Below are 72089 nucleotides of genomic sequence, written 5' to 3' on the forward strand. Positions count from 1 at the left end.
AAATGGCCACATGAATTTATTATCACTATTACGTTTTGCTAATAAATTGTCACACAAAAAATTATTTGGTATGACCATTAACAATCTTTTAGACACACATAATTAAGCAACTCATCACCATGTTCCCAAAATGGTCATATGAATTTATGATTTTAATGACCAAAAGTATTTTAGAGACACATACTATATTTTTTACTATGATTATCTTATAACTTACAGTCGCATACGTATAATTTATCATGACTGTTGCTATCATTCAAACACATAAAAGTTGTAAGTGTGGCTATTTTATATCTTTTCGACATAGGAAATCAATTAAACATAACTATAATTGATTTATAGAAACAAAAGTATATATAATAGTGGCCAATATTCACTTTATGAACATAACAATTTGTTTTAAGTGTGACCGATTTTATCATTTAGACATTAAAAAATTCCAGATTGTTACTATTGTTTTTATTGTAGTCACACATACATACTTAAACCATAGTTGTAAATGTCGTATAGTTATATAATGTTTTTACAAGTGTGACTATTATCGAACATACAGTCACATGAAGGTAGAAATAAGTGACAGATGTTATGATTTTGACACACAATTATCTACATTAATAATATTATTTAGTTTTTTGTCACGTATATTAAATTAAAACATGACTATAAAATCATTGTAGACACACAACTAATGTTTATCGTCCTTATTGTTTAGTATTTAGTCACACAAAATTTTGATAACCATAACATTTTTTATCCTTTAGACACTCCTATAGTTTTGAATGTGGCTATTGCTCATAATTTAGATATCGCAAACCAATGCAATTGTAACCATTAGTGTTGTATCGACACACAATTTCATTTACCATGACTACATTTACCCTATTGTCACATTAGTTTTATCTTATCATGTTGTTTTTCTTAAGATTTTGACTCACAAGTATTGTTTAAATATAACAATACATAAACTATTAGTCATATGATTATTAAATAAAGTGACATATGTATCTTTTCCGACATACAAATTTTCAACGTTGTATTTGTTTTACTTCTAGTCACACATGTTTAATAAAAAATGACTGTAAAACACTTGCAGACGCATATTGAGTTTCTATCATGACTATTGTTAGCCCTTTAGTCACACGGCACATTTGTTGTGAAGTAACCATTATATACATTTTAGTGACAACAAAATAAAACATGACGATAAAATTATTAGACACATGGAATAAAAAAACAATGTTAAATAAACATAATCATAAATGGACAATATTAAACGACAAGAAAATATCAATATTAATAATAATTCAAATAAAAGTTTCCATTCATAATTTCACTAGTTAAATGGTAAAAATCCTTGTAATCAAAACAAGTTTATTAAAAATGTTAAAGAAATGAATAAATAGTCATAATCAACCAAAAACTAGATTTCTTTAGTCTTGTTGAAAGTGCTCCTTGTATGCTTGCCAATGCTATCTCTGGTTATAAATTTTTTGTTTTGCTTCTTGGAGCTTTTATGTTCATCATCTTGAGTTAAACTTTTTCTTTGTTTCTTGGAGCTTTTATGTTCATCATCTTGAGTTGATCCGATTCGTGGTACCTGTAAAAACATTGAAAGAAATTTGAACAACTATTAATTTAAAAGACTAATTTAAAAAGGAAAAAAAATAATGTATAAAGAAGTTAATAGAAGAAATAAACCTTTTCGTCACATTTGACAAGGTATTTTGGTCATGCAACAAAAGTTTTATGTGCATCCTCAACTAATTTGATATCACCGTTTGGATATGGTAAAAATGCAGCTCCCTTTATCACTTCATCAATTGAAACTTTATAGCAGTCGTCCTGAAGTGGAACTCCATGAATGGTTTGTCTTCCCGAAGATATGTAAACGGTACCAAAAGCAACATTACTTCTATTATTTGGATATTGTAGAATGCACTTCATTATCTTCATTGTCTATAATGATTGCACATATTTAGATAAAAAAAAAACAATAAACAGAAATTTATATTTTCATGTCAAAATACAAATACATACCTGTGAGAGTTTTGGTGAATGAGTATCTTTTGTTTTTGGATGTGAATTTGTAGTCGCACTCTTAGATTCAACAGTTATTTTGGTGGCTTTTGTCATTACCTAGAAAACAATAATTCAATATTATATTAAAATCAGAAAATATTGCAAAAAAAATATTAAAATCAATGAATTTGTCAAATAATTACTTACTCGTGTAACTGTTTCATTTTTCGATGCTTTATTTATGATAGGTGTTTTCTCTATGATATTATTAGTAACAGGAGTGGCATGAGATTCAATGTTCTTGTCCACTGAAAATACCTACAAAATTTAAGGAAAATGGTCAATTTATATAATAAATGCATTTTTTAGAAATAGTAACAACTCACTTACTTGTGTTGGAGACTGATTCGGATGAGATGGTAGATTAGGTATCATTGTTCCTTGTGATTCAAGATGAGCTAAAACTAACTTTAGTGTATTATCTTGTTCTCTCACCTTTGTTGACAACACCTTAAGTTCTTCATCTTTTTTCTGCAGCTCAAGTCTCTCATTATGTAGTTCAAACTTTAGGTCCATAATTTGTTCTTTTGAAGATCCTTTGGTTCTAGGAATGTGGAAATATCTGTTAGCAGTCACTCCTGTGCCAACCCTTTTTAAGAATCCACCATTTTCCTTGCCAAAGACTAGTGTCATGGCATCCATCCCAGGATCAAGCTTCACATCTCCATCTTTGATTTGTTTTTCATGTTCCATCTATACACAAAAATATATCAAAATAATGTCTTCAATAGTTATTTAACAAGTCTAATATTTATTATAGCAATAAAACAATAAAGGAGAATGTTTTAATGAACATACTAGTTTTTCTACCATGACTTTAACATTAGCATCTTCCAGTTCACCTGCTTTGTTTTCACGTCCTTTACACCACATTAATGACCGGGGGGGGGGGGGGGGGTGTATTTCATCTTTGGCAAGTACTTTATTATTAACCTAGTAATCATATACAACAAAATGCAAAAATACTATCAACATGAACCAAAAGAAGCAAATAAAGTAAAAAAAAAAATACATTCTATTAATCTTACTACAAACATTATCATAAGCAAACTTATATTTTAAATAAAAAATTAATTTGCAATTGATGGACTTTGCTAGATCTATCGTAACAAATACTTAATAAATACACGATTAATGGAATAAAAAGCACCTTTGATTTCATAACCTCATTATTTCAAGAGGGATGGACCCTCCCAAGAATAATCTTGATAATTTTTGGGGAAATAAAAGAAAATAAAATTATAAAAAAAATGATCCATTAATTTGTTGGTAAATGTTGGCCTTCTTGGACCACCTGATGTAAAAAAATGACATTTTTTCCAGGTGGTTAGTGTCGGCAGTTTTGAACATGTTTGCAAAAGACCGGATACATAACAATTGTGCACATGATAATTTTGATTACGCTTCTTATGTGTAAACTATCTTACTTATAATGATCTGTATAAATAATCAAACATATCAGCTGTCATGATATGAACTTTATACAAAATATAATGACATTTATATCCAACTAAAGTGTTTGGACTGTGTTGGTCATTTTGACCATTTAAGCCTTTTTTTGGGATTTTGTTCAAAATGACCATTTGGCCCAATTTGGTGGTTTCATCTGGTAAAACAGTAAAAAATCAGTTTTTTGGACATTAAAAACATAGTTTTACTCCTAAATTTTTAGCTTTTGGATCCTTTCGGTCATTTTGACAATTTAAGTCAATTTTTGGCTAGTTGGTCAAAAAGACCAAAATGGTCAATTTGGTCATTTTATTCAGCTTAACCATAGAGAACTTATACTTTATGTATTCAACATTTTCACATTATAGGTCCAAATTATGGTGTTTCGACCGTGTTGGTCATTTTGACTACTTAACTCTTTTTTGGGCATTTTGTTCAAAATGACAATTTGTCCAATTTTGGTAGGTTTATATGGTAAAACATGAAATATTTAGTATTTAAGATATTTGAAACTTTGGCATTACTAGTATAAAGTTTAGCTTTTGGACCCTTTTGGTTATATTGTCTATTTAGGTCCATTTTTGGCATGTTGGTCAAAATGACCAAAATGGACAATTTGAACATTATATTCCGCTTAGTAAAAACAAAATCATAATTTTAGTTTTTTTAAACGTCCCAATTCTAGTAGAAAGTTTCTTTTTCGGACTAGTTTTGTTATTTTAACTATTTAGGTCAATTTTTGGCCTGTTCATCAACATGGCCATTGGCCAACGTTATTTTTCTCAGTATGTTCAACTGGTAAAACAGAAATAAAAAACAGTAGTTTGCTTATTTGCAACTTAGTATTTCAAGTTTTTTCTAATTTATCGTTTTTAATGTTAAATTACTGATTTCCCCTTGTGCCTATGCAGGTCTTCACAACCCCAGTAACCTCCTTCCACATACCCTTCAACCTCTCAAAGTTCATGCATTAAAGGTTATAATTTGTGTTTTGTTGTCTGGTGCTCGATACCCCAAAGTTAGTTGTCTGAATGAGAAAAAAGGTTTCTTCGAAATTTGCTCGAAGTAGTGTATTCTAGTTGGCAGTTGCTACTGGTTCTCCCCTGAAAAAAATGTCAATTGGTTGATGTTTATTAATTAGAATTAGAACTAGAACTCCTTTGTCTCATTTGTGTTTTGACCCAAAAGTGACAATAATACCTTTATTGATAAACTATTTTTTTAACCAAATTAAATGGTGGATTAATGATGGAGAGCTCTAATTATAAGAGTGTACTTTATTTTTCTCTCATTGTAATTGTACTATTCCTAGTTCTTTGTTAGTATTTTAATTTAATATAATTTATTTTGTATTCAAATTCTCTGAATTTATATTATTTTATTTAATCAATGATCAATTACACCATCACTGTATTTACTTTGACTATTTTTGCAAAAGATGTTTAGAGTTCAACTATTAAACATTGAGTATTAGTGACAAAAAATACTTATGGTCACATGTTTTTTTTTCTGTTATCATAACAAAATATTCACTTTTCGACACACATAAGAATTAAACAGTAATCATGAAATACTAATAGTCATATGTTTCTTCTTTTTTCACGACGATTTTTTTACTTTTAGTCGCACGTAAAAATTAAACCATAACCATACGACACTTGTAGTTCAATGTTCTTTTTTCATTAAACCTTAAGCATATAATACTTATAGTCCTTGTTTTTTTCCTTAAAACATGGCCGTAGAATACTAAAGGTCACATGTTTTTTTATGATTATTAATATTTTTTAGTTATAATCACCTATATATATGAAATGAATAAATGTCCACAAAATAATAATAGTCATATATATTTTTTTCTTTTATCAAGACTATTATTAACTATTAAACACGCATAAGAGATTAAATCATGACTATGTGTTCTAAAAATTGGCAATAAAATACTCATAGTCACACGTTTTATATTTAATCATAGTCTTTTTTTTTTTTTTTTTTTTTTTTTTTTTGCTTTTACACACCTAATAATTTAATCAATAACTGTTAAATACTTACAATCAATTTTTTTTTTCTTTTATGATGACTATCATTTACTTTTATACATACACCAAATTGTAAAAAGTAACAATAAATTACTTATAGTTACAAATATTTTCTTTTTTCATGAATATGATATACTTTTTAGCCACACATAACATGTTTAACTGTGACTATAACATACTTATACTTATACATTTTTTTTCTTTTATCATGACAAATGTTTACTTTTAGACACACATAATAAACTAAACATGACCATAAAACGCTTATAGTTACTTGTTTGGTTGCTCTTAATCAGTGTGTAATAAACGCTATCGTATGGACACACAAATAATTAATGTAGCCATATATTACCTTTTAGTTACATTGCATTCAAATGTCAATATCTGCTCCATGATACAGCCACATAAACATTTGTTTCATGTGACCATATAATAATCCATTGTCTCTAATAAAAACCATCACAAAGTTTTTCCATATATCTAACAAAAATGTGACGGATGGTGACATTTGGCCTCATTGTTCCAGTGTGGCTAATAATTGTCACATTTATTATGTTTAAACGTGTCTAAAGGTTTCAACTATATTACTAATGGTCATGAAATACAACTTAAAATGTCATTAAAACAATGACAGAATTTTAGCAATAACCTTTAGACACAATTTTAGTCAAAAGTGTGGCTGGGCGGTTTTGGCAAAAGTGTGACCATAGGTCATTTTTGTACTAGTGTTTATACAAAAATCATTAATGCATAATTCATTATTAATCACAATTCTAGTATGTTCTTCATTTGTATAACTTTTTCAAACAAAATCAATATAAAGTGAAACAAAAATCAATAAACCCAAACCAAAAATAACATAAATGTGTGAATAATCAAACAAATTCATAAGAAACCAATTTATTAAAGTCAATGCAAGAATAATCAAACAAATTCCAATGTATGAACTCAAACCAAAAACCAAAAAGTATGAAGTCAAACCGATAAAATAAATTAAAAAAAAAAACTATCATCCTAAGAAAGTCATTTACTTGCCCCCATCATTTTTTTCAGCAAACTTTTTCGTATTTTAAATGGAACTCTAAATAATGTCCCCACATCAGATTGATTTCGCGACAAAAACATGAGAGCTTCTGCTACTTCATCAGGTTCCAAATCCATTGGCTCTAACTCTTTGTAAATTTCATCGCCCGTATAAACCCGATGATGAGAGTTTTCGAAGATTATGTTACCCTCCCTCATAGTAGAAGCCACATCTTTAACTGCACTCATAATAACCTTTTCAAACGATTCAGGTTTAGCTTCAAGTTCATCTTCATCTTCAATTTCATGTTTCCTTTTTTTACTTTTGTACATCTTAGAACTTGAATTTTGCACCGGTGAAAATCATGTAGGAGATAACACTTGAATATCATCAAGACCATCATCATCATCATTATTTTTTTGTTGTTTATCAAGTGTTATGTCATTGCTTGCTAGTAACTTATCCACTTCTTCAATTGTTTCAACTTTGATATCCCCAATCCTCTTCAATCAAGCATTCTTCTCTTTCGGGGTTTCAACATGCACCCCTGAAGCCCTATCTTTCGCAAACAAAGCTATCATTTCATTGTAGTTTGGTATTTTTTTGGACTTCAATGAAATTGCATCTGGCTTTGACTGTAACACACAATCCCAAATACAATTATTGTTAAGAAAAATAACATAAATGTATACAAACTAAGTAACATGCAATAAAAGAAACTTACATTAATTAGGTTGGCCCACACTTCCTCGTCCGCTTCAATTAGTTGTGTTTCAGAACTCCAACCGAACCCACTCAATGAAGTTCCGCGGAACATGTCATACCATTGCGAGAAACCTGATTTTAAATTTTTCAAACGATTCTTTAAATGATTTTTTGTTAAACTCTTCCCAAACTTTTGATTAAGCTCCTTCACCATGTTGTTGTACGCTTGTGGGATGAAGCTCCCACTAATCCTTAATCCTTTCTCATCTTGTGTCATCATGGATTGAATAAAACAATAATCCATCCAATCTGTCCATTTTATTTGTTCTTTCTTAGCAACCCGTTCTTCCTTCATCATTATGACCTGCAAAACATCAAAAATAAACAATCCATGCATTGATAACATAAAAAATACATACTTAGAGGATGTACAAATAATGAGTAAATGACATGTCCAAAAGATAAATAACACAAAAAAAGTCAAAACACTAACGATTCATACAAAATCAAGTCAAACACAAAAGTTCCATACAAAATCAAATTGATATGCTATAATAAAAACTAGTAGCTACATTGACATATTTATCTCATGGTTTCGATTTGGCAAGTAATCAGTCCACATTTGATTTGCAATTAAGTTTCTCATTCGCTCTGCCGCAGCATTACCCTCATTTGTCTCTCTTATATTATGGCGCATTTCCTCTCTTGGTTCATTTAACATCTCCTGTAGGACCTCATCTTCAAGATTTTTGTCTCGATCTTCTTTTAACAAAAAGTTATGTAAAATACAACATCACAAAAAAATGTCTCGATTTCTAAAATCATTGCCTACAATGTGCAAAAATCTTGCAACATGCTCTTCAATGGACATGCGTTGAGTAGCTCGAAGACCACCAACTTCTTGTAAGATAGTGTACAATTTCTTAAAAGCCTGCTCACTCATACGGATAAGTTCACGACATTGACCACCGTTTGAAAGGTCGTGTAGCAACTGTTCATGTATACGTCGTCGTTTTAAAATAAGCTTCCTAGAAGGTAATTTGGGACGGTTTGTGTTGGCAAGGGCACGATGTGTCAGAATGGCCATCAACAAGTAAATCAGATAAACTACTTGCATTTGCCTAACTCTCAGAAATTGAGCTGGTGTTTGTTGGTCACTATCCATCGTTACCTATTTTATGAAAATTATTAAACTGTGAATTTTGTTTTATAGGTTATAGAGATATTTAACAACTAGGATTGGTTAAGGAGCCTATGACTTGATTTTTTAGTATTTATTACAATGAAATTGTTCTAAAATTGTGATAACTAACTCTATATCTAAACAGAGTTACAGAACATTATAGGACAACATAAGAACATCATCCAATTTAATTTTACTATTTAAAAGCAAATAAACTAGATACCAAAGAATCTTTTGACTACATCAGACAATGTACATCATGAGGACAGACAATAGAGCAACTCAATCTTCTTCAATCTTGTACATATGGGATTGGTTGTTTGATCATCTCCATAGCTATATATCTTGATACATGGCAATCATATCAAAGGGTATATATGTAATTATACTATTAACTAGTACATTATGTATGTATATGTTCTGAGTTTTAGTTAACAAATAAAGCCGATTCTTTTTTAGTTTTAAGTAGAATTTTTATGAGTATTACTGTGTTTCAAAACATTCTGTGGTTCCTCTGTAAAGGCTTTTAATTTTGACTTAATACAGAAAATAAAATGGGGAAAATGTTGGAACATCCATGGTGTTTCGAATATCTAAAGCATAGCAAAATAAGTGGACATGTAGTTCTTGTTCCAAAGCCAAATTCCTCAAGAACATTAATGAACTAGTTTATAACCCGTGGGAACCACGGTTACAAAATTAATTAAGCTTTTTTAGTGAAAATTCAAAGTTATTAATCAATTATTTTAAATAAATTATTAATTAGGAGATTTTTTAGTTATATAAAACTATAATTATTGATTTTAAATAAATATGTGAAATTATATCACCTTATAATTTGTATTAATTTTATTTTAATGCTATTAATTTAATGTAGATATAGTGGAATATTTAAAATTTAAAATAATAATCAATATGTTGACATGTGGCAAGTATTAATTAGTAGACATAATATGGTGACACATGACAAAAGAAGAATAAAATATGAATTAATTAAGATGTTTAATAAGATGACACATGTCAAAAGGAGAATAAAACTATTCTTTTATTAGAATAGGAAAAAGAAGATTCACAACTATTCAATGAACACCATGTAAATTTGTTGTTCCTATCATCAATACTGCTGAATAAGAGAACTATCATGTTAGTTTATAATTTATATTCTTTGTCTTTATAGTATTTTGTTTGTTTCAATTTTAATTTTTTAATAAATTTATGGATGAGTTCTATAATCACAGTGACGTGGCAGATAATAATCATAAGATAATAATTATACAAAAGAAATTGATGAAGAAACCGTGTTCAAAAGAAGAAGAATCGTATTACAAGATATCAAAAAAAATGAAACCTGATGCTAGAACTGAACAACTTTAACAGAGCGTGAAGAAGGAAGAAGCACAACAACAGCGTGAAGGAGGAAGAAGCACTGTAGCAACGATTGTATTTTCCTGCATTTTGCTGCTGTTAGGTGATTTTATATGGTTCAAGGGTAATATGGTAATCACGGGATTTTCTATGTATCGTTGATTCTCTTCTCTCCAAATCTCTCCAATTTGGGAGGAAGATTAGGAGAGAAAAGATACCTCCGATTTCCTTTCCTTTCTTCCCAAATCACTCTAAAAAATTAACTCGGAAACGCCACTGAATCCTTCTTTCTCTCCAATTCCATTCTTTTCTCTCGACTTCTCTCGTTAATTGCAACTTGGGAACATGGCGTAAGGCTGGTGGGTAGGAATGAGCATCGGAACCGGATACCCGCTTTTGGAATCGGAACCGCCTCGGAACTGCCGGTTTTGGAACGGAAACCGCCTTAAGCGGTTTCGGTTCCGGTTCATAAAGTGAACCGCCACCACTCCGGTTTCGGTTTTCATTTTTTCGGAACCGCTACCCTCTGGGTACCCGTCGGAACCGGTTTATATATATATATATATATATATATATATATATATATATGTGTGTGTGTGTGTGTGTGTTTGGGTTATTCTGTTTAAAGTAATTATTGTGTTATTGTAATCATAAATGTAGGCCAATCAAATTTACTTATTTTAAGAAAGTGATTAATATATATTATTGAATTAAATATAATTGAAAAAATCATCTTAATTAATTAGAAGGGTAATTTAGTCGATTAATATAGATTTAATAAAGGAAAATTGCATTTTTTAAGGGATCATAGATTTTATTAATTTTAAAAATCCGATTTTACAAATTATAATTCTTTTAATTCGACATTCTGACATAATATGTTTATGAGTATATTCAAAAATAAAAATAATCTTGAACCATAAATAATAAAAATATTCTTGAACCTATTTCTTTATCTTGAATTTAAAAACTTCTTGTAGAATAACAAATTCTTGAACAATCAATTGAAGAATAAAAACAACAAATACATTATTTTTTATAGAATACGAGTAACAATTTTTAATAATTACATCAAGATCTAACAACGACTAATACATTCTAAAAGAATAATGTGGTCCGTTTCAATTTTGTGGTCCGTTCTTCAAGCATCTACTTATGTGATTCCAACAGAATTGAAATTTGTCATTCCATTCCAACATAATTAGAATTCTTTCATCATTCCCACATCCTAAAAGCTTCTCGGAGTTTGTATTTCTCTATGTTATTCAACTATATCTCCAATACCCCCTTTCACATGGAAAAATTTTAGTTTAAAAAATAAGAAAACGTATTGACAAGTCATACCATCTTTACGAGCAAGGCACACACATGAAGACGGAAACCTTGCTCCGATAATCAGATATTCCAAAACTCAGTGAAGCAAATGATCAAACACCTGGTGGGCAATGAAAATCCAACACCATAAAAAATAAAAAAACTTACACACAGACATAGAAATAAAAATTAAAAGAAGCTTGAACACAAAATTGTTTATACTTGTAAAGTACAATAACCAAACCTCAAAAATCTATGAAAAAAATCCCAAAATTCATCAAGCTGCTCTCACCTATGATCACCAGAAACCAAAATCACATAAAACACTACAAAAAAAAAAAAAACAGAAATTTCACAGACGGAAAGTGTATTGTGTGGGTGGGTTTTTGATTTGCACTTACCTTCTACAGGGAATCGACCTTCTTTATGGAGTTGAGGAATGATTCTGTAAGTAGGAACACATGTTGCACTGATGTTGCGCACTATGATGGAGGGTAGACCCAGATCGCTGAAAGAGTCATTTGGCTTCTGTCGACCACGGAGGGATGAGACGCGAAGAAGAGGAGTTTCGATTTTGGGATGTGTCAGTCAGATTTGATAAGTGAAGAATGAAAAAAAGATCGTCACTGTGGTTTTAAAAATGGATGAAAATACCCAGGTAGCTAGGTCAATGGTTACCATAATTATAGACAATTATTTGTGGAAACTAATTATCAAATTACCTATTTACCCTTATTTATTTATTTAATTATTTATTTTTATTTTAAATATTTGATAGGCCCAATTTATGCATACAATAACACAATACTTACTTTAAACACCTGAACCTCTCTCTCTCTCTCTCTCTCTCTCTCTATATATATATATATATATATATATATATATATATATATATATATATATATATATATATATATATATATATATATATGGGAGAGTTCAATTGAGAAAAAAAGGTTGAGAATGGAGGAATCATTCTCAGCCAATCATTTATTTTTGCCGTAAAAGCCTCCAACGTACCGGCGGAAATGGGAAACGAATGCACATGTGTTTTCCAACATAACATATTTCCTTAAACTATGCTAATCATTACCTTAATATATACAAAAACATAGTTTTTTTTTCTTCGTTTTTTGTTAATTTTTATAAGTTATTTTTATCAAAAAATGATTTTAAATATACCAAAATTCATGATTTTTTATTCTCTACAAATAGACATCCATATTGATATAGTTTTAAGATAAAATAAAAAATTTATTTTTTTATATGTTCAGCTATCGTTATTCATAAATGAATAACAATGCATCAGGTTTATTACAGTACATTCGTATGATTTTTTTTTTTTACAATTTAAGTATCATTCATATATGAATATAACATATAATAAACATAGTATATTCGTATTTTAATATTGGACGATGAATTCACTTGTGAATATTAACATCGTATATTCACTTGTGAATATTAACATCGTATATTCACTTGTGAATATTAGATGGTATATTCACTTATGAGTATTAAATGATATTTCATATGTTAATATTACATAGTATTACATGGTATATCACATGTGAATATTACAGAATATATTCACTTGTGAATATTAGATGATATATTCACTTATGAATATTACACACTATATTCACATATGAATATTACAAGGTATATTCACTTATGAATATTGAAGGTATTTTGACAAATATATATAATTTTTATATGTTATTCACATATGAATAACATACAGACTTGCATATTTGTTTTGTGTTTTTAATAATCATATACTGATTCAGGTGAGAAAACATATTCATATGTGAATATAATGTGGTAATTTAGTTTATGCATTTCATCAAACAGTTGGAGTGCAAACAAGTTAACTATTTTAAAAATGTTAAAAATATAAAGTTATCAATTTCAAATCATCATATACTTCCGATTTCGACTTCAGATGCGACATCCTATCTCTGATCGATTTCTCAATTTGATTTTGATTTTCGAAAATCCGATTGGGAACCTGTGAGTATCGATTCCAAGTCCCTCAATGTCGATTGTGACTGCGAGTCCAGAACTCCGATTCCAATTTCATGAACAGCGAATAAATTCCGGTTTAGTTGAAGAAATCTGGATGATTATTGAAGGTTGGAGGAAATTTTTTGATGATGGACGAACAGTTATCGAATTCTCTATAGTTACGTATTTGAGATTGAATGTTATTACGATATTTACAAGTTTGCCACCGTGTCTTTTATGCTTAGATTAAATGAGTGGCTGAGAATGATTCCCCAATTCTCAACCTTTTTTATTTTCTCAATTGAACCCACCTCTCTCTCTCTCTCTCTCTCTCTCTCTATATATATATATATATATATATATATATATATATATATATATATATATACACCTTAATAAACATTTAGCCTTAAATGCTGAATTTTAAGAGGTACAAATCATATTGCCATTTGTATAATGAATTTATGCATTGCAAATCTTATCTGCGTCAACAAGTGAATCAATCAAATACATTCCCTCTATTTCAGCCAATTGAATTGGTCAAAACCAGTTGAATTTATTAGATCAACATTATATAGCTCTTTTAAATTACAGAGGCAGTTGGCATCCCCGATTTCGCCATTCTCTTCCTTGTTCGTCCCTATCTCCCTTCCCTGATGTATCGACACAACCACCGACCAGACCACTCACCACCACCGTACAAATCACCTCACCTGAGCGCACCACTCGGACCTCACATCTAATCAAATCACTGCATCATCACTCACGAGTTGTTTCCTCTCTTTATTTGTCATTGTCTCTCTAAGACCCCCTTGACCACCGTTGCTGCCACCTTTTACAACCACACAAAATGTGTGAATGTGTGTTTGTTTGTGTTTTCAGGTCCAAAATCTTAGTCCTTTCTCCATATCCGTCCATATCAGGGTAAGAAGAAATCGACTCTCAGGCAACAATCATACCACTGCATACAACCCCCTTCTCTCTTTAACTATGTGTGTGTGTGTGTTTAGGTTTATAGGTACCAAATCTCGGCCCTCTCTCACCAACCATCGTAATACTTAATAAAGTTTCTAATTATGTGAGTGTTTCTCACTCTTCCTCTTATTTATGTTGATTATATTTCTTTATCTAATGTTATTTGAGTAATTATAACATTAATTTTATGGCACTACTCATTATGAATGCGTAAAGAACTGAAGGCATGGTTGAATTGTTTTTTATTTTTTTTGTGGCGAAGGTCTAGCTAAGAGGGCAAGTTGATTAGGGTTATAAGGGTAGTTTATCTTCTAGTATTTTCGCTTGTGTAAGGGTCACCGGTGGCTTTCATCTTCTTACATCTCCATGTGCATTTCCTCATGCTCACCAACTATTTGATGTAATTCCTAAAAGAGAATACAACTTGATATTTTTTTGTAAGTACCTAGATAAATGCAAAAACGATTGCTTTCTCTCTCATCAAGCTTTTTGTTTTCTTTTTATAGGATTTTAATCACGGATCTGGATCTATTCCTGTGTTCCACAACTGAGGTCTCTCTTTTTATACTATCTCTAACCGTATATGTGTATGTTTTTGTGTTTGTATATTTATGTTTGCATTCATGTGTATGTGTTTACAAGTCCTGTAATGTGGGACATTAAAATAGTTGACTTGACTTGAATACTTAAGGCCAAATGAATATTCATTAAGCATGTTTTTATCTTTCAGGTTATGGTGCTTCATAGGTACTATGTTTCTTGATTTGGTTTTTGTGTTTAGGTTTTGGATCTACTCCTTGGTCGACTGGTGTATGTGATTAGTTGAATGCACTTGGAAAGTTAAATGGCCAAGACAAGCCTCTCAAGTGCTAACTACGAGATTATTTTTATGTTTTTTTATGCAGATATGCTAAAACAAGCCTCTTCAATCATGTTTGAAATTCAAATTATGGGTAACAAATTGTAACATGCACACATGCACACACAACCACACACATTGGGACACACACATGAAATCAAATTGCAATATTTGAAAAGAAATTGATTTTTTAAGAAAATATTGTTTTTGGTTACTACAAATGAATTATAGCATTTTACTTTCAACCTTTTTTTTATTAGGATATTGTACTTTGGTATTTTACTGGGTAAACATATTAAATTACAATGTTCCAATAGGAAAATTGTTGAAAGTATATTGCTATACAAATCAAAGTATCTGCAACATCATGTTTTGAGTGTAAAATTCTAAAACATAAGTATTGTTTAGATCTAGAAAATGTGGTTATTTTCTTCTGTGATTTTACTCAAATTTCATATGGATTATGAATTTGATGTGGGTTTTATTTACAACAGGGGAAGATTGGAAACATATTCCAAGAATCAAGGTGAGGAGCTCATAGTAGTGAATCTAGGTAGACAATGTAAATTAGGTCTCCTGTTACGATACCACTTCCATGAGAGGTTGTGGCAGGTAGGATTCTTCTAAACTTTCTTTTGGTTTCCCTGTTACAAGAAATATGTGCATAATTAAAAATATTATCGTTTGTTTAAATTGTTACTTCCATCCATGGCCAATCACACTCTTCGAGGTTAAAGATTTGTCGTTTACCACTCTCAATTTACAGGTTTGTTGATCCAATTTTTTGATTATTTGTCCACAAAAATCTCATTTCTTATGTTTTGCTTTTTTGCTTAAAATTTTTGTATCCAATGTAGTGCATGGTCATCTTCTTGGCATGTGTGTGTAATATATTTGTTAGTTGTTAGAACATAAATGTCAACACTTTGGTTATTATCATTCATAAAAAAAATTAATCGGTTAAAAAATTTAAAGAAGTTTTTGCAACTTTGTCATATGACAGGTGGAAAGCATCAAGAAAAGAAAACCATGTAATATTTTAAAAAGACTAATGTTGATGAAGTATGGAGATGGTTGACATATACATACAGGAAGGTGATTTAAAAAACTCTTTATTTGGTTAATATACTCTTTAAATATTGGAATTCTAAGTTATATCTTTATACATATTGTTATGGTTACTGTTTTGTTGTTATATTAACGATGTTTAAATTAGATTATTATGTATGGAACTATGAATGTCATTTGTTTTCATACTTATTGTGTTTTGTTTTTACACCAATATCTTATATTCGTTTGTTGTAAGTCAACTATTTATGTTACTTATTAGGTAAACATCATTATTTTTCGGAACTCACGAATTCATGTGTTTTTTGGGTTACTAATGCAAATTATATCATTCTATTAACTATTTATGTTACCACTGTTTTGTTTTTAGACCAATGAGTTACTTACCAAACCAAATTGTTAATAAATACTATATTTATTCTATTAAGTTCAAAAATAATATATTGATGGCTAATTTAAAATAAGTTAACAAACAAAATTGGTAAATATTAGAAATCCCATGGATATATTAGTTAGATTAATTTGTCATTAGAAAGATAACATGACGATATAAATCAAACAGCCAATGTAAATTCGTAGTGCCCACTTTGCCTCATCTTTATCACATGGGCAATTCATATATTTTTTGAAATCATATTTGAAACCCACAAGGCGGTCTCTTTCTCTATCTACGGGATTATCCATCTCTTTCTCTATGTCTGTCTAAATAATAGACTACAACAATTGAGCGCCAAAAATATAATCGTTTCTTTTCGTCTTTTTCTTTTTTAAGTAGAAATTATTAAGTTATTTATTTATTTTATTTTTTTTAAAAATAGTAAGTTCTCAATCTACATAAATTTTCCAAATAAGCATAAATTTAAATTTTAAACAAACATAGTGGCGGTCAACACTGATCTAGGTAGTCGGAATTTTTCAATTTTGAAAATTTCAAATATTATATTAAAAATTTAAATACTACACCAAAATTTAAAAAATTTAAATATTTATTTTCTTAGGATATATAAATATTTGAATAAATTTTTAGTAGATTATCTATATTCTAACAAGATAGATAATAGCAATAAAAAATTGTCATATTTATTAATTTTGTTAAGAGATAGGTAACCTTGAATCTTTTAAAAATAAATTCAAATATAATTAAGGATCTCCGCCTAGACATTGGTTAACTGCTTAGACTAATTAAGAGTCTCCAACTAGACATTGATTTATCAATTACCCGTCTATTGTGAAAAAAATAACATAGCTGAAAAAACGAATATTTAATTTGTTTTTAATTAACAATGTACATTTATATAAAAAAACAATGTACATTTATTTTTAATCAAGAGCAAAACTTTTTTTTACAAAAAAACATCAACATACTTCTATTAGTGAATCTTAACGAACAATCAATCATGTGTTTATGTACACTTGTAAAAAATCTCAACTTTTTATTTTTTATTTTTATTGATTTCATTTATACTAGTAGGGGTGTTCGTTTGGATGGATCAGTTTGATCCGATCCAATCAAGTAAATCCAAATTGATTTCGGTTTTAAAAAAATGGATCCGAATTGTCCAAACTAAATTTAAATCCGATCCGATCCGATCCAATTACAATTCGGTTGGATCGGTTTTTATAATTCGGTTTTCAAAACCGAAACATTTTAAAACAACATATAATTATAAAATTACCCAACTTTATACAAGAAGAAAAAACAAATATTTTGTTTTGATTTGAAATTTAAAAACAACTAATAAGAAGATGTATTATAGTTAAATATTTTATAGATACAAAACTTTTGAGAGAAAATGCATATTAATGTTTTTTTATCGAGTGAAACGTTTTGAACCTATTTGAAAAAATAAATTACAAAATAAATAAATAACTATAGTTATATATTATAAATAGATAAATATAAATGTTTATTCGGTTTTTTGGACTATTCGGTTCTTATTTTATGAACCAAAACCAATCCGAAATCCAAAATAATAATTCGGGTTTTTTTGAAACCAATCCAAAAATCCGAATATCCGAACCAAATAGTCCAATTGGATAATTCGGTTTTATCCGAATAGTGAACAACCCTATATACTAGCATGTCTCTTAGGGAGGGGGAGTCATTCCCTTCCAATCCATTGAATTCACTTTCACATCACTTTATCTCTTTTATTTTTCTTCATCTTTTCCAACCCACAACACACGAAAATCCTATCTTTTTTAACCCAGTCAACTCATTCAATTAAAAAAATACAAATAATCAAGGTAAAATCTTAATTAGCAATAGAGTTACTGTCGGTACCACTCCCGCTTCAGCGAGTTGTTTGCTATGTGTTTTAAAACTTGTACCTTAGTTGTTTTGTATTTTTTTAGTTGAGTAGGTTGAGAGGGTTGAAAAAGATAGGATTTTCGTGTGTTGTGGGTTGGGAAAGATGAAAAAAAAAACAAAAGAGATAAAGTTATGTGGCAATGGGTTCAGTAGGTTGGGAGGGAATGACTCCTTCCTCCCTTATTGGTAATTGTTTAGATGTAGTAAACTATTGACGCAAAAGAACTAATCGTATTTTGAAATTAATTTAAAAACTATTCATACCCATCGCTTAGCGCGGATAAACGGCTAGTGTGTGTGTGTGTGTGTGTATATATATATATACATATATATATATATATATATATATATATATATATATATATATATATATATATATATATATGATTTCATATAAATATGTGTTGCTTAGATCGGTTTAGAATATATTGGTCCGATTTTGTCCGTCTTTGGTCCGAATTGATTTGATTTCGATCGAACTAAATTGCGGTTTTGTCAACAAAAGTTAACAAAATTAATGTGACCGGGTTACCCGCTCCCGAAACCATAACCGCCGGTTTCGGGACTGGTTCCAAACATTTAAGAACTGCCTAGAGCGGTTCTGGTTCTAACTTTCTAGGAACCATCGGTTCCGGTTCCGGTTCCGGTTCTCGCCAAATGCGGGGGGTACCCGCCTATGCTCATCCCTACTGGTGGGTGTGGGCATCATGTTATCACATCCTAAAGTTATCACCTCACCAGCCATGTCAAAATGGTGTTATAACAAAAATTGGAGGAAATTGACAACATGTTATAACATGAAGTTAAGGTGGTGTTCCCATGTTATAACATTGTGTTAAGAGGAGAGAGATAGAGAGATAAATATGTGCAACTAATGAGAGGAAAGAAAGACTCCCGCTATAATATGTTATCACAATAACATCTCTTAACATAACACCAAATAACATGAGAGGGGGCGGTGTTCTCATGTTATGACGACGTTATTTGATGCCACATAGGCATAACGCCTCTTCCCTGTTGCCCACTCCGTGCACTTTTGTCACACCCCCGAACCAGACGGCGGAAACGTCCGGGGGCTGTCGTGACTTAATTGAATACCATAACATTGAATATATGAAACATAACAACATTCGTCACCATTCATTAACATAGTACAACCAGTAGTGTTTACATATCATACATTGTTTAAACATTACATTCCCCAAAAATTAATTTGTTCAATTTATACAAAAATGAACTGCAACCGTCACTGAATATGATTTCCCTTGATTCACTGGTTCCCTGAGAATACAAGTATTTTGAAAATCGTCAACATATGAAATGTTGGTGAGTTCATAAGTAGTGTTTGAAATCGAATGTTTGTATCGTTTGAAAAACCACCAGAAAATCCGATATTTTCTGAAAAGAAAAGCTTTTGAAAAAGTTTGTGAAGATCCATAGGTATGCTTGTTTGTTTCTATACTTGTAAAAAAAATGTTCATTGAAGATGTATGCATTTCAAATCTGTATGTATTGAAAACCCTAGGAAAACCCGATGTTCTCCTAGTTCCTTGAATTACGTGAAGTTACATTGAAACCATTGCATAGCGTATAGTGTCAGTCCCAGGCGACGTTGGAAGGTTCTCGAGCAGGATTATTTACTACAAACCCGCGTTACACAAACGCCCAGTTTGTAGTTATACTAATGAACCCGAAGGCGTCGTCAGTACTAATCGCGTTATCCAATCGCCCTGACTAGGTGTAGTCCCACATCCGAAGAGAAAGAGGTCACGAAGACCCCGGTAACTCCATTAGCCGGTTGGGGATAAAAATGTACGAGGGGTCCCCGACCCGCCTCGCATGAAATGTAGACTTTACTAGCAATACCAAAGGACCCTTGGGGACCGGTGGTATACAAGCCATTGAAAGTCTATTTACGTTGTGTCGGATCGGTAAAACCCAACACACCGTAAAAAAATGTCTTCGGGCCTTAAGATCAGGTCATTGGGCTAGCTAGGCTCAACGAACAAGATTTTACACTTGTGGGGCCCAAAGATGGTGCGTAGACGTCTGTGCACACTCGTATGTATAGTGAATTCCAAATCGTTAGTTATATGAATCGTAGTGTCGTAGTGTCATAGTGTCGTAACGTTAGTAGTTTCGGATTTTATTGGTTCGAGACCGAACCAATTCATTTAACAACGACTTTTGGTATTGTAGTGTATTGTATTTCGTCGATAGTCGCGGTGACATTATTTGATCAAATTGTGTATATTGAATTAGCCTTGAAATATTTCTGTTTTCAGCCCCTCATTGTTTGTAAAATTTACATTTTCAACCCTTTTATTAAATACTTCCCGGTTTGGTCCTTAAACTATTTTTCTTGACATTTTAACACCAAAAATTATTGAAATTAATATTTTTCAGCATATTTTTCATAGAAAACAGTTTAAGTCCCTGAAAATGCAATTTTCTCGGTTTTAGCCCCTTCTTTTCGCAACTTTGACAATTTTGGCCCAAATTGTGAAACTTTTGCAACTTTGGTCCTTTTTAAATTTGGAAAGCATTTTAAACCTTTGAAAAGGATTTGGAACACTTATAGTCCACTGTTTTACAGAAAGTTACAGTTTTGGCCCTCCAAAACAGAAAAATTCGCATAATGGGCCTTATTGGGCCGAAATTTTCATTTTTAGCCCATTAAGCTTGAAATTCATGTTTTTAGTCCTCTAATTAAGTGTAATTCCAGAAATAGTTTTATGGAAACTGTTTTGGCACACTTCATCCATCAGAATCTGTGAAATGTCAATTTGGGCCCTTATTTTTGTATTTTTCACATTTTAGGCCCAAAATTTGTGTTTTTAACCCAAAGAAAATTATTACTAAACCACTTAGCCATTTTTCTTGAAACACTTTGTGTTTAGAAATATATTTGAAGCTAAAATCATTTAACACAAGATATATCTCGGTTTTGATGGGTTTTAAGGCTAGATCCAACATTAAATCACATAAAAGCATACATATAAGCATGGAAATCATACAAGGCATACAAACACATATAGATCTACACTTTCACTTGTATTCCCCCCCCCCCCCACAAAACTCATAAAAACAGAAAATAGGGGGTATGAAGCTCACCTTGGGGTGTTGGTTCGGTTTTGCAAGGAAAAATGGAAGGAAAATGAAGTGTTTTTGGCCTTGGCTCCCTTTGATGAAGATCTCGAGTTTGGAGATGGTTCTAGGGTGCAAGATCACGATTTTTGCATGGATTAGGAAGAGATTTTTGATAAATAAAGAATACAAGTCATAGATCCAAACAAAACCTTACCTTAGATGATGATTTTTGTGGAAGAACTTCCTTGAATGCTTCCTATTTTTCGAGATTTTGGAGGGGGGAGAAGGGAGTGTTCTTGAGTGAATCTAGAGAGAGTTGAGATATTTTTGGTGTGTGTATGTGTGTATGGCCGAGAGTGAGAGAGAGGAGAGAAGAGAAGTGATATTTGAGGTGATGTGCATGGAGGAATGGGAAATATTGCATGGATATCCTTTGGATAATAATGAGGTGGCATGCATTAAGTCAACACTTCCATTTCTCTTTGGGTTTGGGCCTTTGGGCCGAGATTTTTGAAAGGGAAAAGAAAAATTTGGGCTTTTTCCCTTAAGCCCAAAGTTTGAGTTAGTTAGAGTGTGTTTTATGCTTAAAAGAATGTAGTATGATTTTTTATATTTTTATTGGACTAGTTTAGGTTATTCATGGCTCAAAGCTTTCAATTCATTTCATTCTAGGCCCAATATGGTCCAAAATGTTAAGATAAATAAGTGTGGTTCCAATTAGAGCCCAATTAGGGTTCTAAGCCCATGATAGTCCAATTGGAAGCTTATTGGTCCATTTGGATCCAATAAGGAAGTTCTAGTCTAAAATAGACTTAACAAGAACTTCTAGGGTCTCCAATTGTTTGATGACTATTTGTAGTACTAGCATGTTGTGTTTGATTGAAGTTTTTGATTCACATTAACTTGAATGTATAGATTACATAGCTCAAAATTTTCAGTTGTGACAACTTTAAGGCAAAAGTGACTCAACCAAGTCATATGACTGGTATACTAAAATGTGTGACTTTGTTTGTTGACCACTTACTTCAAGTCACTTTTTTTTTGTCTCAATGCGTGATTTTGACGGGCAAGCCAAGTTAAACCCAATGCATATGCTGACTCAGTGTATAATCTTCTAGAACTTTTTGAATCTTCGAATTTTTCGACTTTTGCATATCAGGTTCAGTCTTCATAAAATATGGATAACAATTTCACATCACGTCAACAACCTAAGTACATTACAAGCCTCGAACCACTTGATTGTGTTCTTACGTACGTCGAGTTTGTATATACCCAACATTAGGCTAAATTCATGTTACTTATCATGATAAATATCTTGACCCTTATTAATGTTTTTTCATATGAAATGTTTTCCTTACTTATCACATCTATTAGTCCTTTTGATTCAAGTCCATTTTTTAATTATAACCTTAAGTATCCATGTGGTATAATTTTGTTTCGATTCTGGTCCTTGATCTGTAATACTTGATTTCCAGGTATTCCATTTATGCCCTTGGTATGAGAATTATTTGCAAATAGGTCATTAGTGACATTTTCGTAATTTTTGGGAATTGCTTGAGTACGTTGGGTGTACCCAAAGCGTACGTTGAGTATACGTGGTCTGGATCCAAAACCCTAATATTTAGGGTGTGTGCACTATTTAAACACCTTTATAGCCCCCATTTCATCGGTCTCCGGTTCCATTTCGACCCCTTTGCGAACCCTTGTGAGTTTTCTTTTATGTTTGTTTTTCCTTTTCATAAGGATTGGAAGAGTCTGAACACTATGTCAAATTATGAAATTTTAGTTGTGTGTCGTTCATGTTTAATATGGACCCTCAATGTTGGGAAATCTAAAACCAATTGCAGCCTCCCACGTGACTTTCCTTTTTTTTTTTTCACAAAATATAAATATTAATCTATTTTATTCATCTCAAATTTGCTTTTAACATACAACCATTATTGATATATGTGTAAATTGCTAATAAATTGAAGAATCGATTGTTACTGTGCAGAGAATATGATACATTGTTCCGAGTGATTTTTACGATGCACACCGTAACTCCAACACAGTTGCACAGATTCTTCCCTAGTTAAATGTAATTAAAAGATAAAATATATGAAAATTCTAAAAGTATTTTTATATAAGCAAAGGATCAACCGAAAAGAATTAAGGACTAAAATTGATATTTCTTGAAACCACATGTACCGTTTCAATTTATGAAGATTAGTCATGAAACAATTAGAAGGTTCAAGGACTATGAAGTGAAAAAGGAAAAAACTGGACTAGATCCATAAGTTAAGGCAAACCACATGAAAGAAATTCGTAATTTACTCTGAATAAAATAATAATCGTGCAAAAGTGCTAAAATTTACATAATTACATGAAGTCAAATCGGTGACACGGTTATTCAAAAATGATTCAAATCGCTTTTATATAATTGGATCACAAATCTATATATATATTCTTTTGCCGTGCTTTGGTTTGCTCTGTCTGCTTACCACGCTTCGCATAAATCTCTTCTTCTTCTGTGCAATCGTATCGCGGCTTTTCCGGCGACCGCCTGATCCTCAACGATCTCTCAAGTCCTGCGGTCCATAGACGGGTATGTTCAACAGTATCACTATCTTCACGCGCTGATCACAGATCACACGATTCTAACCCCATTACATTTCATCATTTGATTCAGAAGTTCGATTTGATCTGCTTAACAAAATTCTGGCAAATTTAGCTCGAATGTTTTGTTTACAATCCGATTAATGCTTTTAGGTTTGGGACTATTTAGTGTAGCCACCGTAATTCTTATAAAAAATACCACAATTGCACGTTTTGAGTCTCACATTCTCAGTTTTCACGCTCGCAACATCTCAATTCTTAATTGATTGTATTGAGGCTGTCATAACTCTCTTCTTACTTCTTAGTGTTAAGGTTCCGTGTGGTTCATATACGTACTTGTTTTATGTCAAAGTTCTACAATGAAGCAAGTACAATGCAACGTTTTGTTTTGTTCAAAACTTGTAATTTCTAACATGGCTATTTGACTTGTAAATCTCTATCAAGCATGATTTATGATCACATTCTGTAGAATCTCCATCATGCGTAATAACATAGAAAATTGTGATATCAGATTTGTCCGAATTAGTGATTGGCAGTTTGGTTAAGCATCGTAACCCAGATAAATGGCATAGGTTTCTTGTAAAAGCCCAAACCTTGTGCAGTATGTGAGTGGTTTGGATTATGTCAGTGTGGGTTGTACATGTTAATGTAGGCACTTTCTGCAGTTAATTGAGTGGTAGCTTTACTTTTGTTCCTTAGCGTACTCTTCTAGATGTTTACCCATGGTTGTAGATATAATGCTGTTTAATTGTCCAAAGTCCAAACTGTATGGTTTTCCTTGTATCCGGATATTTTTTTTTGTTTTCAATACCCTTCCGGCATGGTGATCATTTAAGGTCTAAGGCTTTAAGCGTTTTGCTTGGGCATGCCATGTTATTCTAGGTATTTAAAGAATCAGATTCCTTTTCAGATGAGTTCTTTACATGAGTTACAATCTTATATAATTGGAGGTCTAGATTTGGTTCTTACGCATGCACAATGATATATGTCAGAGTTTTTTTAGTGTAAGAGACATTTGAAATGTGGTGCATATCATGTTTGCAAGGATTCAATAGGTAATTGTAAATTGATGATATCTGGGAGGTATTGCACTTATTTGATTGGTAATAAGGGGGATTTAAAGTGTAAATAAAGCATCCACTGAAAAAACAAAACAGATAGGGAATAGGAAGATCTCATATTTAAATTAATGGGGAAGTCTATTCTGTATTTCTGTCACCTGTTACCTTATTCTTTTGACTATATTGAATATAGCTTAGCATCCAAGGAACCATGAAAGCATAAAGCACAGGATTGCCTATACAATCTCTTTGCTTATAGCGAGATCATTTCCTGATGCTATATTTGCATTTTGTTTAAATGCATCTGGAGTATTACATATTTCTTACAGAGTCTATATGAAGTTGAAAATAAGTTATTTCCTATATGACTAGCATTATGTTCACATGTTTACTTATTTCCCTTTCCACATGCTACAGGTGGATTTCATTTCATTTCGTTGCTAAAAAATGATGCAATGGAGGAGTTAATGTCTTCAAGGAGAATCCTTTACCACTAACATTGCTTCTTTAGTTTCTTTGGGTTTTAAAAAGCCATGGGATCGGGTTCCCCTAAACCAATGGTTGCATATCCAAAGACACTTCTACCAATTGCAACTTCAGTGGGGGGACTTGCCTTGTTCTTAATTTTTGCCTCTTTGCTTCTTGTCTATCAGCCAATTGGATCTAAAGTTAGTGGCTACTTTTATAACCTTGATGAAGCTAGCAAAATTGAGTTATCTCCCTTTAATAATGAAACAAGCATATTTGAGAACAGGGTTAATGATACAGAAACAAATAATAAGATCGTTGATTCAGCTACTGACAAGACTGTTGATTCATCTACAGACAAGACTGTCGATTTTGATATTAATAACACTGTTGATTCAGATGTCAACAAGACCATTGATTCAAATATTAACAAAACCATTGAGTTGGATATCAGCAAGACTGTTGACCCAGATGTCAACAAGAACATTGACTCAGATGTCAACAAGAACATCGACTCAGATATAAACAAGACAGTTGATTCAGAAATCAACCAGACGGTTGACTCAGATATCAACAAGAAGACGGTTGAATCGGATATCAAGAAGACGGTTGACTCAGATATCAACAAGAAGACGGTTGAGTCGGATATCAAGAAGACGGTTGACTCAGATATCAACAAGACCGTTGACTCAGATATAAACAAGACCGTTGACTCGGATATCAAGAAGATGGTTGACTCAGATATCAAGAAGACGGTTGACTCAGATATCAACAAGACCATTTACTCAGATATCAACAAGACCGTTGACTCGGATATCAAGAAGACGGTTGACTCAGATATCAACAAGACCATTTACTCAGATATCAACAAGACCGTTGACTCGGATATCAAGAAGACGGTTGACTCAGATATCAAGAAGACGGTTGATTCAGATATCAACAAGAAGACGGTTGACTCCGATATCAACAAGAAGCCGGTTGACTCAGATATCAACAAGAAGCCGGTTGACTCAGATATCAACAAAACCATGGATACAGGAACCAAGAAGAGTGTTGATTCAGGTACCAATGCTGTCAATGCCTTTACAGCTAGTTCTAAGGGGTTGTTTCCTTTTCACTTGATAGGCTTAATAGGTTAAGCACTTGATTGGCTGTTTCTTTTTTCTATTTAATCTGGACAACAACTTAATGGGCTAAGCCACAGAACCTGGCTTAATGTATTAAGACAATAACCCTTTACCTTTTTTCCCTTCTTTTTTTCCTCCCAACTCTTGTCACGTCAAATTTTGATGAATATAGTTAAAATTGATAAATATTGTGAAATCTAAGGGTACGTCTGATTGAGACAGCTTATTCACTCCAGAATAGAAAAAAAGCTTATGCATACAATATACAACAGTTTATCCTGACAGAAATCATAAGGCATTCAGCCAAACACTTTATTGATATAGAAGTTAATGGGAAAAAGTTATGGATATGCTATAAACTTATATATGGTTTTGATGGCTGGGATTTGTAGGGTGTGATCTGTATGATGGGAAATGGGTATATGATTCAGCTGGACCTTTATACACAAACAGTTCATGCCCTGTCTTGACACAAATGGAAAACTGTCAAGGAAATGGTAGGCCCGATAAAGACTATGAGAATTGGCGATGGAAACCCACAAAATGTGATCTTCCTAGATTTGACCCCAAGAAGTTTCTGGAATTGGTGAGAGGAAAAACATTAGCTTTTGTAGGTGACTCGGTTGCCAGAAATCAGATGGAGTCAATGTTATGCATACTTTGGCAGGTAAGTATTGCTTCGTTAATATAAATACTAGGACAAAATATATTTTGGTCATTTTTCTGGTTTAATTTAACACTATATTTCTGTTTCATCAATGAAAGCCACCTAAATTTGACAATCTTTCTATGTCAACCACCTTGACCTGCTATAGAAGGTTAAAGTGGTCACAATACAAATTTTATCAAAATTCTTTCAGTGCCAAAGTTTAGTATCAAAATTTTCACTAAAGCCACTAAAATTTGACAAAGTTTTCTGTTGTGACCACTTTAACCTGCTATATCAGGTCATAACAGTCAAAGGGTTAGACATAGAAAAAATTGTAAAACTTGGGTGGCTTTCATTGACGAAACCGAAGTATAGTGGATAAACCACATAAAATGGCCAAAATATAGTGACTTTTATGTAATTTTTCCTAAATAAATAACCACAAGGAAATCTTTTGATGACATGGATTCCTATTTTTCAATGTTATTCCATGATCAATACAATTGGAATGATTTTTATGAAATCAAACTCATTTGCAACTTTGTATTCATATCTAAGCTCTAAAACTGTTATTAATGTCATTTACGAAAAAGAAAAAAAACATTGTGTATATTTTGTGCGAATTTTTTTTTTTTTTGCTTTTTATTTTGGACATGAGCCTTTAAATTAGGTTGAATGCAAGAAACAGTAACATGCTTTTATTGATTTTTTATTATAGCATCTACTTTCGTTTCTTCGTACTACAACATTGTATATTGAAAAAATTTACCCAAAACCAGCAATGTCATCCAAATACAAAGCAATTTTCACTCCTATAATTAGGTAGCGTAACGAGTAAATAAGAAAAAATTGAAAGTACAATGCTATAATTGGGTAGATTTTTTAAAATACAATGTATTAATGAGAAAAAAAGTATAATTTTGTAGTAGAAAGAAATCATAGTGTGATGCTGTGATACACACAAATAAAGGAAAGTATACTGTTATTTCTTGCATTTTATCCCTTCAAATTATCAGCAAAACACTATAAATTCGAAATGTTGGTCTCAAACTAGTAGAATTGCATATAAATTTTAAATTAGGAAGGGGTATTAGGTCTCCTCTCCTGTTGCTCTTTAATTTTTTTCTTTTGGTTTTTCGTCATTTTATAAAATTTAGCCACTCTAACTACTTTTTTTTTTTTTTTTTTAATCGTGATTCAATCATTGTACTTTTTTCTTTCTGAATTTCTGAGAAATATTCCAAAAATTACAGGTGGAAGTTCCAAAAAACCGAGGGAACAAAAGAATGCAACGTTATTATTTCCAATCAACATCCGTAACAATCATACGAATATGGTCCTCATGGCTAGTCCACAAAACAACCGAAAAATTCGATTTTGCACCCGAGGGTGTAGACAAGCTCCACCTCGACATCCCAGACGAAACTTTCTTAAATGACATTCCCACTTTTGACATTCTCGTCCTTTCCTCCGGTCACTGGTTCGCTAAACGAGCCGTGTATATTCTAAACAACGAAATCGTGGGCGGACAATTATGGTGGCCCGATAAATCCCGCCCCAAAAAAATCGAATCCCCCGAAGCTTTTAAAATATCTGTAGCAACTATTATGTCCACCCTGGTGACCAGCCCGAGTTACACCGGGCTGACTGTGGTCCGGTCGTATTCACCGGACCACTACGAGGGTGGAGCCTGGAACACAGGCGGGTCGTGCACCGGGAAGGTGAAACCCGCTGTGGATTTAGTGGAGAATGGGTTTACGAATATAATGCATGATAAACAAGTGTTAGGGTTTAATATAGGTGTGAAAAATATAACGAATAAATCTCGGGTTGTTTTTATGGATATAACCAAAGCTTTTTCGTATAGGCATGATGGTCATCCGGGCCCGTATAGGAGTCTTGACCCGAATAAGGTGGTGAAAAGGAGTGCGGATGGGCGGCCCCCACCGCAGGATTGTTTGCATTGGTGTATGCCGGGCCCGGTTGACACGTGGAATGAGTTATTGGTTGAGGTTATAAGGAGGGATTTTGAGGGATGACTTTTTGATTGGTTTGGTTTTCATATGGTGTAGAGAGGAAGGATACACTAGTTGTACTATGTTGTTATAGATAGGCTGCTGCTAATATATGAGTTTTATAATTTCTTTTTGTATTACATTACATTGTGATACCCTCTTTGAATTTCTGACCCTTTAAGTTATATGATATATCGGAATATTATTATTTGATAAATAATTATTACTGCACTCCTACTTATAATTAATTCTAACACGAGAACTACTAAATTTTGTGTCTCAAAATGACATGTAGATCTCTCTCAAGATTTTGAACATTCTTACATCTGATTTTGATGACCAAAATATAGATCAAGAAAAGTAAAGATACACAATCCACAAAAACGATATCCAAAAATTGCTTCTCATTATGCCCTCCTGTTTTATCACCCCAATTCTAACAAATTGTATGTTCCTTTTGGTTGTGTATCAATCATTTGTTTATGCAGCTGAGTTTATATCAATCATTTGTTTAATTGTATTTTGTTATGGTAAGATTTAAATTTTACGAGAGATATATTTCAAACCTTATTATATAAACCAAAGTTGACTTATTTAAATCTAATGATGTAGATCTATTTTAATATGTTAATAATTTGAAAGAATCTGGAGTGTTTTTAATATGTCAATACCTAATTTTGTTCTTTATAAAACAATGGTACGATTAGTATTAAACTATTAATAATCATTATAAACTACTTAAACTATTGTATTTTGTTTTATAGAAACATATTTTATATTAGCTACAAACCAAACATTCATTTTATTGTTGTTACCGTTAAATACTACTGGCCCATGTTTGAAGGCCCTTTCCTTAATTAATGCTCCAAGTGACAAACGAAAAAGGTACAGTGGGAGAGACAACACGCGCACTTTCACTCGCTCCATTTGAAATTCAAAATTTTTTCCTTCTCTAAATTAATTCCATTATCAATTGTCTCATTTATCATATTCTCTGTTTCAAACGGTCGAATTACCTCTCCATCTCTCGATTTCAAATCTTCAATTTCTTGCATTTCTCATACACAAACTTTGTTTTTCAACTATCAGATCGTGTTCTCTGACTCTTTCGCTTACTTCTCCACTACAAATTCACCAATCACTTGACCTTGTTTGCGAATCCACACAAATTCAGGTTTGGGTTTTAGATCTGAATTGTTTTTTTGTTTCATTTGTCAATTTCTTCTAGATTCTGCTTTGATTAGCCCGAATGCGTGCTTTCGTGTACTCAAATTTAGTAAAAGATAAAAGTTAGGGTTTGAATTTTGTAATTGTCAGCTTTGATTGAACGAGTGTGTGTTTTTTTGCTACCCATTTGCTCATAATCTAACGAGGGATTTTCTAATTTATCTGAATTATTTTACTTCTTACTTGTTTATCTGTTGATTATGCTTAAATTATGTACTCCTTGTGTCTTAAATAATGTATACAAAAGAAAGGATAAGAGTTTGTGGAGCGAACTAAATGTAAATGCCAAAGCGATGTGAAATTTCCAAAATCTCAGGCCTTCTTCTTCATCAGTGTTAATAGACTGATTCAAAAAAGTTTGCATTTTTCCATCTCATATCCAAAAGTTTTGTCTCAGAATGTCTACACCCTTAAACGATCCACTTCTGCAAGTGGAAACTACATGTGGATCCCTTCTTTATGAACTTCAGGTATCCTTCTAAACCATTTTAATTTCTACTACCCCCATATTTCCAGTTAAACATCTATAATTTATATGCAAATCACGAAATCAGATAATATGGGATGAAGTTGGTGAGTCGGATGCTGAAAGGGACAAAATGCTGTTAGAACTTGAACGCGAATGTCTTGAAGTATACAGAAGAAAGGTAGATTTGGCTAACAGAAGCAGAGCTCAACTAAGACAAGCAATTGCTGATTCTGAAGCAGAATTAGCAACCATATGTTCTGCCATGGGGGAACGACCTGTTCACATTAGACAGGTAATGATATAGTTTCAGATAAATAAAATGATATATTCTTTTGTTTTTCTTAAATGTAATTCTCACTTACAACAATCTATGTTATGCTACGTTTTCAGTCTGATCAGAATTCTGGGAGCCTAAAGGCAGAACTCAGAGCCATTATTCCTGAACTAGAGGAAATGAAGAAGAGAAAATGCGAGAGGAGGAATCAATTTATTGAAGTTTTAGAACATATACAGAAAATAAAAATGGAGATTTATGCAACTTCTTTCAAAACTGTATTGGATGAAAGTGATTTATCTTTAAGAAAGCTTGAAGAACTTCGTGCACAACTGCAAGCACTCGAGAAGGAGAAGGTGAAATTACTTGTTTGACCTTAAAGTTAACTAGTATCACAAAAGCATATCACTAATTACTTCTTACTGCTTCTAATATCCAGAGTGAACGTATTAAGCAAGTTCTAGACCACATGAGCACTTTAAATTCACTGTGTGTGGTGCTTGGGATGGACTTTAACCAGACAATTCAAGAAATCCATCCTGGTTTATCAGAATCAGAAGGAACAAAGAGCATTAGTGATGATGTCATCAGGAGGCTCGCAGTTGTTATAGAAAGATTACATGAGGTCAAAATAGAAAGAATGCAAAGAGTAAGTACAATGTCGAAAATGAACTGAAATCACTATCTTGGTTTTTTTGTTAGCCCTTTATTATATGTTGACCTTTTAAATTGTGATTTTTTTTTAGATTCAAAATCTTGCAAGCTCTCTGTTAGAGCTTTGGAATTTGATGGATACACCAGTTGAAGAGCAGCAGGTGTTTCAAAGTGTTACCTGCAACATAGCTGCTTCAGAACAGGAGATAACTGAGCCCAACATGCTGTCTATTGAGTTCATTAATTTTGTAAGTTATTTAAAAGCATGAATTAATGGAAAATATAGAAATTATAACGTGTTTTTTTTGTTAAAAAAAGGTTGAGGCTGAGGTGTCACGGCTTGAAGAAATGAAGGCTGGCAAAATGAAAGAGCTTGTTTACAAGAAAAGATCAGAGTTGGAAGATATTTGCAGGAAGACACATTTGCTTCCAGAATCCGATACTTCAATGGATATTGCCCTTCAAGCTATTGAATCTGGTATAATATATGAAGAGTGACATATTACTAAATACTAACAACAACATTTACTGATATATATGTTTTGATTGATAAATGAAGGAGCTATTGGCCCTGATAATCTCCTTGAACAAATTGAGGTTCAAATTGGGCGAATTAAAGAGGAAGCTTTTAGCAGGAAAGAAATACTTGAAAAAGTTGAGAAATGGATGGCAGCTTGTGAAGAGGAGTGTTGGCTAGAGGAATATAACAGAGTTGATCTTCTTTCTTTTTTTCTCTATTAGTTTAATCTTTTTTACTATTTCTTGTAACTACCCAACTAATCGAAATTATCTTCTTCTTTTTTTTATTTTTTTGTTAAAATAATCTAGGATGATAATCGGTATAATGCTGGAAGAGGTGCTCATCTTACACTAAAGCGTGCAGAAAAAGCTCGTGCCTTGGTTAATAAACTTCCAGGTAAATGAAAAACAACTCTTTGATTTGATCATTAATTACTAAAAAGAGTACTTATTTCTATTATTATTTATTTTTTGGAACAGGAATTGTGGAAGCATTAGCTGTGAAAACAATAGCATGGGAGAATGAGAGAGGAACCGAGTTCACTTATGATGGAGTAAGAAAAAATCTTGATTTTTTTGCATCTAATTTCAAGAAATCTAATCTGCTTTATATTATTTTATGCAGATCCGACTTCTTTCCATGCTTGAAGAATACAAGATTTTAAGGCAAGAAAAAGAGGAAGAACGAAAACGACAACGGGTATAAAATTTAAGATATCAATGCTAATCTAATTTCAAAATCTTTTTATTTGAGAGTTTACCATTTTTCATTTTGTGTGTGTTTAGGACCAGAAGAAACTCCAAGAACAGTTGATAGCAGAACAGGAAGTGATGTTTGGGTCAAAACCAAGTCCAATGAAGCAAAGCGGGAAAAAGGGGCCTAGGATGTCTTGTGGTGGGGCGAGTAACAGGAGATTATCAATGGGAGGTGCTATGCATGCACCTAGTAAAACAGATTTTCATTCCATTAGAGCCACACCAAATAATAATAATACACGTGTCACTAAAAAGAATGATCGTCACTTAAATAATAAGGATGATGGATTTGGAGCCCTTTCAGCTGGTATATTTCTCAATAATAATACATGATTCCTACTTTCATTTAGTTGATTATAACAATATATAATACATAACCTTTTTTTTTCTTTCTAACTTGTTTAAGTTGATTAATATATATATTTCAGGGAGGAGAGGTTTGGACATAGCTGGACTTCCTGCAAACAGAAAACATTCACTTAGTGAAATCGAACAACCACAATCACTCTTTCGCAAACCCTTTTCTCCAATTTCTTCAACAGAATCATCAAAATCATTATTTGAAGATTTCAACAGAAAACACGAAATGTTGCAGAAAACAATTCAAATCAACACAACGCCTTTTGCTACACCTTCAAAACCCACAGCATCATTGAGTGTTCCAGATGATGAAAATAGAACTCCAAAACACAACATGATTCCAATGATACCTTGCACACCATCAACAGTGTCTGTTCCCATGCAGACTTCAATGACACCATGTCTGAAGGAGATGCTGATTCCTGAAGAGATTATTGAGTACTCTTTTGAGGAAAGGAGAGCTGGTTTTGTGCTTCCAAGAGCACATTTGAAGACAGTTATTACTGCTATTTGATGCTTTTTTTATGGATTTAGTTTTGTTTATTGTTGTTATTGACGTATTGATGCTTTGAAGTCAATTGTGTTTGGCTTTTACAAAGCTTATGTGAAGAAGAAGCTTGCTTTTTATTTCTTTATGTTTTCTTTATCAACCATTTTAACCTGTTAAATAGGCCACAACAGAAAAATTTAGTGTCAAAATGGCCAAAATATAGTGGGTTTTTTTTGGTATATTTCCCTTAAAATATAACACTAATTTGACAAAAGAAAAACATTGATAATGGTTGGAACTTATTTCATTCGTTAAAATAGATTTTTAGACAAAATTGGTAAACCATGTTAAATGTGACAAACATGCTAAGTCCAGGGACCATTTCTATAAAAAGGCAAAGTTAAATAGATACACTACACAGTACACACACTTTTGAGTAAAAGAAACCATTTACCTTTTTACTGCAATAATGTCTGACCATTGACCAATTATGCAATTCACACGAATTATACAAATAATTTGAAATATACTAAAATATTGTATATCTCTAGGTCCTAAAATGAAACGTCTATTTAATAAATTTAAATGTAATCTTTTCTTATGATTTTCTTCGTGCAAAAAGATCAAACTTGGATTTGTGTGGATGCTGAAAAATGGACATATTTGACATCTATTTTTTAATTCCTTTGATGCGATTTGGATTCGACCCCACCAAAGGCCATTCTTATTGCAATTGCAATTTTTCTGAATCAAAACAGCATTTCGTAATCATGCTAAATAATCAAAATTTAGGCAGCAGTTCAACTACCCCCAAAATATTTATTCAGAAATCGTATATGCCATCAACCCTAATCGATTCAAATGGACTTTCCAAAAATCACATGAATAATTAATTACACTTAAATGAGTCAATGAGCAAGGGATAACTGCAATTTTTCTTTTTCGGCCTTCCAACCTTTATTAATCTTGTTGATAAATTCTTCTACTCTTCTTCTGAGATCATCATCCTGTTCTTCCTCATTCTCTTCGACTGATAAAGTGCAGTCATATGACAGTTCGTCAACGTCTATCAAGACATTGACACTAGTTTCCAGAGTCAGCGTAGTTGAAGTGGTGGTTTCGAAGGTTTTGTTGTTGTTAACGGCGGGATGTAGCGGCAGTGGTGATGGTGGAGGATGAATTGGAGTAGCTGTGCAGTTATGGTGAGAATTTGAGGCGGGTTCCAAGCTAACAAGGATCAGAATGACGATGATCAGATTGCATAAAAGAAAGATGAGGTGTGGATTTGAAGCAGCAACTGCGATCAGTTCGCATGTGAATTCAAACATGGTTTATCGTATGTGTATATGAGAGAGAGAGAGAGAGAGAGAGAGAGAGAGAGAGTGTATGTTGAATACTTGAATTGGTGTTGTTTGGGAGGGATGAAGGATTTATAGGAAGAAGAAGAAGAAGAAAGAAGAAAGAAGAAGAGTGTGCTGCGTAAGCTTTTGAATAGGCGAGGTGTGATGTGGAAGTTTAACGAGGGGTTGACTAGTTGACTTTTGGAAATAAAATGGAATTGTCTCGGTAATATACTATGAAATAGGCATATAAATACGGTGAATTTATGTTAAAACTACCATTAAACTAAAAAAAAAACTATTACTATTTTTTCAATTGAAAAATATTTTAAAAATTGAAGCCAAAGTCTTTTATATTTTAATGTTCGGAAAAATAAATTACAAAGATAAAGAAGTTTTCAAAATGTTTAAAAAATATCATTGTTGATTTTTTAGTACAAAAATTAGAATTAAACTATACTATTTGCACACAGAATAACAACAAAGTATACATATATTCAAATAAAAAGTTGTGATATTATCTCACATAAATGGAAAAACAACTTAAAATATAACAAAGTTTTCAAATTTTTCAAAAAATATCATTATTATTTTTTTAGTACAAATATCATTGAAGTATATTATTTATACACATAATACCAACGAAGTACACATTTAGTATAAAATATATCGTTGAAGCTTTCAAAATGTTCAAAAATATCATTTTTTTTTTCAGAGCACATTTTGTTAACTTTGTTGTTGTCGAATTATATATGACACGGTCACCGGAGATCATGCACCGTCATATTAGTTCATAACAGTGAGTGAATGAAAGAGAATTCACAACTAGTGTGACAGTACACATCCTTGGTTTTACAACCGACTGGATGTTGGGAGACTCTGATTTTAAATGATGTTTTGAAAACAGCGGTTTTGTAACACTTCTATTAGTAAAAGGGTTGTTTTGGAAGTTTTAAAAATTTCCAGTTTTTGGGATATTACACTTGACTTTAGGCTGAGTATGCTAAGCGTAAATCTAGCTACACCCCGCGTAGCTAATTAGGAGCTCGTTTTCATGATTTGTGCTTTACGCCATACGTAGAGCCTTGGTACGCTGCACGTAAGGTCAACTATGTTGACCTTTGACTTTTTGATCGAGTGTGACTTTTGATCAAATTGTGAGGGTTTTGGTCTCGGAAAGGGCAAAATGGTCTTTTGCCCAAATTGTGGATTGGACTTGGCTTGGGACTAGTTGAGTTTGGATAATTACCTTAATTGCTTGTTAGGATTATTTAGTGCGATTAATAGGTGGAGTCTAGTTCCGACAGTTCAGGTTTGAGTTTTACTAGTCTTCTCTACGAGGTGAGGCTTCTCACTATACTTGCGTATATGGTAGTATATACGTGCTGAACAACTGGATCTTATTTTCTATTAATGTGATATGTGTTACTACGTGTACTGAGGCTTCGGGTAGTCTCCAGGGTTGCTGATAACCCACAAGGTGTACTGTAACGCCTGTGTTTCCGGGATCGTCATTAATATTGATATAGTAGTCTAGGTTAACCTTTGTAACCCGTTTTGAAATAATAAAAGTGTATTATTTGAGTATTATGTGTTATGTGCTTAATTGTGTGTCTTAATTTAATTAAGAATAAAAATAAGCGTCAAAATGAAATGTTAGATAAAGCCAATATCTATAGATAATGTTGTAGTAGTTGAAACGAGGTTTCCGAATACATAAAGAATGCCGAAATCCGAGTTATAACGAAGAAGTTATGACCTGTCGAAGTTTCGCGACAGAACCGACAACGCTGAATGACGTAAAAAGTGAAATTTACGTTAGTGTGATATTTAGCCTTAGTGATCTAAACTAATGTTGTAGAGTTCCTTAAGCCGAGAGCGTGCATGAAAAGAACGCCCAAATCTGACTTCGTATGAGGAAATTATGATTTTTCGAAGTTTCGACTTAGCGGTATGCAACCCGAATACTCGAAATAGAGATCGAGTGATATTTAGCCAAAAATTTCTAAATGAGAATTGAAGATCTCATTGATAGTAGTCCAACGATAAAAAGACAGACGAAAACGGAGTTCAGATGAAGGAGTTATGAATTTCGAACAGAGTCCCGACCTACTAAAAATAATATATAAGTAATATACTTATAATATATTAAAAATCAAGTCAAAATTAGCCAATGGAGTCTAAACGAGAGTTGTAGAGCATAATCTCACCTTCACGTCGATATAAAGAACGTCGAAAACGGAGTTCGTATGCGAAAGTTATGAATTTCTGAAGTTCGGGGCGCGAAACCCAAAAACTGTCAGATACCACGACGTGGCAAGCAGTGCCACGACGTGGCCAGTCTTCTGACACCTCCAGGAGTCCCCCAGATGCACCTTGCGATGACGCATGTAGTGATGACCAATCCCATGACGTGGAAAAAGGTGCCACGACGTGGCAAGGGCCAGTTTTGCCCTATAAATAGATTTGAAGGGCCAGCCGAGTTTGGTTGCTCATTCTCTCATCTCTCACCTGTATTGCATCGATTTACGTGCAAAGAAGTACCCCCGAAGCCATGTTATCATTCCGAGACCCGAAGTAAGTCCCGAAGCCCGAAGATCCAGAGAAGTGCAATTCCCGAGCCGAAGCTCTGCTCGCGAGAAGCCCGGTTTTTGTGAAGATCTTCCAGATCTACCGAATGATACTACTTCTACAAGTCGTAGTGTTGTCCGATCATCTTCTGATCAAGTGAGTGTGTAGTTACTTTCTTCTAACGCATAACTATGAAGTATTTTATACAATATACGTGTTATGTGTATACTTTGTTGTTATATGTGTGAATGTATATTCACTTTCTTCTATCTCATAGATATGATTTATTCTCTATGAAATACGTGTTATGTGTATGTGTCTCATCTGTTGATTGGAATATGTATTGAATGAGAATGCTATACAGGTTTTTAAACTATGTATAAAAATATATATTTTTATCTACTAATATATTGGGTAGAACATGGGTAGATAGTTGATGTGTGATAAACAGATGAGAGGCCTCAATGTTGTTGTTGTTGATCTAGTTATTCAGTGGAGTATGGATAACGACCACAGACTCTTGAGATAGATGTTGTTTTAGGGACATAAAGTGAGGATAACGGGAATGGGTAATCGGGTTGTTGTTGGTTGCTGAAATTAAATATAATTATTTATTGTGGGTTGAAAACCCTATATGCTCACCAGGCTCCCAAGCCTCACCCACTCAGTTTATTTGTATTACAGGAAGTGGTGCAAGGGCATAAGATGGATGAATCATTGAGTTGTCTTGTTTACAAGTCTGTATATGTATATATTTGTTGAACGACTTGTAATGTTATCGTTTATGCTTTATGGTCTGTATCCGAACATGACATCCCAAGTTTTGATTATATAATGAAAATGCATCTCTTGATGAAATGCTTTGATAAATATTATTTTATCATATTTTGTTTTGGGAACAAATTCTACAACTCTTTTAAATTAAAAGGATTTACTCTGAAATTATTTTAAAAAGCATAAATGAAATCGGTCTTTTCTGGCCGTGATTTTGGGGATGTCACATGTACTGTTTGCCCACTAAGACTTCGGGTAGTTTACAGGGTTGCTGATAACTCGTAGTTGTTTATTTGTGTTGTGTTTTATGTGGTATTTTGGGGGCTCACTAAGCTTTGTGCTTACGGTTTGTGGTTTAAAGTTTTCAGGATTTCTTATATTAAAGGAGGGGCATGACTCGATTGCGTCGCATCCATGGGAGATTTATGCACATGATAACTTTTGATGATACCCTAATAAATGTTTTGAGTTAAATGGTTTTATCTAAGATTTTCGTAGTTGTGAATTGAATAAACACTTAAATTGTTAAATGAAAATTTTGGGTTGAAATTTGGGCCATTACACCTAATCTAGTGTATATCTTTAACACAAAGTGTCAGGTATTTAATATATAATCGTGTTTTTAGTAATAATATTTCTATTGTTATTATCATGTAATTATATATATATATATATATATATATATATATATATATATATACACACACACACACATACACGCACACATTTTAACACATATAAAATCATATTTGGTTTGCACAACGTATGTCATCAAATATACATCTAATCACATATTTCAGAAAATAATCATATATTTCAAATATAAAAGTTTGAAAAATAGTAATACGTTTAATAAATACTTGTACTAAAATTATTTTCATGAAAGTAACTATGCACTCACATGATTCAGGTGGAAGATCCTCGGGAAAGCTAGCTCATCTGCTAATACTTCAACTTATCCCCTTTCAACATCCTACATACAAATATTACTATGTTTAAGTAATCGTTCATATTTATACGAGTTTTGTTACTATTTTTGGATTCCTCAACAATCCCAATGAATACATCAAAATCTATCAAATAAGGAAAAATCAGGTAAGATCATATCGGAGGTAGGGTCCGTTTGGTATACATGGTATATTGTTTGGAAACACCACTTTAACACCTCACTAAATCTAATCAAGACATCATTCTCATAAGTAGATCAATCAGTATTATGATTGGAATCACTAGTAAATCTTATTTATAAATTCTTAATAACGACTATGGATATAAATATAAGTTACACTTAAAGTGTGGTAAATGTGGCTTAACTTACAGAAATTTATAGTGAAAAGTCGGAAATTGTGCGACAGAACTTCGACTCGAAAGCTCCTTTTCGTCGGGCTCCTAAATATCTCAGAGTCGTGCTAAAGTAAAATTCTCTTGAATCTCGAAAAACATCAGAATATTCGAAATTATAGAGAGAGTTAAGAGTGAAATGCGTGTGAAGAAGAAATAAGGGTTGACAGCTATTTATAAGCACTCTGGACACGTGGCATGTCGCGCCTTGTCTTGGGGGGCACGGTCATCCGCCGAAATCGTGACACGTGGCGCAATTCTAGTGGGGTTGCATCGCAAATGCTAGATAAATCTATCGAACTTCTAAAAAGCGTATGTTTCGCATACGAGCTCTATTTTTGACGTTCTTTATATCCATACATATCTATCGACAAGTACTACATCTTTAATTTAGACTCTGTCGGCTAATTCTCATCCTATTTTAAAAATTAACAGTCTCTGAAGATTAAACTGCAAAAGACCGTGTAAAATTTAGAACTTCTTCATACATACTTCGTTCTCGATGTTCTTTATATCGATGAATTGATATTTATGAGATCTCTAATTCTCATTTACATTGTTGTTGATAACACTCAATTGATTTTAATTTTGATTTTTGTGTCACGTACCGCTGCACCAAAACAACAAAAAATCATAACTTCATCATACAAAGACAAATTTAGGTTTTCGTTATATGCACGCTCTTGGAATTACGATTACTACGACGTGCATTTAGATTAATTAGGCTAATACGCAAACTATCTTTGATTCATATTTTACGACCCTTTGTCGTACAGGGCTGAATGCGAAATTTGAAACATCATGAATTCTTCATATGAAGTCAGTTTTGGGCATTCTTTATACCCACATAATCATCATTGCGTTTTCTACAATTGTCATCAAGATTATTTATCCTAAATAATCTTTTATTTTTAGACATTTATTTTACGTAATTCGTTAACTTTATAATAATGTTTTATTCAAATATTATGACCCATAATACCTGCCCATAAAACATGTACACAATATAAATTTTATTTATATACTTTATAATTCCTTAAAATTTATAGCTTGAATTCGCGAGTGTTATAGTATTATTTGTATAACACAAGTTCCAGGTAAATATTTCTTTTGGTGTTTATGACAAGTAAAGAACATCATATGTGGATTTTGGAGAGGCCACGACGTGGTGGGGGGAAACACCATGACATGGCGCTGTCTGAGAAAGGAATGTGCGTCTTTTGGACGTTACGACGTGGCGGCGGCCAGCATGCAAACCCTAATTTTTCGGGTCTTAATCCCTATTTAAGGTATGTGGTGGCTAGGGTTTGCTTACCTTCAGCCTTCATTACCTCCCTTTCGACCTAAAAGCAATTTTTAGCCTCCATTGTTGACCTCTTGAAGCTTTTTGGTGGTTTTGAAGAAGAAGAACAAATCTCCTCATCTTCTTCTTGCATACACTTTGTGTAACACCCAAAAATTTCAAGCCAATTTTAAACTTTTCAAAAACATTTAAAACCAATAGTTATTACAATTTTGTTTCCAAATAGTCTATATCAGAGCTTTTCCCAGAAACCATAACAAAATATGAGGAGCTGTACGATCACGCCTTTGCCTTGTCGCGATCCCCCAATGTACCTGAAACAATAATCTGAAACTGTAAGCCCGAAAGCTTAGTGAGCTCCCCCAAAATACTCATACTCACAGTAATACACATAGAATCATAAACACCATACTATGGGTCCAGTCAACCATCGGGTTGGAATACCCCAGGCCCTTAACAAACAGGTTGGAATGCCAACATACTATGGGTCCAATGATCCTCGGGATGGAATACCCCAGGCCCACAACCAACAGGTTGGAATGCCCACATACTATGAGTCCAATCATCCTCGAGATTGAATACTCACGGCCCACAACCAACAGGTTGGAATGCCTAGGTCTACTGGCCTCTGCACAAAGTAGATAAGCCTCAACTGCCAAACAAACATGTGCACACACACACACACACACACACACATATATATATATATATATATATATATATATATATATATATATAACAGATAATCATATATCAGTCTATAGACAACAACCGAGCTAACAGATCATACCACATAACGCATAATACCATCCTATCTACCAGGATGCCGATCTAACAGATCATACCACATACTACATAATATTATCCCACCCTCTAGGATACCGATCTAACAGATCAAACCACATACCACATAATATTATCCTATCCTCTAGGATACCGATCTAACATATCATACCACATACCACATAATATTATCCTACCCTCTAGGATACCGATCTAACAGATCATACTAGCATAACATAACCAGATAACAATCCAAAGGGTCGGCCTTGGTGCCTTAGACCCTTAAGTATAGTGAGGATAACTCACCTTGCAACTGCTGATTGGAAATAGAAAGCTCAACTCTCGGATCACCGCCACCAACGCCACCACCTATATCCAACACATCCAAAGTTCATAAATTCCCGAGATACCCCCAAAGGTCAACTGGTCAACCCTTGGTCAAAGTCAAAGTCAACTGTGAAGGTCAACAGTCCATGTTGACCTCAACTCGTCGAGCACCCTCAACCACTCGCCGAGTTCTTGCCTAATTTTACCAACTCGCTGAGTCACTCACTAACTCGTCGAGTACAGGGCAATCTTCATCGGACTCGTCGAGTTACTCATCCGACTCGTCGAGCCCACGACCAACTTCATCGGACCCGCTGAGTCGACCTTGTCACTCGTTGAGTCCCTTCAAACCTTCATCCATACAGATGCTTTTTAAGCCATGCAAAGACTCCAGATTGTAGATCCAACCTTCCAAGGCTTGCTTATCACGTAAAGTTGCAAACTTTACGTGCATGCAAAGCTTTAAGGCCCTAAATGACAAAACTAAGCTTGAAATGAAGTCCAACACTTGAGGGAAGGCTCATACTTGCCAAAACTGATGCCTTATTTGATCTAAAGACCAAAGGGAGTCCAGATCTGAAGTTTCAGCTTCAGATCTTGGCTCAAACACAAAAGCCTTTCCTAAAACCCACCCAAAAATAGATCAAAGATGAGATGAGCCATAGAGACAACTTAATACCTTCCAGAGAATGTCAACTGATGTATATCCTTGCTTCCCACGAGTTCCTAGCTTCAATTTACTTGTTTCCCCAAGTGTTCCTCACCAAGATCTCTCTTCAAATCTCAATCACACCAAAGAAACACACACACACACACGATTAGGGTTTAAGGGTGCCAAGAAGTTGTAAAGGGGAGGCTGGGGAAGGCCAATGATCCTTTAAATAGGGTGCAAAACTCCGAAATTTAGGGTTTCATCTGCCAGCTCCTACTCGTCGAGTCCTTTTTTGGACTCGGTGAGTAGACTAGTAAAACACGCGGACCAACTCGCTGCTACTCGACGAGTAGGGCAACCAACTCGTCAAGTAGACCTTGAAATCAAGAAAATTCTCACATAACCAATACCTGAAAGTCTGGGCGTTACATTTTGGATTTTTGTAAGTCCTCAAGCTTCTACATTTATGTGCTTCATGTTTAAGGTGGTTTGAGTGGATGGATTCCATAAAGTTGGCAATTTTATGGATCTTTGAGGTGCCTTTGTGGTTTCATGTTTTAGATATGAAGTTTTGTAGAGTTGTGGTCTCGTACATGAGGTTTTGACCTCATTTTCTCTATCTTTGACCTAGTTAGGGTTCAAGACATACATTGGACATATATGTCCATAAAGCAAAGATTTTTATGAGATATTTAGGTGTAAGGAAGCCTTTTGGAAGAGATGAGTGAGTGGCTTAATGGATTAAGGGGTTAATATATTAAGCTGACCATGAGTAATTACCACAACATGACGACATGCTCACCACGTCGTGGTGAAGGGGGTTTTTTGCGACTGTTTTGTCGCGAGGCTGTCAGGACATGACAGATGCTTGGCCACGACATGGTGGCCAACTGAGTTAGTTTTGAGAGTTGGCTTGTAGCATCCGTCTTTTGCTTTGTGAGAGTTGCGTTGTTGTTTACATTGTATGTGTATTGTTGTATGGGATATTTTGGGGGAACTCACTAAGCTTTGACTTACAGTTATGAATTTAAATGTTTCAGGTACTTCTAAGGACTGTGGGAAGGCAAATGTAAGATTGTACACATCATCCCGTGGATTTATGTTTGAGAGATGTCATTTGATAATTTAGTTTTATGATTATGTTTTGAAACAATGAATTAGATGACTTATGTTTTTTATGAAAATGTCTTTTGAAAAAAAAATGCTATAGTTTTTGAGATGTTACATTTAGTCTATTTAATATAATTGAAATTAATACGAGTGTTAAAAGGAACTAAAACTATGGTTAACACAAGTTAGATGGTGCAAAGTATACAGTTATAGAAGACGAGTTTAACCCCGAAGAAGATGAACAAGTGTCAAGGGACGACACCCCTTGTGGGTTTATAGGCAAATAATCCTTGGCAGTTTAGGATATGGGTTGAGCAACTCAAGTTGCCTTGACATTTTAAGCACCTTTGGCAACCATGCTTCCTTACGATGTCTTAATAAGAAAATAAATTTAAAAGAATAATGTTGTAAGTTTTACAAAAGTTTCATGGTTTTTTTAACCATGTGTTAAATGTAACAAATAACAACATAGTCTCTTTAATTTGTTTTTATAATATTTTATATTATTTACCAAGCCATTTTTGTTTCACAAAACGCACACCTAAAAAGTACTTGCTTTATAAAGAATTATTTGACTAAAGTAAATTATACCTTTAATCATAATTTTTAATGTTTAGTTCTATACGTACCCGCTCTCAAAGTGTTTAGTGTACTCTCCTTGTGAGTAAAATAATGTTGATTTGATAATTTATATGATTTATATGTTTGGAGGTACTTATAGTAACACCCCCTTACCCCCTTTAATTAGTGAATTGACTTTTATAGATAAGATCATCCATCGTTCTATTTTGTGGGGGAAACTACCAGCCAAAGATCATGCGTTTTTTAAAACATAGATGAGTATTTTTCTCTCAGGCATAATAATTGTCGATCTATATTTTTTTTCGGTGGAAGCACTAAAAACTACCGTGGCAATATAGCTCCGTAGTTTAAACGTGTATTTAAACCTTTTATATATAATAGGTGTAATTTGTCTTGGGACTTTGTTTATTGAATTGATGTTCAGTAACTACTTCGATGTTCATGAAAAAGATTTATTTTGGACTTGTGTGGGTGCTAAGAAATTGACATATTTGACTTCCGTTTTTGCAGTAACTACTCTGTTTCTTTTATCAATTTGGAATTGATCGATCAATCCATTTGCATTTTTTTCTCTAATTGAACAGCATCGTGTAATAAAACTGAATAATAAAATATATAGCAGTTCAACTACCCCCAAAATCATTGTTCAGAAATCATTGTTATAATCCACTGCTAATCTTTAATTGGATAAACAGGTTGTAGACATTAGACAGGATCAAATTAAGAACCACATTTCTAAACTAACCAAACCGTACTATGCTAGTATTATATTGCTATCAATCAAGTCAACCCTATCCGGGTCCAAGTCTAACTCGGTTTATTGATTTGACCCGACTTCAAAAATCACATTGCCTTTTAGTTTTTACTTTGTCCCCATAGATAATTACAATAACACCTAAATTATGGAGTCAATGATCTATGGATAATTGCAATTTTTCAGCCTTCCAACCTTTATTAATCTTGTCGATGAATTCTTCCACTCTTCTTCTAAGCTCATCATCATGTTCTTCCTCGTCGACGTCTTTGACAGATAAGCCACAGTTGTTCCACAGTTTGTTAACGTCTATCGAAACATTGCAATCGGTTGTAGTCGTCGGTTGGAGCTGCGTTGTTAGAGTGGTGGTTTCGAAGATTTTGTTTTCGTTAATGGCGGAAGGTGGTGGTGGTGGAGGAATTGGAGTAGCCGTGCAGTTATAGTGAGAATTTGAGGTGGGTTCCAAGCTAACAAGAATCAGAACGGCGATGATCAGATTGCAGAATAGAAAGATGAAGTGTGGATTTGAAGCTGCAACTGTGATCAGTTCGTATGTTAATTCAAACATGATGTTTGTGTGTGTGTATGAGAGAGAGAGAGAGAGAGAGAGAGAGAGAGAGAGAGAGATGAGTTGGTGTTGTTTGGGAGAGACGAGGGATTTATAAGGAGGGAGGAGGAAGAAGACGAAGGTTGTGCTGTGTAAGCTTTTGGATAGTTAAGGTGTCATGTGAACGCTAATGAGGGTTGACTTTTAACAATTAGATGGAAATTTGTCAATAGTCTTTTTTTAATTCAAATAAGTTCCAGATATTTTTAACCAACAATATCATGTATATAATGTAAGGTAAACTATATTCTAAGTAGCAATAATATGTTTTTGGTACTTGTCGATTTATTCTTTTAACTATTTTAAATAATAATTAAATTATTATATATTTTTGACTTATTAAAAATCTTAGTCTTTATGATTATCCAGTAGTAGATTTTTTTTTGAACGACAATGACTTTAATTAAAAACAAAAGCCAGTACAAAAAGAGTTTACCCAGTATTAGATGAAATTAGTAATAAGAAACATCAATACACAAAGTATTTTCACTCTTTTGTAGATTTATCATTTAATTAATGTTTAATAAGATTATAAAAATATATCATTTTTTTTGTATTTTATCTAATTTAATAAAGATGCAAGAGGACGCGACGCAAGAGCACATCTAATGTATGTACCAAATTTTCTAGAAATATGTTTATACCGAATGAGTTTATTTCAAAGTGTTCACCAAATTTAACATCATATTATTAAATACTACATATATCTAAAGTTAACTGGAAGACATCTATAACAATATCAAACGAATAATAGTAAATTGATATTAAATAAAGTGTTAACTAAAAGAAACCCTAATACATCATGTCAAATTTGGTATATATGTTAAAGTAACTAAATTATGGTATATACATATTTAAAAGATATATATTTTTATATAATTAAATGAACCATTTGATGTATTACATTGAAGATGTCTTAGGTTCCATTAATATATTTATTAAAATTGAATATATATATATATATATATATATATATATATATATAGGGTTAGGTTATTTTGTTTTTACTATCTATTGTGTGCATGTATGACTGATTCTGGACCAATCATTTTAGTTAATTTAAGAAAGTAATTAATGCATATTACATGTTGAAGATATAATAAGTATTAATTACAACTTCAACATTTAATAAGCATTAATTACTTTCTTAAAATAACTAAAATGATTGGTCCAGAATCAATCATACAGGCACACAATAGATAGTGAAAACATTTGAACCTAACTCTTTCTCTCTCTCTCTCTCTCTCTCTCTCTCTATATATATATATATATATATATATATATATATATATATATAGATGTTGAATATGTAATTAATATCCATTATATCTTCAACATGTAATATGCATTAATTACTTTCTTAAAATAACAAAAATGATTGGTCCAGAATCAATCACACATACACACAATAAATAGTGAAAACAAAATAACCTAATCCTATATATATATATATATATATATATATATATATATATATATATATATATATATATATAATGTTGAAGTAAAAACAAATACAATGGTTGAATTAGTATAATAAATATTTTCGTGATTAGAATGATAATGACATAAAGAAAAAAAAATCGTGTTTTTAGATATGTATCCTAAAATGGAGCATTAAACTCGATATTTTATAAGCAAAATGTTGAGACCAATCATAAGGGTAATCAACAATTATATCAAAAGCATTGGTGAGGCTTCTAACCACGTAGACAATGTAGAGTAGGGTTTCCTTTTAATTACAATGCATTTAGAACCATGTTCGACAATCTAGAATAAGGATTGCTATAATTAGGTTGGTTCGTGTACCCTTACCGCACACTATGGTATTGTCGACGTGGTTGTGCGGTGGCCACGGTAACACCGTTTTATCAAAAACAAAAACCACAGGTCAAGTATGGATAGAAATTTATCAAGAATCACCTCATTCTTGTATTTCTCTTCTTTCTCTCCCCCTTCAATAACTAGATTTCAAAATTTTACTTTTTAACGTTTTTTCTAATCGACCAATGATAACAAATATGATTCATTCAAACACACCTACAAAACATCGATCATCTTATGGGTGAAGAACTTGATTTGGATTTGAAGATCGAGGCGGATATAAGAAAAGAATATAAATAAATAACCATTGGGCTTGTTTTAGTTATGTTAAGTTTTAATTTTTTTTTTAATCTATGTTACTTTAGAATTTTAGTTTAAATTTTTAAATAGATGAAAAAATTGTGTTTTTTTTTTCAATTTTGTTTTTATATATTTTGTTTCAAAAAGGGAATTGAAGGTAAGGTGAGACCATCCATGCATTTCCAAGAGGAATAGAAAATGAGAAAAAAATAACATGATGTTGTGTTGACAGGAAAAAGTTAGAGGTATGGTGAAACCACACCTTTTAGTCTTATAACGAATCATTAGAAAAGATAAACATGTTAATAATGTTTTTGTTGGTCACTGAAAAATTAAAGAAAAATGATTGTGGTGGTTTTTTGATATGTTAACATGAGACAATCAAATGTTGCAGTTAGAAGGCCGGAGACGGCCCGCCTAAGAATGAAGTATGTAAATTTTGTGAGGGTAGACTTTAGATTATCTCCAATTTATCTTTATTTTTTTCTTTATAAATAGAGTAAAAAATAAAGTAATAGTGTTTCATCTTCAACCATACTTTATTTTCTATCTCATTTTTTTACCATAAAAAATATATTCCTAGAATATTATATTTTTATAACTTATATATATATATATTGTCAAATACATTCTTCTACTAATTAAACTCTATATTTATGATTAATTAATATAAATTAGGATATAACATGATATTATAAATATTAAATATTACATTTAAATTATAATTAATAGATAAAATAAACTAGAAATGTATAAAATAAAAATGAAAGGGACTAAAATTGACAACCAAACTTCATATCCATTTTTGGAGATATGAATAATATTCCCCGTGTAATGGAGGAAGAAATAGGAAGAAAATGAAATTTGGGGATTGGTTCGAGATGGCGTAAGAAGTTTGAATCTTACCGAAAACATAAACTTGTACCCCTATTTATGCTCTCGAAGTGTCTATGTATATTTTATATTTTATTGCTAGTATCTAGGTGCACTATAATTGTTTACCGTTCTTTTTATGTCAACTTTATTGATCTATATATTTTTTTACCATTCTCCTTTTTACTATCAACTTTATTGATCTATATGTTTCTTTGTCAGACAATAGTGTTTATTTCTTTATCGTGTATTTATGTTTCATATGTAGGAAATAATCGGGTATGGACTTGCGTATTTCTTTTATCTTATGCTGGAAGTCATTAAATAAAATCCATCTTCACATCTAACAACTTACTTTTCATTAATGGTACTTAATTTACAATTAATGTTGTTGTCTGATTATTATTTTTTTTTCTCTAAAAGACCTTTATCTTTATGCATACTATATAATTTGGATAAAACAAGTCATTTATACTACTTGGTTTGTATTTATGTTTCACGTTTATTCAAAACCATTTATTCTTATGACACATAACCCTTAAAATGATTTGTTGTGACCAAAAACTAAAATATGGTTAGAAAAGTTCATTAGCCTTTTACAACAATTCTTTCATCAAAAAGATCAAACAACCCATGTCGCCATCTATATCACCTACCGCAAACCTATTTTCCTCCACTTTTTAACATATTCTCTCTCGTATTTATGCAAAAAAATATTAGTCAATATTTTAATGTTCATGAAAAAGATTGAACTTGGAGTTGTCTAAGATATGGACATATTTGACTTCCATCGTTTATGCATCTTTGAACTATTCCATTGTTACTTTTTGGCAACTTGGAATCGACCACACCAATCCAATTGCAATTTTTCTCAATTAATACAGTATCTCAATTGCTCCAACATAATTATTCTGAAATAAGGGTTGCCCGTGATCCAAATATAAAGATAATCCCCCTGATAGAATTCAACCGGATATTAATAAGTTTATGTGTACATTTTTTTTGTTTGTTTATGTGTATGTGATAGAGAGAGAGAGAGATGGGTTGGTGTTGTTTAGGAGAAATACAAGAAATAGCAATGTAGTTTCATTGATTTATTTATTACAATATCATGTTTTCATTTATTTTTATTACAACATTAACTTTGAAAAATCTAACCCAACTATAGGAACATTTTCCACTCTTGTAGTTTGATAGATTTTTCAAAGTATAATATGCAAACAAGAAAAAAAATGAAATTACAATGTAATAAATTGGTATACTTTTTAATGTATAATGCCTTAATGTAGCACTTGTTTTCCGGGATGGATCAATTTAGGGTTTCAAGGAGTCAAAATGTAGTTTTTTGGAGAAAATTGAGTGTCACAACGTGACAAGGGTAAATATGTTAAACTGTGTCCGGGACCGAGCTCACGACATGAGATATAAGGGCTCACAACGAGAGAACTGTTGCAGCCCAAACCCATGGCCCTTTTAGGGTTTCTTTGTATTTAAGCCCCTCTAAGATATTTTTAGGGTTCATTATCAACCTCCAACACCTTTTTACTTCATACAAACCCTAACATTAATTTGTTGGTTGATTCTTGGCTTTTTGGAGCATTTCTTGGCTTGAAGAATGAGAGAAGAAGGAGAAGAAGGTGAACTATTGGTGAAGCTTGCAAGGAAACATCATCATCATCATCTCATCTTTTTTCTAGACCTTTGTAAGTGGAAAAGACTCAAACTTTATTGCTTAAGGTGGTTAGATCTAAGTTATTGTCCTGTTTCTTTCATGTCCAAGCAAGTTTGGAAGGAAGGAATACATAAAGTTGGGAACTTTATGCATTCTAAGGGTCCATTGAGTATGATATTGTTTAGATCTAGGAGTTGGTTGATTATCGGATCCATGCATGAGAATTTTGGGTAGAATCCTTCCATTTTTTACCTGGAATGGATGGAGAACATGCATAAGGTATGTATTATTGAATCTATATGCTCAAGAATTATTATTGAGTGACATTGCTAATAATATATGATCCTATAGAGTCACACCTTTATCAAGTTGGCACATTTTGTATATTTATTATTAATGTGATTATTAATAAATAATATCAATTATTGTATTTAATTAGGAAATAATTATTGTTTTTGTGAAAAAATGATTATAAGATAGTGTAACTAGTTATTATTTCATATGGTATGAATTAATAAGTCGTGCACAACTTTTTGGACTAGTTGATTTTTTTTGTCTCTTTCCTAAAGACAGTTTATATTTTATAAACTTTGAGTTTATAAAAACTAAATAATATTTCTTATTTTAAAGGATATGCCGAATTTTTTAAAGGGCATGGAGGTTAAAAATGCTAGAGTTGATTTATATTATTTTAACGTAAAGGCATGTCTTGAATGGGAGTATAAAAGGAAGCTTTATGCATGAGTGTGAAGCTAGTTGTTTTTAGTCTTGCACATTTTCTCTCAAAAGAAGCATATGACCGAAACTTTCTTGTACATCCCCTCTCTCTCTCTCTCTCTCTCTCGTTTGAAGTTAGTTTGGTGGTTTAAAAGTCGTATTGAGTTACCTCCTTTAGTGTTTATCTGAGTTAAGCATTTAAAGGCTTAAAACACTCACGAATACAAGAATGAAATAACATTCCAAGTGCCTTACTCTTGATGGTGGATACACATAGAAGAAAATCATGTTGTTTGATTTTTTGCTATCTTCATCAACACCCCAAAACCAAGTGGATTCAAAGGCTTCAAATGTTATCATTCTAAAAATTCTTTGGTTGTTTTTATTTCATTCTAAACTCTATAAATGGATCTTTGATGGTTTGGTTTTTTTATTAACTAAAAATAAACTTGTTATTTTTAAAGTCTTCTGTTGTGTTTTTGAGAAAAACAAACTTATATTTTGTATCAAAACTCATCAGTGGTATCAGAGTCATCTTTTATATGTTAGAATGATATTTTATGTTTGATAATCTTTGGTTTTTTTAAAACAAGCATGTATTTCTTTTGGTTAAGAAAAATTCATATTTGTCTTCTTTAGCAACTTCTTGGTTAAAATTTTTTATTTTTATATATAACCATTTTTCGTGCATTTTGGTTATATAAAAGTTGCATTTGAAAAAACAAAGAGTTGTTTGTTGTGTTGGTTGTTTTGTTAAAAATGATTGTAATATTTATTATTCATATGGTATGTAATAAATTAAATAGATTAGTTTTCTTGGTTTATTTTGTAAAGACATAGATTGTAACACCCATAAAATCATGCCAATTAAAACTTTTTCAACACACTTAAAAACCATTTAATCATTACATAATTTATTTTCAAAATAATAATCATCAGAGTATCCCAGTTTCCAATCATAAAACATAGCAGCAGTAGGAGCGGTACGATCAGGGCTTCGCCTTCCCTCGATCACCAGAAGTATCTGAAACAACAAACTGAAACTGTAAGCCCGAAAGATTAGTGTGCTACCCCAAAATACAAACGCCATACCAATATAATCATAACATATAACAAATACAGAACAACATGCATGATGAGCCTTCAACCTGAATGGACCGCCTCGCAGGGCTACAACCTATCTGGATCGCTCCCGAGCCTTCGGCATGACTGGACCGCCTCGCAGGGCCTACAGCTTATCTGGACCGCTCACCGGGTATGTTGGCCTACATCACAAAGCAGGACTGCCTCAACCCAACCCCCAATCAAACAAACATGTGCACATAAATATCATACGCTAGCTCATATCATATAACTGTCAAACCGATCTAACAGATCACTAATCATAGCAACATCCCAATAACCGGGATACAGACCTAACGGTCACTAACATAGCATCATCCTATAACCAGTACACTAACCTAACCGGGTCACTATGCATAAGCTTATCATCATCCTAACTACTAGAATGTAATCAATAAACATATCATGCCATAACCGGATACAATCCGTAAAAGGTCGGCCTTGGTGCCTTAGACCCTATTGATATAGTGATGATAACTCACCTCGCAACTGTCGACTCGTAAGATAAGCTCAAACTCTTGGATCACTGTCACGAACTCCACTACCTATATTCATTGTAAACCATACTTGTAAATTTCCAATCTCCCAAATTATCCCTAGAAGACAACTGGTCAACCCCTGGTCAAAGTCAAAGTTAACTGTCAAGGTCAACAGTCCATGTTGACCTCAACTCGTCAAGTACCCTCAGCTACTCGCCAAGTTTCACGCATAACTCACCAACTCGCCGAGTTACTAGGGTGACTCGTCGAGTTCCTAAGGTTTGCGGCCGTAAACTCCATGGCCAACTCGTCGACTTCCCCTTGTAACTCGCCAAGTTCATATATGTCTAATAGTAGGGACGACCCCATCCGACTCGCCGAGTCACTCATCCGACTCTTCGAGTTCACGACAATCTTCATCGGACTCGCAGAGTCGACTATGCCACTCGTCGAGTCCTTTCAATCCTTCATCCATACAGAAGCTTTTTAAGTCATGCAAAGGTTCCATATTACAGATCTAGCTTCCGAAGGCATGCTTATCATGTAAAGTTGCAAACTTTATGTACATGCAAAGCTCTAAAGCCTCAAAATGACAAAACTAAGCTTGCATAGAAGTCTTGCACTTGAGGGAAGGCTCATACTTGCGAAAACTGATGAGTTTATGGACTTAGAGGCCAAAGGGAGTCCAGATCTGAAGTTGCAACTTCAGATCTTGACTCAAGCACAAGAAACTTTTCCTAAAACCCACCCAAAAAAGATTAAAGATGAAATGAGCCAAGGAGACAGCCTAATACTTTCAAGAGAGTTCCAACTAGAGTAGATCTTTGCTTCCCACAAGTTCCTAGCTTCAATTTACTTGTTTCCCCCAAGTGTTTCCTCATCAAGATCCCTCTTCCAAGCTTTATCACACCAAAGAAACACACACACACACGATTTAGGTTTAAGGGTGCCAAGGAGCTGTAAAGGGGAGGCTGGGGGAGGCCAATGATCCTTTAAATAAGGTGCAATACCCCAACATTTAGGGTTTCATCAGCCAGCTCCTACTCGTCGAGTCCCTTCTTGGACTCGGCGAGTAGATCACTAAAACATGTGGACCAACCCGCTGCTATTTGACGAGTAGGGCAACCAACTCGTCGAGTAGACCTTGAAATCGAGAAAATTCTTATATAAATCAATACCTGAGAATCGGGGTGTTACATAGATTAGTTTCTAGTAATAATTTATTTGTACCAAAATGTAACAATAAATAAAGATGGAGCCCATTTTAAAGACCAAAATGTGATTTTCGGCTATTAAAAGTGTACAACAATGTTAGTGACAACTGTCTGAAAAGTGTCGCTAAAGCTGTCACTGATGGTTGTTGCTCCTAATGCAACACTTTATGCAACCTGTTCTGAAAAGTGTTGCAGTGCTGAATTATTTACCTTTACAGAGCTTTTCTACCTTTACAAGCAATGAATGTTTCATCAAGTGGGAGCTTCAACAACATTACAATAAGATTTTGGTCCCTTAAATGTCGCTTAGGAATGGACTTGGCATTTTGTGTTGTCTCACAAAATGTCACTAGAATTGGTTGGTTTATGCACATATGTTTTAATGTAGTTTGTGATGTTTATGTTAAATAACATATTATCATAAAATAATATCACTTAAAGTTTAAGTAAAAATATTTATAAGATAACATAAGATGTTTATATATTAATATTTATAAAAACATTTTTATCGGTTACCGGTTAAAAATCGATTTTCGTTGAAAATTGTTTTATTTTAAGACTTATAGATAACAAACTTTAAAATATTTGAAATGGTTTAAAAGGTGTTTGAACATCATATAAACTCCATGTCTTTATAATAAATAAGAGTTTTATTAAAAAGACTAAAATCGGTTTATAGCGTTATAACGGCAAATAATAAAATTAGTAATTATTTTTTGCGTCAAAATGTTATATATGATATTGGTGTTTTAAACATAATGCAACATGTTGAGATTATGTTTTATGCATGCCAAATGAGATTTAAAACATAAGTATCATCACATAAGTTTTGGTTTATCAAAATATGACTTTTATCATAAGATGCATAAAATTGAGTTTACAAAATAAAATGAGTTTATTCTATAAATTCATTTAGTCATAAGATTTTGATTATTAAAAGGAGATTTAAAATTGTGATTTTAGAACTCATCCAAAACTGCAAGTCTTAAGGATAAATTAAAATTTTATTAAGACTTTTACCGGTTCTTAAAACCGATCTACGACTAAACTTTAAAATAACGGATTTTAGTTTATAATTGACTGTGGCTAATGTCAAGTAAAATGAAGTTTTATTTGGAACCTAAAGAACCTCATAACAAGTGATAAGAATTTTAAAGAGGGTACATGAATTGTTAGATGCATGCACGAGGTTATCCGGTGCAACGGTTCGCATATTTATTTGGTTATCAGCGGATTGAGGTGAGTTTCCTCATAATGTTTAGCAGGTCTAAGGCACCAATATCGGCCCATGATCTGTTATGCTAGAATACTAGATGTATGTGTGACTCTTGTATGTGTTGTGCTTGTATGCTTATTGGGCGGGGACCGATGGTTATTTTGTATGCTTTCATCTTGTTATGCTATATGATTTATATGTGGGCGGGGCCCGTTATGCGAGTTTGGGCGGAGCCCGTTATACTTAGCGGGCGGGGCCCGTTATGTGGGTTTGGGCGAGGCCCGCTATACTTAGTGGGCGGGGCCCGTTACACTCATTGGACGAGGCCCATTATGTTTTTATTTATGTATGGTATGTGGTATTTTGGGGAACTTACTAAGTTTTGTGCTTACGGTTTTTATGGTTATGGTTTTAGGTATTTCCGGTTCGAAAAGGAAGGACCCAACTTGATCACAACGTATCCACCCATGTTTCCGCATCATGATGATTTCGGGATTATACTCTGATAATTGTTTTCTTATAAAAGTACTTTTGAATATTTGGATAATCAGATATTGAATATAGATTTAAAGATAAATAATGTTTTGGTTGAACTAAAAATGAATTTTTTACCTCATACTTTTCCGGATGTTACATATTGCTAACCGAAATCCCCCAAAAAACCAAGGATTTACATACAAATCAAAAGAAGACAAAGAGAGAAGGTAATGAAAAGGTGAGTGAAACCAAACAACGTACCTTTCTCTTCCTTCTTTGTTATTAGTGGAGCCCTAATCAAACACAGAAAAAGATGACAACTGATATTCAAAATCGAGGATATGAAGATAGAGTGAAACCGACGGTCATTCGAGGATTGGAAAGCAAAAAGCGGAGTAGATGGAGGGTAGAGAAGGGTAAGCCGGATGGATTGTGAAAATGGCGCCACACGATTTCCTTTGTTGGATTAAGGATAAGTATTCGACTACAAACCTACTAATTGTTGATCAAGGATGCATGAACTCAGTAACATTAACCATATGGGCGTAATCATTCTTCTTACGTTAATGGGATTTAGGGCAAGATATGGAGATCGACCAAAGATAATAAGCATAGAAAAGAACACATACCTACACATTAGCAGGGTAGAAACCAAAAGAAGAAGAAGCACCAGTGATCATGAGAAATCAACACCAACAACAAAACGGGAGAAGACCACGTGCACAACATGTCACAATTCCACCAACGATTTCCGGTTTCCCAAGCATCGCCATCGACCTGTCGAAACTATACTTTCAACAACCCACAATTTTGTAGCAAATACCAGGTAGAAAGTAAAGAAATCGTAAAAACTAAAGCTAGCCGTTGAAAAAAATGAAAAACCCATAAAAAGTAAAAACCAAGCCGAGAAATTTAACTTGACTAAAAAAGTTATTGTAAATAAGAGTTTTACGAATTAATTGTATATATAAAGCCTTTATATAAATGCCAACCACATGTCACAATTCCACCAACGATTTCCGGTTTCCCAAGCATCGCCATCGACCTGTCGAAACTATACTTTCAACAACCCACAGTTTTGTAACAAATACCAGATAGAAAGTAAAGAAATCGTAAAAACTAAAGCTAGCCGGTGAAAAAAAATGAAAAACCCATAAAAAGTAAAAACCAAGCCGATAAATTTAACTTGACTAAAAAAGTTATTGTAAATAAGAGTTTTACGAATTAATTGTATATATAAAGCCTTTATATAAATGCCAACTCTTGGAATAAATGGAATAAAGCCCATCGAAATGACCTAGGCTTTATATAAATGCCAACTCTTGGAATAAATGGAATAAAGCCCATCGAAATGACCTAGGCTTAACGATATCAAGAATTTAGAAGAAAAAGAAAAAGTAAGGTATTAACTAAATTAACTATATAAATCTTCAATAAAGTCCTAAAATTTTGGCTCAGTTTACGTTTTAGTCCTAAACTAATTTTTGTTTACGTAAAAGTCCTAAAAACCGGCAAAAGTTAGCATTTTGACCCTTTTTGACCGGTTGGAACCGGTAACAAATTAATTTGAGACTATTTCATAAACTGACCCAAAATATTGGGACTTTTCCGCAGAAAAAAAGTATTAGAACTTTTCTGCAAACAAAAACTTTATTATTATTATTATTATTATTATTATTATTATTATTATTAAAAATATAAACAAGTATAGTAATTTTTAAATTCGTTATTATTAATACTTTTAATAATACATATAAATACATTTAAATAAAAAAATATTAAAGAATTTTTTTAAAGGAGAAGGTGGTGGTGATGGTAATACTTTAAGCATTGAAATCATGAATATATGTATGTATGTTCTCACTTTATATATGATCATTTCACATTTCTTAATATTGTTTTCAATTCAGAATACTATCACTTAACAATTTAAAAGAAGTTGTCTATTTGTAAACTTGTTTAAAAATAGTTTAAGATAAAAAAAGATTTCTCACTTTGTATATAAAATTTTTTAAGGTAGAAGGATTTCTTTTCAAATCCAACAAATCTAGTATAAAGATTTACATTGTTGTCCATATCAAAATTAAAAAGTATTAATTACAATATCTTGTTTAATAAAAAGTAATATGATTTGTTTTGCTTTATCACATTATATCTACTATTTTTCAAAAAAAAAACATTAATAAAGTAATGAAAAAGAGCAACACACATGTTGGTAATTCAAATACTTACACATAAGACATACACGCATAGCACACGCTCACTATTTATAAACAATTTGAAAAATCGGTAACTTATTTTAAATTATTAAGTATTTTGAATTAAAAACAATAATAACAAATGTGAAATGACCATATATATAAAGTTAGAATTTACAAAAAAAACATTCATGATTTTAATGTTTAAAACATTACCATCCCATTCACCTTCACCTATAAAAAATCTCTTTAATATTTTTTTCATTTAAATGTATTTATATGTATTATTAACAATATTAGTAAAAACAAATTTAAAAAATAGTTATTATTTATATTTTTAATAATAATAATAATAATAATAATAATAATAATAATAATAATAATAATAATAATAATAAGTTTTGTTTGCAGAAAAACTCTAATATATTTTATTTTTTTTGCAGAAAAGTCACAATATTTTGAGTCAATTTATGAAATAGTCCCAAATTAATTTGTTACCGGTTCCAACCAGTCAAAAAAGGTCAAAATGCAAACTTTTGCCACTTTTTAGGACTTTTTCGTAAACAAAAATTAGTTTATGACTAAAACGTAAATCGAGCCAAATTGTTAGAACTTTATTGGAGATTTCCCTTTAAGTTAACTTAAATGTTATTTTTAGAATGCTCATTTCGGAATAGTCATTCCTAACATTTTATGTCCTTATCAAAAGTGTTGTATAACAATTATTTATTTGGTACTAAGACGTAGTAATTTGGAATTATTAAGTGAGTTAATGTAAATGACTAACTATAAATTAAAGTAACTACTAAAGTGACTAATTCTAAATTACACCAAAGTATAACTTGGGTCTAGTTTTATTAATAGTAATATAGCTTGCTTTGAAATCTTGAAGCATCATTCAGAAATGCAAGCAAATTGATGTTGATAAAATGCCACTTTATGACAAATTGACAATTAAATAGCACGTCAATCGTCTATACAAATATTCATACGATAACATCTTCATTTCGGATTTGTCAGCCTAGAGTTATTAGGTTTATCATGAAAACTTAAAACCGACTTACGTGACACTATGAACAAATTTCAGCAAATTTATGAGGATATAAACGATTTATTTGGTAGATTTTAGGGTATAAATATTGAAGCTAACATGGCTCTTTATGTTTGAATAGAAAAAACGAAACCAAACTAAAAAAACCAAAATCGAATAAAAAACCTAAGAGCATGATGATAATTTTTTTTATAACTTATTACTATTCCTTTTTTAAATAAACACTTAGTCTTCAATTTATTTGTTTTTTTCTAATGACCTTTCAATATATATTAAGTGGTCAATATACTTTTATCCTTTGTCATTTATTACCCTCATACTTTAGTTATATTTCACTTTACCCATTTAAATATATTTTAGTTTTAAATATTTTTATTTTTATACTAAATAGTTATTTATATTCAATTTTTAATGACATTTCTTTTATAAAATACTTATAATGATTATAAAACTTTCTTCAATCTTTTTATGAATATTTCGTAATAGTTTTTTCGTATTAATTTTTCCGAACGATATTTTGTAATATACTACGTATTTCTTTTGAAACAATGTATTGCAATAGTTTTAATAAATTAAAATATGATGTGTGTTTAAAAAATAAATAATTAAATAAGAGAATTTTATAGAACATTTTAAATAGATATGGATAAATTGGTTAACTTTTTTATAAAAAAAAACTATAGGAAGAAGTTAACCATTTGAAATGCTATTTAATTAGAGGTTAAAGTTTTTAAAATGATGATGTGACAATAATTTTAAATTTTAGTATAGCTTAACCATTGGAAATATTATGATCTAAAAAAAAAGTCAAAAGACAATACAATAAAATTTGACTAATTTAAATAATATAAGGCTAAACGGGGTGGCCCATGATTTACTGCCGGTAATATGAGGTGGCATGCGTTGCCGCTCCTTGAGTGGTTTTGTTGTCGGCGACGATTTTGATCGGTGGAAGTATAGTTATTCATCATGGTTATTCATCGGTAATATGTAGGAATAGACAAATAAACATAATATTTGGGAAAATGACTCTTGAGGGTAATTAACTTTTGCGTTTGTACTCATTTGGTCCATTTTTTTTTGTATTCAATATACCATCGAACTTGTTGTTGGTGTTTACCATAGCCCTTTTGACCGACTTTTGACCTGTGATAGCCGGTCAAAGGGTTATGGTGAACACAAACAACAAGTTCGTGTTGGATTAGTGTCTAAGTCCATAACTATTTTGGTATGTACTTGACCCGATGATGCATGGTCCTTTTGGGTTGCCTTCACCAAAGCAACTTGATTGGAGAAATAAATAAAGAGAGAGATTATTATGATTTATAAATATGTTATAAGAATAATATATTAAAGGAGAAATCGTATTTGTTTAATTAATATTGGTCAATAATTAATTGAGAATTAATTTTGTGATCAAGTGTAATTAATTAAACCAGAGGAGCTGAATTGTAATTATGTAATAGTTACAAAATAGGGAAATGGTTATCCTTGTTAAAGGATGGACGAATTCAAGGATAAGGATATCCTTAAAATCGTCCAAGGTCCAAAAGATAGGGATTTTCAAGGCTTATCTTATGGTTGCTTGATGGGCAAGTAACTAGATAAGGATAAGGACTGAAACCCTAATCCTAACCCTATATAAAAACCCCAAGGCTCATGAATTTGTCTAAGCCTTCCCAAGAGGTCCTAGAAACGAATTCAATACCTCCCCTCTCTCCTTATACCTTCTCAACTTGCTTATGGTGTTTGTAAATCATTAGAGGAGTGACACTTGTGACTCTAAGCCTTCCAAAGCCAATTCAAGGAGGAATTGGGATTGTTGTTGCTACATAACAATCAAGGTAATATCATAAACCTAATTATATGTTAATATTGATTTCCATATGCTAGAATTAGGGTTTATAGTCTTGGATTCAAAGCATGTACAATAGAGAAACATAGATCCAAGCATTAGGGTTTGTATGAGCACATAGGATGTCTTATGACCAAAACCCATCAGTGGTATCAGAGCCTAGCTTGGTTTCAATTGTATTGATGCATTGTATAACTGGAAAATTCGTTTTTTGGGATTCTGGAGGCTGGACTCGCCGAGTCCATAGCTGAACTCGCCGAGTCCAAGGTGACTCGACGAGTCCAGGCTTGACTCGACGAGTCAACTTGTCAGATGGAGGTTATCTCAGGATTTCTTGCTGTTTTTGCATTGGGATGGTTACCTTATCATGTTAGATCAATATTAATCCGATTATATGATATATTTGACTATAAGTTTGATCTAATTGAAGATATTTATCAATTAATAAGATAATTGTTTCCTTATAAGATAATTGATTAATTATTTTGACTAAATTGATAAATTGTTTTGCAAGAAATCATTAAACAAATCAAATATGGATAATTATGTGATTAAATGTTAATTTAAATTATTTGTTATTTGATCCTTGTTGTTATGAAAAGTTTCATATTTTGCCCTTTAGGTTTTATAGTTTAAATTTGAACCCAAAAGTTTTGTTGTTTTGAAATTTAAATAGTTAAAACCCTAATGTTTTGAAAAAGGTTTCAAAAACTTGCCCTCAAGTTTTGGAATTTAAATTTTGATTAAATGGTTTAATTTTGATGTATATTTAAATTCTAAACTCTAATGTGTTGAAATGTTTCAAAAGTTGCCCTCAAGTTTTGGAATTTAAAAGTTGATTAAAAGTTTAATTAGGAATGTTAAATTCTAAAACTCTAGTATAGTTTTGAAAAAGTTCAAATCACACCCTTATGGTTTATTAATTAATTAAGGTGTATAATTAAAAGAGGTTTAATAAATCCATAAAAGTTTAGGTTTACAATTTAATTGAATTAAAAGTATAATTGTTAAATTAGACCACCTAGTATTTTAAAAAGTGTAAAATACACCCTATACTATATATAACATTAAAAGTCTAACATTATATATATGTATGAGTAAAAGTCAGTCTTACCGTTAGTAGGCCTCATTCACGAAGCTGGTCTATAAGGGGTGTTTAAGAAAATTGCCTATAAAATGGCGATTGAATGGGTATCCACTCTTAACCACCGCACTCTTGACTAGTGGAGGGTCGTTAGCCGAACGGGTAGGATAGGACGAAACCTTCCATTATAAGTATAATGAGTTATTAAAGTAACTAAATGTTTTATAAAACTCTCAATCTTAGTTACTTAGGCAAAAGTGAATTGATGCAATTCCATGAAATTACACTTTGTGCCCTTGTGAAAACGTTAGTGGAGCGTGTGTGGTTTACCGGCACACTAAATGGTTCTAAGCAAAGGTAGCAAAGGGTGACTCAATGTTTGTCATAGTTCGGTGGAGCGTGTGTGGTTTACCGGCACATCGAATAGGTGACTGTAACATGTGAGGGCACCATGTAAGTTTGCATGGTTATTCACACCCGCTTTGTGATCCTCGGCATCCCAGTCACAAACAAGAGGGGCATATCGAGATTTAAACATGCCATTGAAAGTTCAATGAATCTCAAAGGATCTAGGAGTTTTCATAGATTTAAAACTTAAATTTCTTTTTCGTTTTTCGTGGTGGAAATTAGTGAATCGTCATTCACTTACCTTCAAATATTCTGCAATTAGGGTTACGGCATCCCTCTCCCGAGTTGTATATTGTGTTGGGTCCTAGCCTTAGTATCTCATTTGGGTGATTTACTAAGGACTCAATCTATCAACTAACTTGAATTTGTTTTTCTCCCGTTTTGTATATGTCAAAGTTCGACAACTATGGTTTTCCCAAATCCCGTGGAACAAGCTTTCCACATGAAGATGGTATTCCACGATTCAATCGAGGAACAAGAAATCATGCTTCACTTCCTCCTCCTCCTCCTATTGTTCTCCCCAACCCACAAGATCGAAGAATTGAAAGGTTCAATATCACTAAAGCCCTATTGGAAATGAAACTTGAAGATGGTAAACCCGTGTGTGCCCACGTTCTAGGAATGAAATCACACATTGATAGGTTGATAATGTTGGGTGTGTCATTCCCAGATGAGTTGGCTGTGAATTGGGTTTTGCAGTCACTTCCTGAATCATATAATGAGTTCAAAAGAAAGTATTATATGATGGATCATGACGACAACCTCATTGACCTAACTTACATGCTCATTGCTGCTGAATCATAAATGATTTGGCGAAGCAATGGAGCGTATTTGTTGGGAAAGTCAACCGACCATGCTTCTGAGGACGTTCTAGGAGAACCGACCTGCGTTTGCTGCCAAAGGAAAGGGCGTTGGATACAAGTCTGCCCAAAGAGCCTGAAGAGTCCAGAAGATGGGAGAGTCAAAGAGTATAGTTGCGCTTCAGGTAAAATCCACTAACTCCATTAAGTTCCTATTCAATAATTCTTAATACATAATGTAATAAGATTGCATTTGAATGTTTTACAGGATCGATGAAAAGAAAGGAAGCTTGGTGAAAGAGCAAGATGAATCTAATCACAAGGAATGGATCTTGATCGCATGGACTTGAAGATTAGATTTTGAGCTTAGATAGTTATGATAGAGTTGTTAGAAATTTTTCTTTTGAAATACATAGTTTTCAATGGATTTTGCATTGTAAGGACAAATGTTTTTCGCTACTTTTATAAATAAAATAAATTTTCGTTTGACTTATTTATTTATTTGTTTATTTCCTTGCAATGAAATCGTTATGAAAATTGGTGTTTGCATATTTCTACAACAAATGAATATGATTCTTATTTATGGTGTTTATGGAAAAGTCGAGAATTTACCAAATAGGGAGAGTTTCTCATCGCCCAAGTTTCAATTGGACAGAAATTTGGAATCATGCAACTTGGTTGCACGATGAATGAGAAATTTCATATTTGGAAATTAGACTAATTCATTGACAAAGTGTCAAGTGAAGGACTTGGAGATCGAATACACAAAGTTGCGTGTTGATCAAGTCCACCATAAGAGTAACAAAGATATTCGTCATGATTTACTAAAGGTTTAGTAAATATGATATTAAGTGTAATTCTGAATTGATTAAAGGGTTTAGATCAATAGCAGAACGAATAAGAAGAATCAAGTAGGCAGAAAGATAAAAGTTTCTCCATTCTAAGAAGAAGGGATAGTACCTTTTATGCTTTATGATAGGTCTTAATGATTAAGAACCATATCTCAATTGATCCTCTAAATGAGTCTTAGTACAATTGTATGTTTAAGAAGAGGAATCAAGAATTGATGAAATGGTTAAATCAAGAAGTCAATCATACTTCGTTCCAAAACAAGTCTTAGAGTTAAGATTGTGACAATGAGTGAAAAGTATTAAGAAGGTTTATAACATTCATCAAATGTGGAAAGTTGTGATGTCTTGGATAAGACAAAGACCAACTAGGAATAATTTATGAAGAGTTTTGATAAAAGCTACACTAACTCTTGAATATTTGTTTGTCAAGAAATGTTTTGACAAGAGAATCATATGTCAAGGAGTCAGTGGGAGTCTTAATGGTCTTGAAAGGTTTCAAGAACAAATCAAATAAACCTTATCGATCATCACTAGCACACGAGTTGAGGTTTACAACCTATCGTGTTGACATTATTTTGTTTATGTGCTATTCCAAATGAGTTAATTATGCATGTGAGTTCTATGAGTTCTCATTTTGAACGCATAAAAAGCAAAGCACCTTAATCAATGAAAGGTACATTGATAGGAAAGGGTGAGCTGCTTAACTGCTTGGAAGACATGGTGGGCAGTTGTGCTACCATAAGGCAAGAAATCAAGATTAAGAAAGATCGGTCCATATGAGTTTGAATTTGTCGTAAACCTTAGTTTCAACAAATTCACATGGATAGGAACACATACACCGCTCAAATCTAAGTGTCATAAGATTTCCTCCTTCATGAAAATGATTGTGAGGAAATGCTTTCACTAAGAAAGATTTAAGAAGATAGTGATTGTAAAATTGCATTCTCGAATTCGATTATGGTTACGGTATCCATTTCCATAATTTGAATTGTGAGGTTTGACAATTAGTCTTAATTGTTTAGACACACATATGAACTATAGAAGGCAAATGTGTATAAGTTCAAGAAACCTTGATAAAAGATTATCAAAGCACTAAGTATTAGAAACATGAACTTAAGAAATTCAATAAGCATTGTTTTTCTGAAAGTTAAGATGTTTATGAATACATGTCGAAGCTAGTGGGAGCATAAGTGTTATGTTTTATAATAATCATCATGATAGTGGGAGCATAAATGTTATGATTGTATGATTATTAAGGCACGTATTGCAAGATGGCAATATTAATTATAGAAAACAAGAGTTATACCTTGCAAAGTAGTAAGGGTTATAAAGTTGTTTTGCTATAATTAAGGGAGAGAATATTATGCTTCATTTCAAATCTAAAGGTTTAGGTTGAGAAATGTTAATAAATTTAGTCAAAGGTACATAGTGTGTTCTTAAAATTTCGATTATGATTACGGCATTCCTCTTCACAATTCGAATTTTGAGAGCATAGCAAATAAAACATTATGCGTCGTATCCCATACACTTAGGGTATAGGATCGGTTGCAAATGCTTTAATGTTTGACCATTCTAAATTTTTCCAAATGTCTAGCGCATTTAGAAGGAAAAAGGACAAGAATTGGTTTTGGCTAAAATAATTAAACAACTATCAAAGGACAATCCAAAGTTCGACGAGGATTGGTCGCTTGTGAGTAGTTGGAAACATGGTATTGGATGGACCATATCGACATTATTATGAATAGAAAAGATTCTATTAAGGATGAGTTGTCATATGGAAATTATGGAAATGTTTCCATATCGGATGGACCATATTGACATCATTACGAATAGATAAGATTCTATTAAGAATGAGTTGTCATATGGAAAATATGGAAGCGTGTCCATATTAGGGAATTGAATATTGAAAATCTATGTCTAGATTAGAAACTCTTATGCAAAAGGATGTTCAAAGGAATGTACTTTGAGTGAGAGACATCATATCTAAGGAATTGTCTTGTATCAATCTCCGATAGAAGACTTTGTAATATCATTGGCAATAGTCTTTGTGACTTTGGTGCAGTGACATTACAAAAGAGATCATTGCATAAAATGTTAGAATCTAGCATATTCTATAAGTAGCAAGAATTTGATATTCTTTCACTTATGAAAAGGATTTGGAGTTGTGAAATGAGAATGATTGGAAATGTGTTCAATGTGATCTATTTCACAAAGTAAGAACCATAGGTAAACATTGTGTGCATGCTAGGAGCATGGGACAAGTGTTGTAATTCAAGTAAGAAGTTGATTACCCGAAACGACAAATAATGAGTAATCAATATGGTGATAAATAAAAAGTGTTTTATTTATGCTCAAAGGGTTGAGGCCATATGGGATTAGTATTATTCTTGTGTTTCACATTTGCATGTTTTGACTTCCAAAATAATTGAGTTTATTAAGAATAATCGAATTATTCAAACGAGCCACAGTCGTTCATATGTTGGAAGTAGATATGAATGAAGACTGTCGTGAATTGGTGTGTGGATTATCTAAAAGAGTATTAGACATAAGCAAATGTTTGTTGCAACGTTCATGAGTGCTTATGAATATGATTTGAGCATTGGATTAAACCCACGCTCACTTGGATCACTCCATGGATTGTATCACGAGTGATTGGTGAGACGATAACATATTATATTCTTGAAACTGAGATGTGTGAGTTGTATCTTGCAAATCGGTTGCACATTGATAATATGTAAACGCACTAGTAACTTGGTGTTATAAAACATATTGTTGTGTGTGATTTGGTTAGTAAGTTCAAGCAAGCATTGTATCAAAGTTTATCCGTTCCTTTTATCCAAAGTAGGATAAAAGCGATATCTTTGGGCCCCTCGATGGTTTTGTGATGACAAACGTAAATGCTCGGCCTGGCTAGGGCTAATTTGATTTGTTCAATTAGTCAGTCGTCATAAATCGGGAATCGAGATATAGTACAAAGAGAATGATTTGAAATCATATCTCATATGATATCTAGAATGGAGGAATATATGATCCCTTATCTAAGGACACGCGTATCTGATATGATCAGAGTTGACAGCGGCTTTGGAAAGCTACGATTACAGATCAGGATCTGAAGTCATACGCAGAATAGTTATTAGACTTATCCAAGTGGGAGACTGTTGGATTAGTGTCTAAGTCCATAACTATTTTGGTATGTACTTGACCCGATGGTGCATGGTCCTTTTGGGTTGCCTTCACCAAAGCAACTTGATTGGAGAAATAAATAAAGAGAGAGGTTATTATGATTTATTAATATGTTATAAGAATAATATATTAAAGGAGAAATCATATTTGTTTAATTAATATTGGTCAATAATTAATTGAGAATTAATTTTGTGATCAAGTGTAATTAATTAAACTAGAGGGGCTGAATTGTAATTATGTGATAGTTACAAAATAGGGCCATGGTTATCCTTGTTAAAGGATGGACGAATTCAAGGATAAGGATATCCTTAAAATCGTCCAAGGTCCAAAAGATAGGGATTTTCAAGGCTTATCTTATGGTTGCTTGATGGACAAGTAACTAGATAAGGATAAGGACTGAAACCCTAATCCTAACCCTATATAAAGACCCCAATGCTCATGAATTCGTCTAAGCCTTCCCAAGAGGTCCTAGAAACGAATTCAATACCTCCCCTCTCTCCTTATACCTTCTCCACTTGCTTATGGTGTTTGTAAGCCATTAGAGGAGTGACACTTATGACTCTAAGCCTTCCAAAGCCAATTCAAGGAGGAATTGGGATTGTTGTTGCTACATAACAATCAAGGTAAAATCATCAACCTAATTATATGTTAATATTGATTTCCATATGCTAGAATTAGGGTTTATAGTCTTGGATTCAAAGCATGTACAATAGAGAAACATAGATCCAAGCATTAGGGTTTGTATGAACACATAGGATGTCTTATGACCAAAACCCATCAGTTCGATGGTATATTGAGTACAAAAAAAAAGGAAAGGGACCAAATGAGAACAAACGCAACAGTTGGTTACCCTCCTGATTCATTTTCCCTTTACTCATTTACAGCAAATCCCACATCATCTCCTACTGATATTAATGACTTTATGAGATTCATTATTGCTTATCTTCAAAACATAACCTATGAAAGGACATTATTCATACATGTGCAACTTTGTAATGCACTTGAATATTTATTAGGGGAATCTTGACTAGGCAGGCGCATTTCATGACTACATTTACATTTCCAATCAAATGATTTATCGTATCATGGATTCTAGACAAGTCTAGAAACGAGTGGATTCACAAGTGCTGTGATTTTTGAGTTTACTTAGCTTTAAGATCAAACTCATGGGATAAGATACAACATCAATATGTACAATATTATGGTGATGTGTCTACAAAAACAGCATGATATTGTACATATTGATGGTGTATCTTATCTCATTAGTTCGATCTTAAATCTAAGTAAACTCAAAAATCACAGCACTTGTGATTCCACTCGTTTGTAGACTTGTCTAGAATCCATGATACGATAAATCATTTGATTGCAAATGTAAATGTAATCATGAAATGCGTCTGCTTAGTCAAGATTCCCCTAATAAATATTCAAGTGCATTACAAAGTTGTACATGCATGAATAATGTCCTTTCGCGAGTTATGTTTTGAAGAGAAGCAATAATGAATCTCATAGTCATTAATTTCAGTAAGAGATGACGTGAGATTTGCTGTAAATTAGTAAAAAAAAAAATGAATCAGGAGGGTAACCAACTGTTGTGTTTGTTCTCATTTGGTCTCTTTCCTTTTTTTTGTACTCAATATATCATCAAACTTGTTGTTTGTGTTCACCATAACCCTTTGACCGGCTATCACAGGTCAAAAGCCGGTCAAAAGGGCTATGGTAAACACCAACAACAAGTTCGATAGTATATTGAATACAAAAAAAAGGACAAAATGAGTACAAACGCAAAAGTTAATTACCCTCAAGAGTCATTTTCCCATAATATTTTCATTTAACATCTTTCTTTTTATTTGTATAGACAAAAGTTTTAATAATAGCAAAAAAAAAAAAAAAAAAAAAACATTCATAGGCAAAATATGATAAAGAATGATAAAAGGTTATTTTACTCTGGACAAAAACAATCAAAAAGAGCGTTTGAGGCCAGTTCGGTTCGTACCGAAGCACTTTAGACAGTTTTATGCAGAAAGAGGAAATCACAGCCCAAAATAGTTGGAACATGAAAATAGCCCAAAATAGTTGGGACTTGGGAACATAAAACCTTAAATCAAAATATTGATAATTTGATACCAAAATGATTTACTTGGAGAATGTGCTAGGCCCATCCTGGTTCCTCGCGGTTTCCAATTTTCCGGCTCCGTAGTTTGTTAGATGGTACTTCGATACCCTTCTTCATCTCTCTCTCTCTCTCTCTCTCTCTCTGTTGATCGATCGGTACTTTCATCGCCTTTAACTGCTACAAGAACCCTAACCCTCGTCCCGTCAAACAAGTCATTGCAGTTGGGTCATATACAAACCAGACATGCCTCCTCGGAAGACGCCTATAAGGCGCAAAAAATCATCATCAGCTACCACACCTACCCCTGATGGTGATCATAAATCAACCACACCAAAAGTTGAAACGGGAGCTGAATTAGAAGATGTTGCGAAAGTCAAGACGGAGATGTCGGGTCAGGTAGAAGTATCCGATCTCAATTCTGCTAAAATTGACGGTGATTCAACTACATCTCTTGTTGTTTCTCCCGAATCGATGATTAAGGTGGGAATCGTTTTAGAGAATTCCGCAGCAGGTGATGGGAATAAAGCGAGAAATGAGGGCGGTGAACCGGACGTGGGCGGAGATAAGGTCACAGAGGATTTACCGCTGGTAAGTGAGGATGTTGGTAAAGGGAAGCAAGGAGAAGGAGATGGAATCGTTTACCTAGAAAATGATGAATCTGACGAGACCATAGTCAAGAAGAAAGATGATTTACAGCATGGAAGCGAGAATGTGGATCAAGACAAACAAGGATCAGGCATCAATGGTTCCCAATTGGAGACAGTTGCAGGTAAGAAAATTTTTCACCATGAACATACATTTTGATTTATTACTTGATTACTCTTGAAGATGAGGTGTTTTACGGTCAAACTCATACATCATGGATCATATATCCTCGTAACTGCATAATAAGCTCAGTTGTTTAATAACTCAAAAATACTAAATGACAATAACAATCCTCTAGCTGTCAAAGGCAACAACGAAGAAGGAAAACAAGAAAATGCGAAAACCATCTCAGCTCAAGAATCTAATGTTGACAAAGCACCTTGTAACAATGCTGCTGCTTTAGTTGTAGAAGATGGGGAAAGTGATGATGATAGCGAGGGAGATGATGCAGACAATGAAGGCGAGGAAGATCCTTCTCAGGATCCTGTCCCCGATAATAAGAAAGATAAGGACATTGAAATCTATGTTGGAAGATTGGACAAGAATACAGTTGAAGAAGATCTGGTCAATGTCTTTCAACAATTTGGGGAGCTGAAATCAACAAGAATAGTGAGGAACTCAACCACAAAAAAGAGCAAAGGTTTTGCATTTATACGGTTTGCATCTCCCGATCAAGCAAAGCGTGCTCTTCTGGAGTTGAAAGATGGAGTTGAGGTATGAGATTGAGCTCTGCTTATGTGGTTTTGGGAATTGACAGAAGGTGAACTCAACAAGTCAGATTCTAATATGTTTTTTCTATGCCTAGGTGAGGGGCAAACATGTAAAGATATCAGAAAGCCAGGACAATCATACACTATATTTGCGAAATATTAGCAAAACATGGAAAAAGGAGGAAGTAAGTTTACATGTTTTATAATCGTTCACTTCTATTTGTTCAAGTATCAAAGCTATCTCTGTTGCATAAGATTGCTTTCAAAGCACCAGCTAGTAGATACTCAATGTTCCCATTTTCCTCTTTAAGGTGTTGCAACAATTGAAACAATATGGAATTGAGCATATTGAGATGATCCGTTTACCTGAGAATCCCAAGCTTGTAGGGAAAAATAAAGGTTTTGCTTTCTTGGAATTCACCACACATTCAGATGCAGTAGCAGCATTTCAACGACTCAAAAAGCCAGATGCAGTTTTTGGGCGTGATATAAGTGCTAAGGTTGCCTTTGCTCAAACACCTATGCGTCAAAATGATGAAGATTTGTCACAGGTATGTGATAAAACTTGTTAGAATTCCCTGTTTCAATGGTCAATCGATCAATGTGTTTCTTATTGTGTTCTAGGCCAAAAAGGTATATCTGGAAGGACTCACTAAAGATTGGAGTGAAGAGAAGGTGAAGGAGATTTGTAAAAAGTATGGTGAGATTCTTAGAGTTGATATATGCCTGAACCCACGAACCAAACATAAAGATTTTGGGTTCATCACTTTTGCATCAAATGAACATGCTTTGGCTTGTGTTGAGGGTATCAACAATGCTGATATTGGAGGAGAAGTCAAGGTATGGATGTTTACTTCCCCTCATAAAAAAGAGTAAATTACAAAAACGATCCCTGTGGTATGCGGTTGTTTACAGGGGTTAGTCCAGATTTGAAACCTTTTGAGGTTTTGGTCCTTATATCGAATTTTGGTCCATGTGTTGTTAACTTTAACAGTCCTTTTGTTAACATTGTAAAATGACAATG

General features: G+C 32.8%; 3 protein-coding genes across 5 annotated transcripts in view; all 3 read left to right on the forward strand.

Moving 5' to 3' along the window:
* Positions 1–23900: 23900 nt before the first annotated feature.
* On the forward strand, positions 23901–29600 carry YLS7 (trichome birefringence-like protein (DUF828)). Its single transcript, XM_079016570.1, has 4 exons — positions 23901–24049; positions 25539–26651; positions 27109–27383; positions 28619–29600. The coding sequence occupies exons 2-4, from the start codon at positions 25655–25657 to the stop codon at positions 29402–29404; spliced, it is 2058 nt and encodes a 685-aa protein (XP_078872696.1). The 5' UTR covers positions 23901–24049; positions 25539–25654; the 3' UTR covers positions 29405–29600.
* A 683-nt stretch (positions 29601–30283) lies between these two features.
* Positions 30284–34274, forward strand: PLE (Microtubule associated protein (MAP65/ASE1) family protein). The gene is made up of 13 exons (XM_079016569.1): positions 30284–30554; positions 31005–31077; positions 31162–31368; positions 31467–31706; positions 31790–31999; positions 32097–32252; positions 32323–32482; positions 32564–32715; positions 32833–32920; positions 33004–33077; positions 33149–33223; positions 33310–33586; positions 33708–34274. The coding sequence occupies exons 2-13, from the start codon at positions 31006–31008 to the stop codon at positions 34151–34153; spliced, it is 2157 nt and encodes a 718-aa protein (XP_078872695.1). The 5' UTR covers positions 30284–30554; position 31005; the 3' UTR covers positions 34154–34274.
* Positions 34275–69735: 35461 nt separating this feature from the next.
* Positions 69736–72089, forward strand: part of LOC145065959 (uncharacterized) — a 4611-nt gene continuing 2257 nt past the window's right edge. Inside the window, exons 1-5 of one of the 3 annotated variants that reach the window (XM_079013084.1) lie at positions 69736–70479; positions 70654–71069; positions 71161–71250; positions 71377–71616; positions 71690–71905. In XM_079013084.1, the coding sequence (XP_078869210.1) occupies positions 69954–70479; positions 70654–71069; positions 71161–71250; positions 71377–71616; positions 71690–71905 (1488 nt within the window). In that variant the 5' untranslated portion in view covers positions 69736–69953. The remainder of the gene's footprint in view (positions 70480–70653; positions 71070–71160; positions 71251–71376; positions 71617–71689; positions 71906–72089) is intronic. The other 2 variants (XM_079013083.1, XM_079013082.1) reach the window with 2 other exon arrangements.

The sequence above is a fragment of the Lactuca serriola genome, chromosome 8 (assembly GCF_051521515.1).
Source record: "Lactuca serriola cultivar US96UC23 chromosome 8, Lser_US96UC23_V15, whole genome shotgun sequence".
Classification (NCBI taxonomy): domain Eukaryota; kingdom Viridiplantae; phylum Streptophyta; class Magnoliopsida; order Asterales; family Asteraceae; genus Lactuca; species Lactuca serriola.

Bases quoted from the DNA above. Each gene is read 5' to 3' on its own strand.
- PLE (XM_079016569.1), top strand. From the start codon at position 31,006: ATGTCTACACCCTTAAACGATCCACTTCTGCAAGTGGAAACTACATGT. The intron at 31,078-31,161 runs GTATCCTTCTAA...TCACGAAATCAG, and splicing joins CCCTTCTTTATGAACTTCAG to ATAATATGGGATGAAGTTGG. The intron at 32,716-32,832 runs GTTGATCTTCTT...AAAATAATCTAG, and splicing joins GGCTAGAGGAATATAACAGA to GATGATAATCGGTATAATGC.
- YLS7 (XM_079016570.1), top strand. From the start codon at position 25,655: ATGGGATCGGGTTCCCCTAAACCAATGGTTGCATATCCAAAGACACTT. The intron at 26,652-27,108 runs GTACCAATGCTG...TGGGATTTGTAG, and splicing joins CAAGAAGAGTGTTGATTCAG to GGTGTGATCTGTATGATGGG. The intron at 27,384-28,618 runs GTAAGTATTGCT...CAAAAATTACAG, and splicing joins TGTTATGCATACTTTGGCAG to GTGGAAGTTCCAAAAAACCG.